Source organism: Eulemur rufifrons, chromosome 7 (assembly GCF_041146395.1).
Source record: "Eulemur rufifrons isolate Redbay chromosome 7, OSU_ERuf_1, whole genome shotgun sequence".
In the NCBI taxonomy this organism is placed as follows: Eukaryota; Metazoa; Chordata; class Mammalia; order Primates; family Lemuridae; genus Eulemur; species Eulemur rufifrons.
Genome location: NC_090989.1, coordinates 44516441 through 44588529, shown reverse-complemented (window position 1 = coordinate 44588529; position 72089 = coordinate 44516441). Strand labels below are relative to the sequence as shown.

Below are 72089 nucleotides of genomic sequence, written 5' to 3'. Positions count from 1 at the left end.
CAGGAAATGGCCTGAACTGAAGAAAACAGTCTTGTCAAGGTCAAGCTCTACCTTGAAAGCAGCCTACATCCAATGACTGTTCCATGGGATATATAAATTCCAAGTCCCCTTACCTTAAAACAGGGTGAGTCTGATGGGACATCCCTAATCCTTACCTCTTCCCAAGATTGACTAAATTCTTTGTTGTGACTACCTTCACCATTTCATTCTGCCTAATCTTACTTACTTCACTCCTTCAGTAAGTATTGAGCCTGTGGGCATTCCTCCAGCAAACTTCTTATAAGCACAGCTCCATCTCAGAGCACAGCTCCATCTCAGAGTCTGTTTCCTGAGGACCTCAACTTAAACAAGTTGCTACAGAAACAAAAGAAAGTCACAGAGTCAGAAGACAGAATTAATCCTACTCCTCAGAGATAAACCATTTATTAAAGAAATATCAATTCACTGAACAAACAGGTTTGGATATTCCCAAATCAATAACTGGGTATAGTATGCCCTTACTCGTCTATCACTGATGATCCCAAAATGAATCATTTCAAAATAAACAGGAAAATGATAGGTTACATCCACACAAAATTACTATAAGAAGAAAATTGAAAATAAGAGTCAAAACATTCAATTTGATGAAAATCTTCCTAAAAAAATGTCTGCCATGACAAAAACTCTTACCATAATACGAAAACCTGAGCTCATTATCTTTAGGCAAGCATTTTCAGATATGTCCAAAATTCACTTTTATTAAAAGTTCAAAAATTAATACAGAGATGGACAACATAAAATACATAAAATTAGAAATGACTAAATGGAGTAAAGAAACTAGAGAAAAGACATAATTATTTTAGAAATTAAGACTAAATTACATGGTTCTCAAAGAGTAATAACTCTACTATTTATATGAGTGGGTCATTGAAGAGAGGAAATAGAACTAGTAAGAGAATTAAAACAAACAAGGAAAGTGGAAAAATAATTAGAGAGAACATGATCAGTATTGATGATTAGGAAGGGTGATAAACCACACATAAAATTGAAGTTTCTCAAAAAGAAAATAAAGTAAAAGACCAGAAATAGTATTTGAAATTATAATTCAAGAAAAGTTAGGGGAATAACAGAAGACCTGAATATACCTATTGAAATTGAAATAAACTTGTGATCATTGATCTAGAAAAGTAAACTCTGAGATATATCACTGTAAAAATATTAGACTTTTAAGATTAAAAAATATCTGCATCTTCAAGTCTTACTTCCAAAGAAAGTAAATTAGCTTGGCATTTGACTTTTCAACAGCAAAAAATATAGCAAGATATCTGTGAATCAATATTTTCAATAAACTCAAGGGAAAAAGTGTCAGTCAAGATTTTATATCGAGCTAAGCTATACCTTCCAGATAATACACATAGAAATAAAGAAGAAAATATCTATTAGAACTCCAAAACAATAATTGCTGTAGGCAAGATTCATTGGTAGGCAAAACTTTAAGAAAAAACAGTGTATTTGTATAGTTTCAAAGTATCTTTTCTAAATATTTATTAATTACTGGAGTTGTGTTAAAATATTTCTAAAAAATTTTTAATATTCTTCCCTCCTGGAGATAGTGCATAAGTCCTCTCCTTTTGATTATGGCCTAGATTTAGTGAATTGTTTTTAATATATGAAGTTTATAATGGGAAAAATATTAACTTTGCAGTGGAGAAACCTAGCAGATCCCATGTTAACCAAGTGACCAAGGTTAACATCACTGGTAATAAGTCATGTTGATGTCAAGTGCTCCTTCTGATATGGTAAAATGAGAAGGACACTCAATGTTGTGACTTTCTTCCCCAAAATTCCTAACACAAGTCTAATCATGAGGAAATTTAGAAAAACAAAAACTGAAGTACATTATTCAAAACTATGATCAATAATTTACAAAAGTGTGAAGATCATAAAAAACAAGGAAAGACCAACAAACTGTCATAGATTCAACAAAACTAAGAAAACTTGACAACTGAATGAAAATTGGCATCCTGGATAGGATCCTGGGACAGAAAGTGAAAAACTTGTTAAAATCCAAATTAAAGCCTGTAGTTTAGTTAACAATAGCGCATCAATGTTAACATCTCAGTTTTGATAAGTGTGCCATGATATATAAGGTGTTCATATTAAGAGAACTTGGGTGAAGTGTACATGGGAACTCTGTACCATCTTTGTAAATCTAAAGTCAATAATAAAAAGTAAATACAAAGTAAAAACAAATAAATAGAAGAGAAGGGAGAGAGCTAAAGTAGAAGAAGCCCATTCATTGCTATGTTGCTCACTGGGTGTCATATAAGAACTAGAGGAAGTCAAAGAATATTATTTAAAGAAGAGAAACCCAAAGTAGCATCATGAATGCAGAAACAGGGGATTGAATATGTAACAAAAGTATTAACATAAAGGCAATAACTAAAACGAAAATGCAAGCTATTTTAACTACCAAAAGAAATATTTTAAGAAGCAAATAAAATAAGCCATATAAAATAACAGTAAATATAACATAATACGGTTGGAAAATATTAAATGAAGTAATATGACAGAGTTTGGACCAAACACATCAGTATTGAAGTTAAATGCCTTTAACTCCACAATTATAAGAAAAAGATTTTCAAATTTGCTCAAAAAGGAAAACCCAGTTCTATACTTTGTACAAGAAACATAGCTAAAATAAAGTGACTCAGAAAGGGTGACTCTGACTAAAATGGATGAGTGTAGATGCATCAGATAAAGTACTGGAAAAATTTCAATACTTATTGATAAGCCCAACAGAGTGCTATGAATACACATACACGTACACACACACACAAACATATATAACCATTTAAGTAAGAAAGAATGGAAAATAAGGATGTGTATATTTGTATTTGATTGTTTTCTTATTTTTTTTTTTAAAGAAATACAGGTAATATAGATGAAAAACCAGTGAAAATTATTGCTTATAGGGCTTCTTTAGAAAAATATCTTTTTAGCCTAGATGTTTTATACAAGAAAGTGAGAAATCTTTCAGAGACCACTTGAGTCCTATCAGAAGGACTCAGGAACCAACTTGATGTTTTTGAGTTGAGTTTCTACTGGTTAATGAGTAATAATTATAACTGATTTAATCTGAAAAAATATAAAATTTATGAATTTATAATGGTAGTTTTTAAAATGTTAATGATTTTCATAGGTATTAGGAAAATACTTATTCTGAAAACTGGTAGTTAGGTTTATTTATTCTACTTTTGCCATGTGAATTGTATTTGTTTTATACACTCAGGTTTATTTTCATTGAGAAAGTAAAAGTTTTAATTTTAAAAAAGAAAGAGAGAGAGTGAGAATAAGAGAGAGAGGGAGGAAGGAAAGCAAAGAGAGGAAGGTAAGGGAAATAGAAAAAAAGAGAAAAGAAAAAATGGAGAAGAAATAGAAAAAAGAAAAAGAAAATAAAAGAGAGCCAAGCTGGGAAGAAGGAGAGACAAAGGATCTACCACTACCTAGAAAAAATGATGAAAAAAAAGCTAACGTTTTTCATTCTGAGATTTAATAAAGCCAGAGATATAGAAAATCTTCTGAATTTTTCCAGAGGGAGAACAATGGAATGGGAATTTGAATAACATGTAATTTCCCCAATGCAACACAGTGTGCTCAAATATAAAGAAAGAAAGTCCTCAGAGTCCAGAAGAAAAATTATTTCAAATCTGGAAATTTAAACAAACCAAATTATTAATCATATCTCAGGAAAGACAGCCAAAGGGCAGTTTTAGCAAAATGAACCATGAAGAGAAAGATGGAGAGCTTGAAACTGAGTATCTGAAACAGGAAATCAGCAAAGGGAAGTCTCAGCCAGACATACTGGAGCAGGGAGACAGAGGCCACTAGGAAAGAAGTCTCGTAAAAGAAGAACCCACAAGTATTTAATATGGTTGAGTTTTTAAGGAATATATTTGATAGATGAATAATGAATCTGATTAAGCAAATGGGGGAAATAAAGTTTTTATTAACTTTTTAAAAAATCCCATAGTCATAGAGAAAAGGTTACATAAGCATGGTATACAAGTCTTTGCAGTGAGAAGTATTTGCATATCACTAATAAAAGATGATTATTGAATTATCAAAAACCATGTTATACTATTGAAGATGAAAGAAATGAAAGGTGATAAATAAATATTTATTTGTTTAAAACAGGAAGTTGCTTAATATGTCTACAATTGATACTGAGTAATATCAAGATAAATATTTAGAGAAATAGCTTAAAAAATTAGAAGGTTGTTGTAGTTGAAATGTATAAGTTGTGGGCAGAAGACTACAGTTTTTGGAATGCACCTTTTAGTACTATTTTAAAAATAGGTTTACAATTTGATGGAAGAAATAAGACCTAGTGTTTGGTAGATTAGTAGGGTGACTATATTTCAAAATAGCTAGCAGAGAATAAATCAACTATTTCTAGTATAAAGAAAAGACAAATATTTAAGGTGATGGATATCCCAATTACACTGATTTGATCTTTACAAATTATATGACTATTAAATTATCACATGTATGCTGAAAATATATACATTTATTATGTAAGAAAAATAAATAAAATTTTAAAAATTTGTTTATAAATAGAAAGTAAAAAGAAATGAAAGGAGCAAAACCGGGAGACTAGTTTGAAGCTATTTATATGGATATTGTTCAAGTGAGAGATAGAATAGTGTGCAGGTAGTGTAAATGGAGAGATTTGTCATGTTTAAGATATATTTCAGTGATGGAGTTGACAGATCTTGTGAAAGTTTGGTTATGATAGGAGAGAGAGTTACGTAAGATTACTCTTAATTTCTGCTTTGCCCAGCTAGCTGGAGGCTGCTACTATCATGACGGAGAAGATCATGTTAGGGAAAAATTCAAGACTTGTGTTTTGATCATGTTAATTGAGATGTCTTTGTAACATTCAAGAAACTATGTGAAGTATGCAGTTAGACACCTCAGACTGGAAAGCAGAGGAGATATCACAACTGGCAGTATACATTCTGGGCCATCTTCATATTGAGGATATTAAAAACCATTAAAAATAGATGGGGTCAAATATAAAGACAGAATAAGGAAAATAGATATCTTATATCTGAACCTTATGTAACTCTAACAATAGATTTTGGGTAGAAGTAGCGGAGTCTTCTCCAATCATAACTTACTACTTTTCAGTTTTGCTACTTTTAAAAATGTCTTCTTCCCTACTGGGATATAAAGGGAGAGACTTGGGACTGCCTTGTTTTTTTTGTGCAGAGGGAGACTAGAAATAGACCGCTGTCTGTATGCATGTACATGTGAGTATAAGAGTGTACATGTACAAAAAGAAGGCATAAGAAATCAATGAGGGGCCGGGCGCGGTGGCTCACGCCTGTAATCCTAGCACTCTGGGAGGCCGAGGAGGGTGGATTGCTCAAGGTCAGGAGTTCGAGACCAGCCTGAGCGAGACCCCGTCTCTACAAAAAATAGAAAGACATTATATGGACACCTAAAAATCTATATAGAAAAAATTAGCCGGGCATAGTGGCGCATGCCTGTAGTCCCAGCTACTCGGGAGGCTGAGGCAGTAGGATCGCTTGAGCCCAGGAGTTTGAGGTTGCTGTGAGCTAAGCTGACGCCACGGCACTCACTCTAGCCTGGGCAACAAAGTGAGACTCTGTCTCAACAAAAAAAAAAAAAAAGAAATCAATGAGTAGGGGAAGAGATAGTTAATAAATGCTCTGGAACTACTGGTTAACCAAAAAACAAATTTTAATTCTGGCCGGGCGTGGTGGCTCACGCCTGTAGTCCTAGCACTCTGGGAGGCCGAGGCGGGTGGATCGCTCAAGGTCAGGAGTTCGAGACCAGCCTGAGCAAGAGCGAGACCCCGTCTCTACTAAAAATAGAAAGAAATTATATGGACAACTAAAAATATATATAGAAAAATTAGCCGGGCATAGTGGCGCATGCCCGTAGTCCCAGCTACTCGGGAGGCTGAGGCAGTAGGATCGCTTAAGCCGAGGGGTCTGAGGTTGCTGTGAGCTAAGCTGACGCCACGGCACTCACTCTAGCCTGGGCAACAAAGTGAGACTCTGTCTCAAAAAAAAAATAAAATTTTAATTCTTATTTCACAAGATTTTAAAATGAATTCCAGTTGAGTGTTATGTATTAAAATTTAAGCTATGAAAAAGGAAAAATTACAAATTTTCATCATAACATATCTCTGAATGTGGGGGAGGGCTTATAAATTTTAACATAAATGGAAAAGATAAATATTTACACAATTGGCCCAGGACCACTAAATAATCCTTTCTTTTCTTGTTGATTTATGATGTTATTTTTATCTTATATGAGAGTTTACTTTTGGATAATTTGATTTGTTCTATTCATCTGTTTATTAATTCTATATTTAAAAACAAATTGTTTTAATTATTGAAATTTAATCATATTTTAATATATAATACATTAAGTTTATTGTCTTATTACTTATGATTTTCTAGAAAAATCCAGAATTTAAGAAAAATTTTAGAAACATTTTGCCAGGTTCCCAAGGAAGTCCTCCTTGGGTGTTTATTTGAATTAGATTAATCTGTGGATAATTTTTGGAGAAACAAGCCAAATAAAGTTACATTTTAAACTTATGCTCTACACCAAATAAATTCCAGAAAGAATCAAAAGTCAAGTTGCAAAAATTTAAACATCAAAATAGGTGGAGGAAATGAGGAGGAATAGGAGATGAAGAAGAAAAAGAGGAAAAAATACTGGTTAATAGTAGACTTTGGATTAAAAAAGAAATTCCAGACAAAAAAGCATAAAGGGTACCAATTAAGAAAAAAATCAATAAATATGAATGTCTCCAATTAAAATGTTGATAAATTATATCACAAACAAATATTAAAAGACTATCAACACATAGAGAATTTGCCACAATCACAACATTTTAATATCATTTCTTTCTGAATAGTGGTATAAATAAATTAGGAAAAAACAGTAACGCAAAGAAAAAATAAAGACAATTCCTGAAAGCAAAAATGGCATAAGTGCCAACATAATTATGTACATAAAATATTGGTACATCTCACTATTACTACTCAAAAATGTAAAAATAAAACAATGTCTTCACTAATATGTTTTAAAATATTTATTGAGTATTTAATATATAAGATGCTATTCTATAATCCATAACACATAACATGGTTGACACCTTCAATAATGAAAAGGGAGGCCGAGGCGGGTGGATCGCTCGAGGTCAGGAGTTCGAGACTAGCCTGAGCAAGAGTGAGACCCCGTCTCTACTAAAAATAGAAAGAAATTATATGGACAACTAAAATATATATATATACAAAAAATTAGCCGGGCATGGTGGCGCTTGCCTGTAGTCCCAGCTACTCGGGAGGCTGAGGCAGTAGGATCGCTTAAGTCCAGGAGTTTGAGGTTGCTGTGAGCTAGACTGACGCCACGGCACTCACTCTAGCCCGGGCAACAAAGTGAGACTCTGTCTCAAAAAAAAAAAAAAAAAAATAATGAAAAGGATGTTAGTCATACTTCGGGTTAAAGTATTTTTTAATCTTCTCTACTCAATTTGTTATAATTCATTGTTAATTATTCTACAAAATGTGAGTTTGTGTGTGTGTGTGTGTGTGTGTGTGTGTCTGTGTATGTATGTATTCCTTCTTGTTCTATTTTTTTTCCATTCTTGGAATCTTATCTAAATAAAACTTCATTACTTTCAATATAGATTACAGCCACTAGTTTGCTTGTAGTCACTTTTCCTCTAAACTAATCTACATATGTCTGCCAGGTCACTTTTCTGAAAGAAAATTATCATTTCACATTCCTGCCAGGAAATTTGAAATGTTTCAAACACTCTCCATAGGATCAGATATAATGTCTTCCATTAACTAGACAGCATTAGTCAAAGAAGACTCTTCTACACATTCAAACATTTAACTGATGCTATGTAAATTTCTTGAGGCTTGGAACAATAAATATCCTCTGTCACAATTCCATGAGAATCATGAGAATCAGTAATGAAAGTTACTATTGAGTTTCACCTGATTTATTGTAGTTGTGAAATTTGGATTAAGATTTGTCAAGCAATTTTGAAATTTCATTCACACAATTTTTTTTTAATTTTTAATTTTTTTGTTTTTTAGCTCATTATGGGGGTACAAAAGTTCAGGCTATATATATTGCCCATGCCTCCCCATCCCCCCGAGTCTGACCTTCAATTATGTCCATTCCCTAAACAGTGCACATCGCACTCATCATGTAGGTGTGCACCATCCCCTCCCCCCACCCCATCCCCCCCAGTCAGAACTTCAAGCTTGTCCATTCCCTAGGCAGTGCACATTGCACTCATCAAGTAGGTATACACCCATCCCTTCCACTCAGCCCCAACCTCTGTCCGATACCCAATTGGTGTTATTCCCAAATGTGCACTCAGGGAAACCAGTTTGCTGGTGAGTACATGTGGTGCTTGTTTTTTCATTCTTGGGATACTTCACTTAATAGAATGGGTTCCAGCTCTCTCCAGGAGAACCAAAGAGATGCCATATCACCATTATTTCTAATAGCTGAGTAATATTCCATGGTATACATATACCACATTTTGCTAATCCATTCATTAATTGATGGGCATTTGGGTTGTTTCCACATCTTTGCAATTGTAAATTGTGCTGTTATAAACATTCAGGTGCAGGTGTCTTTTTTATAGAATGACTTTTGTTCTTCTGGGTAGATGCCCAATAATGGGATTGCTGGATTGAATGGTAGGTCTACTGGAATCTGTTTAAGGTATCTCCACATTGCTTTCCACAGGGGTTGCACTAGTTTACAGTCCCACCAGTAGTGTATGAGTGTACCTGTCTCTCCGCATCCACACCAACATGTATTGTTTTGGGACTTTTTGATAAAGACCATTCTCGCTGGAGTTAAGTGATATCTCACTGTGGTTTTGATTTGCATTTCCCTGATGATTAGAGATGTTGAACATTTTTTCATATACTTGTTAGCCATTTTTATATCTTCTTTTGAAAAATTTCTATTCATGTCCTTTGCCCACTTTTTGATAGGGTTGTTCGATTTTTTCTTACTGATTTTCCTGAGTTCTAAATAGATTCTTGTTATCAGTCCTTTATCTGATGTGTAGTATGCGAAAATTTTTTCCCATTCTGTAGGTTGTCTGTTTACTCTCATGACTGTTTCTTTGGCTATGCAGAAGCTTTTAAATTTGATCAGGTCCCATTTATTTATTTTTATTGTTGCTGTGATTGCCTTAGGGGTCTTCCTCATAAATTCTTTGCCTAGGCCAATGTCTGTAAGAGTCTTTCCTACGTTTTCTTCTAGAATTCTAATAGTTTCCGACCTAAGGTTTAAGTCTGTTAACCACCGTGATTTGATTTTTGTGAGGGGTGAGAGCTGTGTGTCCTGTTTTAGTCTTCTACATGTGGCTATCCAGTTTTCCCAGCACCATTTATTAAATAAGGAATCTTTTCCCCAGAGTATGTTTTTGTCTGCTTTGTCAAAGACTAGATGGCTATATGAGGATGGTTTTATATTTGGATTTTCTGTTCTGTTCCACTGGTCTGTGTCCCTGCACTTGTGCCAATACCAGGCAGTTTTAAGAACCACAGCCTTGTAGTATAGTTTGAAATCTGGCAAATTAATACCTCTCATTTTGTTTTTGTTGCTTAAGATTGCTTTTGCTAAATGGGATCTTCCAACATAAACTATTCTCCAATATAAAGAAGGATGGGATTCTCCCCAACACTTTTTTACCAAGCCAACATAATCCTGATACCAAAACCAGGAAAGGATGCAACTAAAACAGAGAACTATAGACCAATTTCTCTTATGAATATAGATGCAAAAATTCTCAATAAAATTCTAGCAAATTGAATCCAAGTGCTTATCAAAAAATAATCCATCACGACCAAGTGGGCTTCATCCCAGAGATGCAGGGATGGTTTAACATACCCAAATCTATAAATGTAATTCACCACATAAATAGAAGCAAAAATAAAGATCATATGATCCTCTCAATAGATGCAGAAAAAGCATTTGACAAAATTCAACACCCTTTTATGATAAGAACACTTAACAAAATAGGCATAGACGGGGCCTATCTAAAAATGATACAAGCCATATATGACAAACCCATAGCCAACATCATACTGAATGGGGAAAAACTGAAAGCATTCCCACTTCGAACTGGAACCAGACAAGGCTGCCCACTGTCCCCATTACTTTTCAACATAGTATTGGAAGTCCTTGCAAGAGGTATCAGGCAAGAGAGCAGAATCAAGGGAGTCCACATAGGGACAGAAGAGATCAAACTCTCACTCTTTGCTGATGATATGATGTTATATCTAGAAAACCCCAAGGTTTCAACCAAGAGACTCCTGGAATTGATCAATGAATTCAGTAAAATCTCAGGATACAAAATCAATACACACAAATCAGAGGCATTCATATATGCCAATAACAGTCAAACGGAGAACCAAATTAAGGACTCAATACCCTTCAAAATAGCAACAAAGAAAATAAAATACCTAGGAATATATTTAACTAAGAAGGTAAAGGACCTCTATAGGGAGAAGTATGAAATACTGAGGAAGGAAATCACAGAACATGTAAATAGGTGGAAAACCATACCATGCTCATGGATCGGTAGAATCAACATTGTTAAAATGTCTATACTGCCCAAAGTTATCTACAGATTCAATGCAATCCCTATTAAATTACCAACATCATTTTTCACAGATATGGAAAAAATAATTTTATGCTTTGTATGGAACCAGAGAAGACCCCATTTAGCAAAAGCAATCTTAAGCAACAAAAACAAAATGAGAGGTATTAATTTGCCAGACTTCAAACTATACTACAAAGCTGTGGTTCTTAAAACTGCCTGGTATTGGCACAAGTGCAGGGACACAGACCAGTGGAACAGGACAGTAAATCCAAATATAAAACCATCCTCATATAGCCATCTAATCTTTGACAAAGCAGACAAAAACATACTCTGGGGAAAAGATTCCTTATTTAATAAATGGTGCTGGGAAAACTGGATATTCACACAATTTTTAACAAACATAGTCTATGGTTCATATGATTCATATTTTGTGTGGAACATATTTTTATCTTTTTATGTCCCTTATTTATGAAAGCATTTTAATAAAATTTGCAGTAGAGGATGAAGTTAATTTAAAAATTTTATAATTCCTCATAATTTTTTTAATAACATTTATCACCTCCTTATTTCTCAGGCTATAAATGAAAGGGTTTAATAATGGAATTACTATGGTGTAAAATATTGCCACTGGTATATCCTTATCCCCTTTTTCAAATGGTCGAATATACATGAGAAGGCAAATGTAGAATATCGAGACAGAGAGAACGTGGGAAGCACAGGTAGAAAATGCTTTACCTTGTCCCTCCTTGGATTTCATTTTGAAAATAGTGGAAAGGAGGCAGACATAAGAGATTAAGACAGTGGCAATGGTAACAATTTGAATTGGCATTGAAAAAATATATATCATTAGTTCATTAATAAAAGGATCAGTACAAGAGAGTCTATAGAGTGGAAGTATATCACAAAAAAAGTGGTCAATTACGTTAGACCGGCAGAAAGTTAGCCTTAATAGAAGCCCTACATGAATCATGGAATGTAGGTTACTAGCTATGTAGGCTCCTATGGTCATCTGAATGCAGAGTTTCTTTGACATCTTGGTGTGGTACTGCAGTGGGCTGCATATGGCCACATAGTGGTCATAGGCCATTGCCGCCAGGAGAAAGCAGTCCTCAGTTTCGGCAAAACAGAGAAAATAAAATTGTGTCATGCATTCATAGAGAGAAATCCTTCTGTCCTCAGAAAAGAAATTCTCTAACATCTTGGGGGTAGAGGCACAGGAGCAGCAGGAATCCATCAGAGCCAGGTTGCCCAGAAAGATGTACATTGGTGTGTGCAGACGATGTTCTGTATAAATTAACGCCACCAAAGCAAGATTCCCCACCATGGTGATCACATAGATGACAAAGAACACCACGAACAGAAGGGTCTTCAGCTCTGGGTGATCTGTAAATCCTGTGAGGATGAACTCAGTTGTCAAGGAATGGTTGTCCTTAGCCATTTCTGGCTTCTTTTCTGAGACATAAATTGTAAAGAAATTGAATGGAGATTCTAAAGCAGAATGTGTCCAATTCTCCCCCTCTAATTTCTGTATGCACAAAAGGGAAGGACTTCTTTAATCATCTTATGCTGTCTCCTAAAAACTAGCACACTCACAGTAGGTCAAGTCATGTGAGAAGAAATGCATCATGGATTGTGTACACAAGGATTGTCTGGAAATATTTGTGTGAATTCTCAGGGCAGAAAAGCATTTTCTGCGTGAGTTATCCTGTGCCAACATACAAATTCATTATCATTATAAATAATTTGCCACTTTTAAAATTAAAAGACATTTTCTTATGATATTTTTTTTCTCCAGGGAAAAAAACCAAGTTTTAAATAGTATCCTATGGGATCAATATTATATTTAAAAATAAATTCCTCTTTAGACATTTAAACATCTAAATGTCTAATTTTAAAAATTGCACAGAATTACAGTAAGTTTAAAACATGCTTTTGCTAGCTTAGTAACCCTTTCCAGATAAGGTCATAAAAAGATATTTTTTTTAAAAAAAGATCTATTTATCCTTTAAGACAGGTTAAGAATATAAAACATCTATAGATTTTTTAAAAAGTTAATTTGGTTATCATTTTTATATTCATTTCAATATATTCTGGATCATACTCCTATCTTAGTATGACAAATTTCCCAAGGAATTATTACCCTTAATTATCCATTTATCCTAATATTTCCTGTCTCTAGTTTTAAATGTTTTACATGCATGTATAACATTATAAGATTTGGTGACAATGTCTCCATTCACAGTGTGAATATTCTTCATGATAAATATTTATCTTATACTCTCTCAAATGTCTTGGTATAAATTAATGTCTTTTTTGGGGGTGTTCCAAGGAAGTTCCCCATATATCTGCTTATTTAAGCTTACAAACTCATATTTACTCCTAATTTGTATATATTTATTGGAGTTCCATGATAAGCCAAATTTATTATACATTTATTAGGGTATGTTATCTATAGCATAATAGTTCAGGTACAGAAACAACATGGGTTTTAAAAAGTGATAAAATCATCTTTCTTCTCTTTTAGAGATTGCTAAAAGTCTTTGACTTCAGCATATTTCAAATAGACAATTTTGGAGAAGAGCCTACAATAGTTACTCAAAACATTAATACATTGTTTTAAAAACATATTTTGGTTGGTTTTTCTCTGTTACTTACTCTTGTCTACACTGAATTTAATATACTGCTTTTCTATTCACTCACGTAAAATGGTGAGGTTTTCTGGAGATTTATCACCAGAGGCTTGTAATCAAATGAATAAAGTATATTTTTCTTTATATTTTAGGTTATCACTCTTTTAAAAAGTCTTCAGAATTATAATATTTTGAAGAAATACTTTATAAAAATAAACAAATACTGCTTGTCATTTTTATTTTGATATCAGCTAATGGTAAAGCAACTGAAAATACTTACGTGAATTTTGGAAACCTGGGTTTTGTTTTTAATAATTACCATTTTATACAGAAGATTTTGTATCAGAATATAATGAATGAAAACTCATTTCTCTTCTTCAGTGTGAAATATAATTATTCAAATGAGGTGGAAATCAATTTTACTATACATCGCAGAATTATTCTATAGAGTTATTTATAGCCTTACCTATATATTTGCTGATGAATATACGGTTCTTTTGAACACAGAATGGTCAGAATGATCCACTTAATTGCATCTTATAGTTTTTTATAGTGTCTTCAATTTAGAGACAAACCAAAAAAATTAAGTAGATAAATGTAAAAATGATAAAAATATCGAAGTATTTTAGAGAAATTTATATTTCTGTATTTTAAAACTGTAATATAAATAGATTAGAATTGGTTCTCATATTTTGAATTCACTGACAAACATTTTATAGTAGCTGTTTGACCACCTGATTTTCTTTGTTTTTAGGGAGATTAAGAATAAACATTATGGTCTTTCAAACATTGGGGAATAAATTATGAAAATCTAAGACACTCTCTCTACCAAGAGTTTGGTGACATAATTATGTTAGCCTCAGGGAAAAGTTAAAGTTTTCCATTGATTCTAAAGGGATTTCCTTGGCATTGGCATCAGAGTATCTCTGCAGAACCTGAAAGGCCTGGATCTCAAAATACCAGTAAATCAAATAGCATTAATTAAAGATGGATGAATTCTGAGATTCTGAAGTGAATGGCCATCACTTAAATTGGTTTAAGGATTATCTTCATTTTTCACACACTTGATCTATGTCTTAGATCACACACCCTCTTGTCTTATCTATCTGAAAACTATAATGGAGAGAAAAAAAGATTTATATCTATCACTTGAGGTGGAAGTTAAAGAGAGAGTTGAAAAGAGATTGGATTTGTGGAGATGAGGTGAAAATGTGGTATGATCAACCAAAGTTGCATTCCTTTCTTTCACTCTGTATGATAAATCTGACCAAATCCTATATATACATCCTCTGAAACAACTCTGACATTATGTTCTTATGTGGCATAAAATAACTTGAAAGAACATTGTCGAGGTAAGATTAATGTACAAAAAGCTGTACATATTTAGTGTATACAACATAATGAATTTGAAGATAAGTATACAGCCACAAAACCATCACCGCAATCAATTCCATCATCATAAGATAGATAACTTATTAATTGGCCTTCCATCCCCATCCTTTCTCTATTGTAGATATGCTTTTATTCACTAGAAACGTTTTTGGCTCCTCATAACTATTCAAACCAAGTCTTTTGTCCTCTATCTTGGTACTTCAAGGGCTCTATACACAGAGCTTATATCACCTATAACATTATATTCTACCATCCACATTTAATATTACATCTCTAGAAACATACCCCTCACTTCTCTGTTCCTTGATGCACTCAAGTTCAATCCTGACTCAATATTTACTCAGAATCTATCCCTCATCAGAAATGCCTTCTGACTTATTCCTTTATCCAAATCCTACTCAATTTTTATATAAGATTTAATTTCCACCATAAAGACATCCTCAAGTTTTTAATCTGCAAAATAAGTTCTATCTTTAGATACAAAGAGCTCTCTCTTTAAAATTATTTTTTATTTCAAAATATTAAGGGGGTACAAATGTTTTTATTATACGAATAGATTTTATATTGCTTTAGTCAAGGCTATAAGTGTGCCCATCACCTGAACAGTGTTCATTGTACCTGTTAGGTAGGTTTTTACCCCTCCTTTCCTCCCCCTTACACTCTCCCTCTGCTTGATTTCCAACATGTTTACTTCTTTCTGTGCACATGTGTGCCCATCAATTAGTTTCAAATTATTAGAGAGTACATGTGGAGCTTGTTTTTCTATTTTTGAGATACTTTGTATTGTGGGAATCGCTCTGCCCAGGGTCTCCCCACAGAGGTGACAGTAGCAGCTGGGTCAGGCTATCTAGGCAGTGGTCACATGTGCCCAGGCTGTGGGCGTTTGCTCGAACCAGACCCAGATGTAAAGTGGCTCAAGGCTGGAAGGTCCCTGGTGGGTAGTTGGACCTTCGGAGCTGTTCTACTGGCCGGGCAGCAGTGGTGGAGTCTCAGGGCTGGGATCTTGTGGTTCAGGTACAGTGATGGAATCTCAGGGCCAGTGTCCTGGGTGTGGCAGGAGCTCTGGGGCCACAAGGGGGGAGCCTTGGGCTCTGTCATGAGAGCCTCAGAGCTGTAAGGGCCCATAGGAACAGGGCCTTGCAAGCAGTAGGCTGTTCTGACCTGGGATGTGGAGGCAGTACTGTGAAGCCAGTGGGCTGTTCTGCCAGCTCAGGGACTGTGGATGCCAAGTTGCACAGGCAGGGCTCAGTTTCAGTGGCCCAGGGACCGTGGAGTTCTCTTCACGCCTCAGGTCCCACTGAGGCAGTCACCCAAAGCTTCCCAGGTGGAACCTGTAGCACCCGATGCAACTCCTCTGCTTAGATCCTGTCATGCTGGAGGGGAGGTTTGCTTGGCTCCCATTCACCAGGTATGGCTCAGGGGAGCACCCACTCTGTTCACTCCCTCTGCAGCCCATTGGAGGTGATGTGAAGGATACTGCTGCAGAGCTTAGTCCTGTGCAGACTGGACACTGTGCACCTGATAGCTCAGGATGGCATGAGGTGCAGAAACCTAGGATTGGCAGCCACCACATCCTCACTGCACCTGTTCTCCAGTGCAACGACTCTGCACAGACCCTAGACAGCTCCCCAGTCAGTCCAGAGATATGTGATGGTGGAAGGAGCCCCCTCACAAATTGGCCACAGTACCTGCAAGGTGTACATGGTGCCCCAGCGCTCTATCCTCCTATCTTCCCCACGTATAGATACTTCCCCACAGAACCCTCTGATCTTGACAAATGAATTGTCCTATCACCTTCTCCCTCACTCCAAGTGTCCCATGTTGCTCCTCTGGGGTTTCACAGTGTTCCTTCTGAGAAGAGCTATCCATAAGTAGACATCTCCCTGCAATTTTCAATCATTTCCTTGAGAGGAGCATGCTCATGGGCTGCTTCTAGTCCACCATCTTCCTCACAAAGAGCTCTTAATTGGACTTATCTTGTGTGTTCATTCAGCTGTTCCTCATGTGCAAATCTTGTTTATTCCCAGATGGATTAATTTTTTTTTTTTTGGCTTTTTACACTGCAAACCTCTCACAGTTCCATATAACATAGACCCTCAATGAATGCTTATTGAATTGGTTACAGAAATTTCAAACAATTAAATTCAACATTTATAGGGAGATTATAATAGACAAGTTATTGAGTTAGACATTGGGTAGAGAGGTACCCATGGTAAGAAGGGGGTTGGGCAGGAAGCTGTACAGATAAATATTGATAAGAAATAATGCAGCCCTCATGAAAGCCCACAATCTAAAGTGTAAAATCACTTACGCAACTGTATAGAGAAAAGCTCAGACTGAATTAAGTATTAAAAGTAGAACTACAAGCAAGGGATATAGGAACACAAAGAAGGGCTTAACTTAGAGGACTAAGGGAAGACATTACAAAAATGACTTTTCCTATGATTCCTGAAGGAGAAATTAAATTTCAATAGGCAGAAAAAGTGTGTGGCAAGGCATTATAGGCTGAAACAGCATCATGATTAAAGGTAAAATCATGGACATTTAAAAGCACAAAGCATGTGGAATGGAGAGTAAAGCAGAGTAGCCAGAGTCTGGGCATGTGATAGGAATAGGAGGAGGAACTGGAAGGTTTGGATTGTAACTGGTTTTACCCTGGCCCTCTACCTTTTGCTGACACTAGTCTCTTATCAAGATCACTACTCATCTCCTAATCACCAAATCTAAAGCATTTTTGTCAATTATTATCTTAATTAACTGTAGGATTTGTCACCATTGAGCACACTCAGTCTCCTCTTAGACTTCTGTGATAAAATTTTATCCTACATCTCTGGCTATTCTTTCCCTATATTTTCTTTCTCTTTAAAATTTTTTTTTTTTATTTCAGGAAATTATGGGGTTACAAACATTTTGGTTACATGTTATGACTTTGCCACATCCCAACCATGATTTGAGATGTGCCCTTTCCCCCTCTACAGCTCTCACCACGTCCATTAGTTGTGAGTTTACCCACCCCAACCCCTCTACCCCCAAAGAATATTACTACTGTGTGAACACCTTAGTGTTGATCAGTCAGTTCTAGTTTGATGGCGAGTACATGTGGTGCCTATTCTTCCATTTTTGTGATACCTCACTTCGGAGGATGGGCTGAAGCTCTAGCTAGGAAAATATATGAGGTGCTAGAATACCATTGTGTTTTATAATTGAGTAGTATTCATTAGGTCTTTTTTTCCTCTTTTCCTCACAGACACATTCATTGATATAAAAAAGTGTACACTTGGGTATATTTGCAAAATTATGGTGCTTTGTCTTAAATACTGGCAATTAATTTATAAAAGACTTTTCTGATATTTAGCTATATATTTAGAAATTACCATATTCCCTGATGTCAATCAGTTGCTCTTACCAAGTAATCAAAAAGTACTGAATTTGTATATTGAAAAATAGGCTTAAACCTCACTGAAATTCTTTGGAATATTTTTATGTAGGTGGGAAAATTCTGTTTCCAGGTATGTTTGTTTTTTAATATGCAGACATGAAAGTTTTTAACATGTTACTTGTATAATTTTTGCCTAGAAAATCATATCAGGATATATGGAAACATCCCAAACATTTTTTCAAGATTCTTTCTGTGTTGCATGATTTCCTTTTGAAAAGCAGTTACATATCACTTAGGTAAATATCAAATGTGTATTAAAGAACAAAATTAAGGTATTACTTTTAAATTATTTGTTAAATAGTTACTTATAGAGAATGGATAAGCAAATTTAGAACACTTGTCTTTTATTGGAAGAAAAATATATAATTCATTCTAAATATTGGAATTCTTTTAAGTATTGACATAATTCCCAGTGAACCTCTGTGATGGTCATTTATTATGAGATATCATAAATTTTCTAGGTATCTTTGTTCTATTCATTGATTCATAATACAACAGTTTTTAATGATAAAGGAACACATTTTACTTTGTTGCCATATTACCTTTCCATATTATTTCCAACAATTTTTAAACCAGTGCAATATTTTTACTAAGGGGGAATAAGCATTTCCTCAATGAAATATAGCCTTTGTTTTCACTTTTAATTAAGTAACCTCATTAAGGGCTTCTTAACTTTTTTCTATTGATACATCATATTTTTATGGGGTACATGTAATATTTTATTACATACATAGAATGTATAGTAATGAAGTCAGGGTATTTACTATGTCCAGTAGCTAGAGAATTTATTATTTTCATGTGTTGAGAACATTTCAAGTTCTCACTTCTAGCTATTTTGAAATATGTAATACACTGTTGTTAACTATGGTCACCCTGCTCTGTCTATTGAACATTAGAACTTATTCCTTCCATCAACTGTATATTAGTACCCATTAATTAACCTCTCTTCATCCACCCGCACACATATGCCCACATCCTTTTCAGCCTCTGGATATCATTCTGCTCTCTACCTTCATGAGATCAAATTTTTTTTTTTTTTTAACTCTCACATATGAATGGATACATGCGATATCTGTCTTTCTATGTCTGGCTTATTTCACTTAACATAATGACTACCAGTTCCATCCATTTTGCTGCAAATGACAGGACTGTATTTTTTATTGGCTGAACAGAATTCTATTGTGTATAATAGCGTTTTATCTTTATCCATTCATCCATTGATGGGCAGTTAGGTTGACTTCATATCTTTGCTATTGTGAATAATGCTACAATAAACATGGGGGTGCAGGTATCCTTTTGATGTACTGATTTCCTTTCCTTTGCATAAATATCCAGTAGTGGGACTGCTGGATTGTGTGGCAGTTCTATTTTTAGTTTTCTGAGAAAACTTCATACTGTTTTCCATAATGGCTGTACTAATTTACATTCTCATTAACAATGTATAAGAATTTCCTTTTCTCCACATCCTTACCAACATCTGTTATTTTTTATCTTTTTGATAATGGCCATAATAACTGGGGTAAGAAGATATCTCATTGTTTTGATTTGCATTTCTTTGATAATTAGTGATGCTGAACATTTTTTCATATGACTCTTGGACATTTGTCATTCTTTTTTGAGAAATACCGATTCAGATCCTTTGCATATTTTTAAAATGGTATTGTTTGTTTTTCTGCTATTAGCTTGTTTGAGTTCCTTGTATATTCTGGGTATTAGTCCCTTAGATGACTAGTTTGCAAATATTTTCTTCCATTCAACAGGTTATCTCCTCACTTTGTTAATTGTTTGCTATGCAGAGGTTTTCAGTTTAATATAGTCCCATTTGTCTTTTTGTTGGCTATGCTTTTGTTGTCTTACCCAAAACTTTTTGCCTAGACCTATGTCCTAGAATGTTTTCCCTATGTTTTCTTCTAGGAGTTTTATAGTTTCAGGTCATATGTTTAAGTCTTTAATCCACTTTGTGTTGATTTTCACATACAGTGAGGGATAGGGGTCTTGTTTAATTCTTCTGAATATGGATTTCTATTTTTCCCAACACCATTTAATGAAGACGATGTGTCCTTTCTCTGATGTATATTCTTGGGGCCTTTGTTGCAAATCAGTTGGCTGTAAATATGTGAATTTATCTCTGGGTTCTCTATTCTGTTCCATTGTTTTTTATACCAATACCGTACTGTATTGCTTAGTGTACAGCCTTGTAATGTGTTTTGAAGTCAAGTAGTATGATACCTCCAACTTTCTTCTTTTTGCTCCAGATTGTTTTGGCTATTTGGGCTCTTTTTTGGTTCCATACAAATTTTAAGATTATTTTTCTATTTCTGTGAAAAATGTCTTTGGTATTTGGATAGGTATTGCATTGAACTTGTGGATTGTTTTGGAGAGTATGTATGGTCATTTAAACAATATTAATTCTTTTAATCCATGAGCCTGGGATGTCTTTTCATTTGGTTGTGTTCTCTTCCACTTCTTTTATCAATGTTTTGTAGAGGTATTTCATCTCCTTGATTAAATTTATTCCTGGGTATTTTTTTGTTACTATTAAAAATGGGATTGGTTTTTTTTAATTTCTTTTTCAGCTAGTTCATTTTTGGTATGTAGAAATACTACTGATTTTTTAATGTTGATTTTGTATCCTGCAACTTTACCAAACTTGCTTATCAGTTCTAAGAGTTTTTGGTATGCAGTGGGTGGTCTTGCTGATAGGGAGGAGGGTACAGGGTTGCTATCTGCGGTAACTGCACCAGACAGGCATCTCCCAAGCTCTGGAGAGCACATGCTTTTCCCATGGCAGCAGTGGTTGGTTGGGAGAAAAAGATTCAAGATCTGGTAACAAAAAACCTGATTTTTGTCACCACAGTGGAGAGTCATTCCCTGTCACCCATTTTCCAGACCTAGGTTAATCTGCAGACCAAGATTTAAGGGGTCAACATACCCCCGGTGAAAAGACCATGTAACACTGCCACAAGTATTTATCATTAAGTATCCTTTAAGCCTTTCCCAAAGGATCCTGTGGCCACTTGCTAGAGTGACTATGCACTTGGGAAAAAGAAAGATCAACATTTTAGGGATTACTAGATATTGGTTGGCATTGAATTTATGTTAATGCCTGGAGATCAAAATGCCAGTGTCATCCAACAATTAAAGAGCAGGTTTATGTTAGTAGTGTGACAGAAGGTATCCTATTTCAAATCTGATTTACAGGATCCTAGTTGTCCCATGGAGCCACTCTGTGGTTATTTCCCCAGTTATTAAATGTACAACTGAGGTAGACAACAAGCAGAATCCCCACACTGTCTCTATGAACCATGGGTGAGAACTATTATGGTAGGAAGGACTAAATAAAAGCCCCTAGAAATTCCCTTTCCTACCAATGTAGTAAACCAGAAGCAATTCTAAATCCATAGAGCAAGTTAAGAGATTAATGCGGTTATCAATGTCTTGAAAGAGTCATGTATAAATGATCCCTATCAGGTTTCTCATTTTAACTTACTGATTTAGTCTGTACAGAAATGAAATTGATCTTGGAGAATGATTGTAGACTATTGTAAACTTAATCAGGTGGTGACTTCAATTGCATTTGCAATTCCAGGTATAGTAACTGTAATAGACAAAATCCACTTCACTTGATATGACTATTAGCCTAGTTAATGCCTTTCTCCATTTCAATTTGTAAGGACCAACAAAAGTAGAGTCCTTTTACTTAGCAGGTCCAACAGTATACCTTCATATTCTTCTCTCAGGACTATGTCAATTTTTTTCTTTTTTCCACAATATTGTCTGAAGAGATCTTGATCATTTTGACATTTCACAAAATGTATTGGTCCATTACGTTTGTGACCTTATGCTAATTAGAACTAATGGCCAGGTAGTAGCAATTGCTTAGATGCCTTTATAAGTCATATGTGAACTAGAGAGTGGAAGATAAAACTCACAAAAATTCAGGGTCCTGACATATCATTAAGGCTTATGAGATTTAATGATCTGGACCATAGTGAGATATCCTTTCAAAGTAAAAAAAAAAAGTTATTACACTTTACACCACCTATCATGGAAAAAGATAACATACTTGGTTATAACAAACTCTTTTTGATGGGGACACTACATATATGACCTTTGAGTGTGCTGCTTTGACTCATTAGCAGAGGCACTTATAAATCTGCCAGTTTCAAAGGGGAACCAGAGCAAAAGAAGGCTTTGCAGCAAGTCCAATCTGTAGTACAAGCTACTTAACCACTGGGCTCTTTTGACTCAGCAAATCCAATGCTGGATGGCTTCTAGAAGCAACATTAGGAAAATCATAGCACAGATGTCTAGATTTATTTTATTTATTTATTTATTTATTTATTTATTTAGCAAATTTATGACCTTTTCTGTAAAGACCTAGTCTCCTTCACAGAAACATCTACTACCTGGCTACTGTGTCTTGTTATAAACTGGAGTTTAATTCTAGGACTTCAGGTGATTATGCAACCTGAGCTTCCCATCATAGACTGGCTGTAGTCTGACTAACCTATCCATGAGGCTCAGCATATGCAGTAGCAATTTATCACCAAGTAGAAATGATATATGAAAACTGATGTTGGCTGTATATTTTTATAAGTGAACTTTATTGGATTGAAGAAGTTCCCTTCTATTCCTAATTTGCTAAGAATTTTTATCATAAATGTTTGTTGAATTTTGTTAAATGCTTTTAATGTATCTTCTAAGATATTCATATAGTCTTTTGCCTTTATTAATATGGTGTGTTAATTGATTGTCAAATTTTCTTGCATTTTTTGGGAGAAACCCCACTTCATCATTGTGTATAATACTCAAATATTACTGGATTTGATTTGCTAATATTTTGTTAAAAAATTTTGTGATTATGTCCAATGGGAATATTGGCCTATAGTTTTCCTTTCCTGTGATGTCTTTGTCTGGCTTTGGTATAAGGATAATATTAGATATAAAACCTGATATATAAATTAAATAACTGAAAATTATTTATCAACATAGTTAAAATATAAGGTCTAGCTCAATCCATTAAGGGCTGAGACCACAGGATGCATTTCAAATTCTATTTACCAACCTCACTCATAAGAAAGAGGCCAAATGCCTCGTGTGACTATTTGGATGTTTGCATTAGTACATGGATATATTAGCACATGTGAACTTCTTGTTAGTCCAGGTACATAAAGGGACTAAAAAAAATCTATTATAATAGATGTAAATTGAGTACAGAACAAAAACATACTTTTGAGGGCCTCAGGGCTGTATCCTAAGCAATGCCATGAATGGTAATATGATCCTAACACAGAGATTACTTTTTAAAAAAAACATTCCTATGGATGCAAACTGGAGTCTTTGGCAAAAGGTTTATGCCTCCTCATCCCCCAGAATCGACTAGTGTAATTTTGCAGTCAAATGCTCTACCACTGAGATGTTTCTTTTTAACTAGTTGATTTTAGATTCATAAGTCTACTGACCCAAAAGCTAGATACAGTTCCTTCAGGAGAAAGTGGCTGGTCTGTTAATGTACTTTGGTGGAGCCAGCTTTCACCACTAAAGGAAATCAAATCATTCTAACACCCCAAATACTTATTATATAATGGGTAATATCAAAGATACAGTCCAGTAAGAATGGATCACCAACAAAACGAAAATAGCAGTGTCGAGGGGAGTATATTGTGTCTTGAGCAGTTTACAGCGCTGCCTTTGGGACTGTCAGTTGAACCTCTAACACAGACTGCCAACACTGACTTCTAAAAGGTGTGAAATCTATGATTCTTTCTCTGCTAAGACAAAACAAGCTGACTTAATTACTAATGAAAGTTACTAAATTGAGGAACATTATGCCATTTGGAAGTCTACAACCTTTTCCCCATGGATAGTATAAATGGCAGAAAACAGAAAATGCCAAGAGACAATAGATTCCTCAACACATGTCATAAAGTTTCCAGAACCTGGATATGAGAAAGAAAACATGCACGAAAATCTCATTTATGAACATGTACACACAGAATCCTTAAAAATTAATAAACTAAATCATACATTATATAAAAACTATAATATGACCAAGGTGGCTTCTTCCAGGGATTTAAGGTTGTTTTAGTGTTTGAAAATGTATTACTATAATTTGCCTGATTAATAGATTAACAGAAAATATGACAATTTTAACAGATGGAAAAAAAGTGTTTGGTTAAATTTAGTAATCTTTTATGATAAAATTCTTAACAAACTTGCAACAGAAAAAAAAATTACCTAATAAAATAAAGATTAAGTACCAGAAACTTATAGGAAATATTACCTGAACTGTAAAACTTTGAATTTTTCCTTTTGAGATCAGTAATGAAACAAGGATGCTTCCTTTTATCACTTCTAATCAATGTTATACTAAATGTTATAGTCAATTCAATAAGACAAAAAGAAAAAAAGAAGAAAAATAAATGAAATGTTCAAGAATCAGAAATAATGAAAAAATGTTATTATTGACAGATGATAGGGTGAGCAAGGAGGTTGTGATTGAAAAAATATACACAGAAAATTTCTGGAGTCCATCCAATATTCCATGTCTTGATATATAAAATTATTGCACAGGTTTTCACTCCATAATAATTCACCAAGGTGTATATTTTGTTTTCACATTTTTTGCATGCATTATATTTACAATTTTTATTTTTTATGTTAAAAATAGAAATTAAATTCTATTTATTGAGATTGGCCTGTGGATGGTACTGCTATAGCCCATTTAGGATGGCTTGAACTCAAGGCTCATTTAAGAATGGGCCTCTCTAGTAAATGAACAAAATACTGTATAAGTAAAAATGCCCTAACATTCTAGGATGCCATAAAAGAACCTGTTTTATTCACAGTAGAAATGTGATCAGAACATTCAATACCTAAATGTAATGAGAGATTCCACATGTCCAAGTACATCTGCCACTGTCATCTACTTTGACCTGGAGTAGGTGTGTGCACACAATTTCAAGAAGACAGTTTTGCCAAGAATATTAGAATATTCTGACTTAGCATTTGCGGGACTTTTTCTATTTGCCAGGCTCTGTGCTAAATATTTTACAATGACTACTCTTGTAAATCTTCACAAAAAATCTGCATTTAGTGGTGTTATTCTCATCCCTCCCCATTTACAAATGAAGGAACAGAGGCACAGTTTATAACTTAGCCAGGGTTATATGGTTATTATGTGTCAAAGCCAGACTTCAAAATCCAGGAGTCTAAACCTATAGTTTATGTACCTCATCACTCTATTTTGCCATCATTAATAATTAAGGATGCTGTTGCTCTAGATAAGGCCAATATCCCATTTCTTGTACATAATTAGTTCAGGGAGATTTGGGGGGATAAAAAATCAGTGCTAATGAATCAAAATAACCAGAATGAAGACTTATAAGAAATTTCAGGGAACAGCCGTTATCATTAGCATCTTGCTTTATCAAGGGTCAACCTCAGATTGACAGCAGGTGAGGGTGTGAGGATGTGCAGTCAGCTTGACCTAGTGCCAGAGCACAGAAAAAATTATCTTTCCTTCATGCCAGATTCTTGGCTCTCATCAATGTTACTTAAACTCTGTTCTCATTTGATGACAGCACTGTTACCTTTCCTAAGAAATCTCTGCTGATTCCCTTAATAATGTCCACTGAGCATTGCATGTAAGTTACAAATACATTTTTACAATTACAGAAGTTTCCCAATTCCCAGTCTCTAAGAATCAAACTTTTAATAAGGTCTCTAGTGGAGACTTTCAGATTCACTATTATGTTTTTAACAGAGTGTTAATTTTCTATGTATGTCCCCAGTTAGCAAGTGAATGAGAGTATTAGCCAGGGTACTGTCCCCAATGATTCTCTGTTGATAGATTCTCTTTCCAAGACTAATGATAGTCTCAAAAAAAGAAACATTTTGGTCATTTCTGTTCTGAGAAATAAATGAAGATGCCCTCCCCCTGTATTTCATAATAAAATGAGAGAAGAGTCTCTAGGTCCTCTGTGTCAGATTTATATTGATTTATATTTATAATACATGAAAAGGATCAGTATTAATATTGGCGACAAGACTAACAGCAAACTTTGAGATAATGAATAGATTGAAAGAAACTGGAAGAAGTTATCATTCTTAATTTCATGAATGAAAGCCTTAATTTCTTTCCACTTTTAATGTAGTAGAGAATTTTAACAGATAAAAAGCATTATAAAGTGAACCTGACTCTTTTCTTCTCCTTTTAACCCTATCTTCTTCCCTTTCTTGATTTATAGCTCTACCACTTGTCCTGAATCAAATATTTCTCTTCTTTTCCCTGTCTTTTCTATTTCTCTCCTTAAACATTTTCTTGGTTGCTTTTCTTAGAGCTCCTTTGCTTATCCTTTATTGTCCTGACTTGTTTCTAGGTGTGAGATTGAGGTTAGAAAGATTCTACCTTTAATCCTGGTATTCTTCTCAACCCTGTCAATCTCCATATGGAGATCCATGCTGGGATTTTTTCCTAGCTGCTCTGGATTTATCTTGGAGCAGATCAAATCATCTTCAAAGGGAGGTTTATCTGATTTGAGTGAGAACAGATGAAAAATTTCATCTTTTTCCTAAATGATTTCTGTAATGAGGAAAACTGAAGCTAGTTACTGAATTATAAATTGGCAAATCCACCATATTAATTAGCTGCCTACTTTGCATCTCTATGGAAACGCCTAATGGGCATCTCACATTTTTCTTGACCACATCTGAGCTTCTCTGCTGCTATTACCTCCTAAGTGTATTTTGTTACCTCATAATTCTATTTCTCCTGTGTCTTCCCCATTTTAGAAAATAGTGATTTAATGTTTCTTGTTATTCAGGCAAAAAATCTTATCAGTCATAAAATAAATGTCAGTACTACTATAAAAATATATTCAAAATCCAACCATTTCTACCATCCTGGTGCAAAGCATCATCTCTTATTTATTAATGCAAAAGTTATCTAACAGGTTTTTGTGCTTCCACCCATGCATCCTACAGTCTTGTATCAACAGAGAAGCCAGAATTACAAGTCATGTCATGTCACTCTGCTCAAAACACTGCAGTGGATCCCCATTTAACTTAGTGTAAAAGCCAAAGTCCTTACAATGGTTTACAATCCCCTGCATGACTGGTTCCTCCGTTTCCTTTTTTCATTTCCTGCTGTATTTTCTCTCTCTCTATCTTTTTCTCTATCTCTCTCCCTCTTCTTCAGTCACGTGGCCTCCTTATTATTCCCAGAACATGCTAAATATTGTCCCACTGTAAGGTCTTCCCATTGGCTGTTTCTGTTCCTTCAATGAATTATCATATGACTCATAGTTTACTTCCTTCATATTGTTATTCAAATGTCATCTTCTCAGGAAGTTGTCCCCTAGACTTCCTATCCAAAATTTTATTCTTCATCCTACCCTCAACATCTTCAATCCTTCTCTGCCAAAGAATTTTTTTCTCCTTAACATTCATCACCACTTATCCTATATTTGAGCACCTTATGTCTTTTACTTATTTATTTACCATTTTACTTCCCTCACCAAAATATAAATTGCATGTGGGCAGTGACTTTAGTTTGACTATTGCTATATCTCCACAGCCAAGAACGGTGCCTGACATATAGTCAGTGAAGTTGACAAAGACCTTGTGACAAAGACCCATGTCCCAGGATCACAGTGTTAAGACAGCTAACCTGAACCAAACTGAATTGTTTAGCAGCTAACAATAATAAAAGGTGAGCATTCTTTGTGGAAGAAGAAAAGCTGAAACCCAGTTCTTAATATTAAAACTTATATATTTATTAATCTCTTGTTCAAACCCCAAATCCTATTCCCAGGACAATGTATGACTTTATTCTGTATTCTCTGAATGAACTACTGAATCAATATTAAGCTTTTAGGACAAATTAAAAAATGTCTTATGCTTTCTCACTTATTATTTTTTCTTCATTTAGGAGAGAATATTCATCAAATAAGAGATATCCAGAAGATGATCTTACTCTAAACTTTCTGTAAACATCTATTCAGTCCAAATGTGTAAGACTTTTTTATTTTTATATTCCTTGCCATTTTCTGATTATAAGAGTATTTTTATTGCTCATTTGAGAAAATATTCTAAGTACAAAAATGTAAAGAAACATCAAAAATAATCACTCATAATTTTATTACCCTGAGGCAACTGCTATTAACCTATTAGCATATTTCCTTCCAATCTTTCTTTCTATGGATACTTTAAAACATATAAGCTTTTAGTTAAACTCTATAAATTAATTTTTAGTTGACAAATAGAATTTAACTATTTTAAAAATTAGATCATTTATATATATTTAAAATATATTTTTCAAACACTTATTCTGAAAATTTTCAGGCATATTGAATACATTTCATGTGCTCATTGGCTACTTATATGTCTTCCTTGGTGAAATGCTTTTTCAAATTTTTTGCCTATTTTTCACTGGGGTGATTTTTTTTCTAATTGCATTGTAGCTTTTTTATAAAATTTTTTTACATGCCCTTTGTCAAATATAGTTTTGCAAATATTTCTCTGCATTTTGTGGCCTGATTATAGACTTTCTTAATGCTATCTTTTGATAAACAGGAATTTTTATTTTGATTGTATAATTTATCTTTTTAATTTTATTTCAGCATATTATGGGGGGTACAAAAGTCTAGGTTATGTATATTGCCCTTACCTCCCCTTCCCTGCCCTCCCAAATCAGAGCATCAAGTGTGTCCATCCCCTAGACGGTGCGCATCGCACTCATTATGTATGTATACAGCCATCCCCTCCCCCCCTCACATGTGCCCAACACCCGATTAATGTTATTCCTAAATGTGCTCTTAGGTGGTGATCATTGAAACCAATTTGATGGTGAGTACATGTGGTGCTTACATTTCCATTCTTGGGATACTTCACTTAGTAGAATGGGTTCCAGCAGCTCTATCTAGGAAAATACAAGAGGTGCTATATCACCATTGTTTCTTATAGCTGAGTAGTACTCCATGGTATACATATACCACATTTTATTAATCCACTCATGTACTGATGGGCACTTGGGTTGTTTCCACATCTTTTTTTTTTTTTTGAGACAGAGTCTCACTCTGTTGCCTGGGCTAGAGTGTTGTGGCATCAGCCTAGCTCACAGCAACCTCAAATTCCTGGGCCCAAGCAATCCTCCTGCCTCAGCCTCCCGAGTAGCTGGGACTACAGGCATGTGCCACCATGCCCAGCTATTTTTTCTATATATATTTTTAGTTGTCCATATAATTTCTTTCTATTTTTAGTAGAAATGGGGTCTCACTCTTGCTCATGCTGGTCTCGAACTCCTGAGCTCAAACAATTCGCCTGCCTTGACCTCCCAGAGTGCTAGGATTACAGGCGTGAGCCACGGCGCCCGGCCTTGTTTCCACATCTTTGCAATTGTGAATTGTGCTGCTATAAACATTCGAGTGCATCCGATAAAGGGCTGATAACTAGAATCTATTTAGAACTCAGGAAAATCAGCAAGAAAAAAAATCAAACAACCCTATCAAAGAGTGGGCAAAGGACATGAACAAAAACTTTTCAAAAGAAGACAGAACAATGGCCAGCAAACATATCAAAAAATGCCCAACATTTCTAATCATGAGAAAATGCAAATCAAAACCACAATGAGATATCACTTATCTCCAGTGAGAATGGCCTTTATCAAAAAGTCCCAAAACAATAAATGTTGGCATGGATGCAGAGAGATAGGAAGACCCATACACTGCTGGTGGGACTTCAAGCTAGTGCAACCCCTGTGGAAAGCAATATGGAGATACCTTAAACAGATACAAGTAGACCTACCATTTGATCCAGCAATCCCATACTGGGCATCTACCCAGAAGAACAAAAGACATTCTATAAAAAAGACATCTGCACTCAAATGTTCATAGCAGCACAATTCACGATTGCAAAGATGTGGAAACAACCCAAGTGTCTATCAATACATGAGTGGATTAATGAAATGTGATATATGTATAACATGGAGTACTATTCAGCTATAAGAAACAATGGTGGCTGGGCGAAGTGGCTCACACCTGTAATCCCAACACTTTGGGAGTCCGAGGCAGGTGGATTGCTCGAGGTCAGGAGTTCGAGACCAGCCTGAGCAAGAGCAAGACCCTGTCTCTACTAAAAATAGAAAGAAATTATCTGGCCAACTAAAAATATATATAGAAAAAATTAGCCAGGCATGGTGGTGCATACCTGTAGTCCCAGCTACTTGAAAGGCTGAGGCAGTAGGATCGCTTAAGCCCAGGAGTTTGAGGTTGCTGTGAGCTAGGCTGATGCCATGGCACTCACTCTAGCCTGGGCAACAGAGTGAGACGCTGTCTCAAAAAAAAAAAAAAAAAAAAAAAAATGGTGATCTAGCACCTCTTGTATTTTCCTGGGTAGAGCTGGAACCCATTCTACTAAGTGAAGTATCCCAAGAATGGAAAAGTAAGCACCACATGTTCTCACCATCAAATTTGTTTCAATGATCATCACCTAAGACCACATTTAGGAATAACATTAATCTAGTGTCAGGCACATCTGAGGAGGGGTGGGGAATGGGTGTATACATACATAATGAGTGTGATGCGCACCGTCTAGGGGATGGAGACGCTTGAAGCTCTGATTCGGGGGGAAGGAGAGACAAGGGCAATATACATAACCTAAACTTTTGTACCCCCATAATATGCTGAAATAAAAAAAAAAGATACATTATCCTTTCTTTCTGGACATGACTAGCTAATATTTTGTTAAGTGTTTTTTGCCTTTATGTTCATGAGGGACATTATTAATTTGTACTTTTTAAAAAAAATCCTTTTATTCCTGTTTTGATATCAAGATTATGCTGGCCTCATAAAATGGGTTGGAAAGATTTCCCTGCTCTTCTATTGTGATTGAGGACAAAGACCCTCATGAGAGTTTGGACGGTTCTTTCCTACTTTTTATACCTGTGTTCAGCCTGGGTCAGTTACCAAGTAGTTTTTTTTCCATAAGAGAAATTATGCTTCTCCTATAAGGGTCAATTTTGTTTTAAGATTAATAAAAGTTGCATCTGAATTGAGGTGGTTTTGCTTCTAGGGCAACCAGGATTTTTAGGTTTCATTGTCATAGAGACCTAATAATCTCTGAGCTAGCATTAAAAATCCTCAGGCAGGTTGCATCATATTGCTAAGTGATACCTAGAGTAGGTAGTGTGAGATGTGTGAGTGGGCATATGGCTATCATTAAACTTATAGCCATGATATATCTCTTATAGCAGAGTATAAGAGTATATACATACTGCACAGAGTATGTATATGTATATATGTATATGTTTACAAATATGTATATAATAATATGATGGCTGGCACTGACCAGCTCAGTGGTTGAACCAGAAAGAAGCTCCAAAGCACTTCCCAAAGCCAAACTTGCACCAAAAAATGTCATGGTCACTGTTTGGTAGTCTGCTGCCACTCTGATCCACTACAACTTTCTGAAGCCTGGGGAAACCATTACATCTGAAAGTCTGCTCAGCAAATTGATGAGATGCACTGAAAACTGCTATGCCTGCAGCTGGCATTGGTGAATAGAAAGGGCCCAATTCTCCATGACAATGCCCAATCACCCGTTGCACAACCAACGCTTCAAAAGTTGAACAAATTGAGCTACAAAGTTTTGCCTCATCTGCCACATTTACCTGACCTCTCATCAACTGACTACCACTTCTTCAAGCATCTCAACAGTTTTTTGCAGGGAAAATGCTTCCACAACCAGCAGGATGCAGAAAATGCTTTCCAAGAGTCCGGTGAATCCCAAAACATGGATTTTTATGCTAGAGGAATAAACAATCGCACTTCTTATTGACAAAAATGTGTTGATTATAATGGTTCCTATTTTGATTAATAAAGAGCCTAATTATAATAATTTGCAGTTCAGGGTCCAAAACCACAATTACCTTTGCACCAACCTGTAGATGTTTCTTTCTTGCGTTAAAATATTTTGTGTTCTGCTGCTATTGAATGGAGTGTTCTATAAATGTCATTGCATCAAGTTGGTTGATATTGATATAGCCACTCCAGTTTTTTTCTTAGTATTTATAGGACATATATTTTTTCTTCTTTAAAATTTTAACCTATTTAGGTCTTCATATTTAAAGTGTTTCTTATAAATACCATACAATTGTGTCTTGTTTTCTTGTCCAATCTTATGATCTCAGACATTTTGAAGTCTCTTTAACATTGTGATGGTTAATTTCATGTGTCAACGTAACTGGGTCATGGGATGCCAAGACTTATGAATATGACATTGGTTGTTTGCTTCTAATGTCACTTATAGTGTGGTGACAGAAAAAGATGAACACATAGATTCCAATTCCCAGGTCAAATACCATATAAATGACCTACTGCTTCTATGTATGCCCTGAAGGAACCCCTTATTTCCTGTAGCTGTAGGGTTGAGATTGCTAAAAATCAAACTCAGAATCTCATCCTGCAACTGGCTAAATTATAATGCAGTTTGAACTCCTAGTCTCACAGAATATCTACTGTTAAAGTGAGGGTATTGATTGGGAAAGAATGGGATCCTGTAAATTGGGATGAGGATGTGTGTGGAAAGACTCTGATGAAGTTGGGAATGTGGATTCCCTAAATTCTGAGTCTTCTTTGCCAGTGGAAGAGGACTCCTCACCACCAGTGAAAGCAGTCTCTCCACCTTCAACTGAGCTGGTGTCCCCAACCCCAGTAGCAATGGTGCCCCTATTTCCAGTGGTATCAACCTCTCCATTCCCAGTGGTATGTGTCTTTCCATCCCCATTTTAGGGGCTTAATTCTACATTGTCCAGAGATACTAATGACCTTCCTTGAGGCACTTGCCATGTAAAACAATGCTAATATGTTTCAGGACCTACTCCCACCACCCTTCTTTCTTCTATGCTTTTAGCCATATAACAGAAGGCTCCTGAAGGTGACATATAAAGTATGATCCATGAAGATGTATATCACACTAAAAGATAAATACATGAGTTTTTTCATTTATATAGACAGATATCTGGGGAACATGTGTGGGAATACATACTAAGGATGTGGGGTAATAGTCAAAGGAACATAAAGTTGGATCTATCCAAATTTGTTGATATGGGCTCACTAGGCAGAGATTCTGCATTTAATGCTGCAGCCTGGGGAAATATAGAGGGCTTTAAAAGTTTGTTTGGTTAGTTGGATGAAACATGAGCCAAAAATTGTCTCACAATGAATAAACTGGAAATGCCTAAATTGCCTTGGTTTAATATAGATGAAGGGATTCAAAGCCTTAGGGATTGGAATTTTAGAGTAGATTTTTCATTGAAGACCTATTCACTTACACTGAGAAGTTTCAGAAGGTATACCTTTTACCAATACTCTAAGAAATAAATTTGTGAGTTGAGTCCTGGCATGCTTGATGGGCTCCATGATTGCTCTTTTCCATAGGCCAGACTTCACAGTAGGAACTGCAGCCACTGTATTGGGAAGCTTAAATACAACAGTAGCAACTGGATCCTGGGGTGGTAGGGCCCAAGTGACAGCACTCGACCAAAGGCAAAGTGGGTATGGATGCCATAATGGACAGTAGAGTCAAAGAAGCAATCAGAACAGCCTGATTGGCACAAAACTGTGATGTTGGCTAGTTGATTATTGTGTCTCTATAAGTGAATTCTTACTTTATCTGTGTAAGTATAAAAGCTCTCAGTAAAGTGAAGAAAAGTCTAACCTGAATTATTAAAACAGAGTCACAGTCCCTCAATCAATTCCTAGGCTTGAGCCAGTTTACAAACCCAGAATCCTTTGAATGAAAAGGGGCTGGGTTTGCTTGAAAAATGACTCTAGTACACGCCAAATTTATACTATTAATCTTTTTCCCAGTCTTTCCCAAAAGGACCTGTGGCCTTTTATGAGGACAACTGTGTACTAGGAAAAAGGAATAATCAGAATTTTTAGAGACTTCTGGATATTGCCTCTGAACTGATGCTAGTCCCCAGAGACCCAAACATCACTGTGGCCCATCACTCAGAGTAGGGGCTTATGGAAGCCACATGATCAATGGAGTTTTTGCTCAGACCCATCTTACAGAGGGGCCCAGTGAGTCTCTAAATCCATGCTGTGGTTATTTCCCCACTGCTGGAATGCATAATTGGAATAGATATACTCAGCAGTTGGCAAACTCCCCCATTCTTTCCTTGACCTGTGGAGAAAGGGCTATTAAGAGGGTAAAAGCATATGGAAGCTACTAGAACTTCCTCTATCTAGGAAAATGGTAAACAAAAAGCCATGCCACATTCTTGGAGAGATTGCAGCAATTAGTGCCACCATCAAGGACTTGAAGTAAGCTGAGTTGTGATTCTCATCACATCCTCATTCAACTCTCCTATTTGGCCTGTGCCAAAAAATGATGGATCTTGGAAAATGACAGTGCATTATCATAAACTTAACCAAGTGGCAACACTATTTCCAGCTGCTGTACCAGCTGCGGTTTCAGCAAGTTAACACTTCCCCAGTTATCTAGTACACAGCTATTGACTGGGAAAATACCTGTTTTCCATTCCAGTCAATAAGACCAAACAGAAGCAGTTTGCTTTTAGCTGGCGAGGCAGATAATACACCTTTACTGTCCTACCTCAGAGGTTGTGAGAATTAATTTTAATGTGTCAATTTGACTGTGCTATGAGGTGCCCAGATTAAACATTTGTTCTGGGGTGTGTATGTTAGGGTGTTTTAAGATGAGATTAGCATTTGAATCAGTGTCTTTGTTAAAGAATATTGCTTCCCCTTCAATGTGGGTGGGCATCATTCAATCCGTTGGGAGCCTGAATGGAACAAAAAGGCAGAGAAAAGAAGAATTTTCCCCCTTTTCTGCCTTCACCCTTGTTGAGGTGGAATATTAATCTTCTGCTTTTAAACTAAGATTTACACCATTAGTTCACTTGGTTCTTCAACCCTCAGCCCTGCAGACACAGAGTAGAATTACACAACTGACTTTCCTTGGTCTACAGCTTGCAGAGAAGAGATCATGGGACTTTTCAGCCTCCATAATCAGGTAAGCCACTTGATTATATATAAAAAATTTATTATGAGGAATTGGCTCATTCGATTATATATATATGTATATATATACACACACATATATATACACACATGTATATATGCACTCACATATGTATATATGCATAAACATACAGTCAGCCCTCTATATCTGCAGGTTTTGAATTTTTTGGATACATGGATTCAAACAACTGCAGATCAAAAATATTCAATAAAAGGAAAAGAATGGCTGCATCTGTGCTGAACATATATAGCCTTTTTTGTCACTATTCCCTAAACAATGCAGAATAGCAGCCATTTATGTAACCTTTACATTGTATTAGATATTATAAATAATATAGAAATGATTTAAAGTATATGGAAGGATGTAAGTAGGTTATATGCAAATGCTACACTATTTTATATAAGGGACTTGAGCATTCATTTATTTTGGTCCTGGAATCAATCCCTCACAGATACTGAGAAATTACTATATACATTCTATTCGTTCCATTTCTCTGGAGAATCCTGACTAATACAGGAGTATATCAACTCTCCAACCCTATGTCAAAATTTAGTTTGCAGAAAACTTGATCACCTTTTCATATCACAGAGTATCATGCTGGTCCATCATACTGATGACACTATACTGTTAGGCATAGAAAGCAAGAAGTAACAACTATCCTAGACTTATTGGTAAGATGTTTGTGTGTCAGAGGTTAGGATATAAATCTAACAAAAATTCAGGGGCCTTCTACCTTGGCAAAATTTCTAGGAGTTCAGTGGTATGGGCCATGCTGTAGTTTTTGCTTCTAAGGTGAAGGATAAATTTTGCATCTGGCCCCTTCTACAAATAAAAAAAGAGGTACAACATCTAGCAGGCTTTTTGAAGGCAACATATTTTTCATTTGGCTGTTACTCCAGGTCATTTACTGAGTGATCTGAAAAACTGATAGTTTTCAGTGGTGTTCAGAGTAGGATAAGGCTGTGCAATGGGAGTAGGCTTGTGTGCAAGCTGCTCTGCTACTTAGGCCATATGACTTAGCAGATCTATTGATGTTTGAATTGCCAGTGGCAGATAGAGATGCTGGTTGGAAACATTGGCAGGCCCCAATAAGTGAATTACAAAATGGACTTTTAGAATTTTGGAGCAAAGCCATAAGATCCTCTGCAGATAACTTCCTTTTGAGAAATACCTCTTATCTTGCTACTGGATCTCAGTTGAGACTGAACACTTAGCCACAATCCGACAAATTACCATGTGATGTGAGCTGCCTATTCTAAACTGGGTGTTATTTTTAACCCACAGAGTTGGGAGTGTGCAGCAACTCGCCATCATCAAAAGGAAGTGGTATATACTTGATTGCACTATTTTTTCTATTACATTTAGTAAATGGATAAAAATGTTTGCATAGGGCTACATCGTGATCATATACCATTGTTGTCAAGAGAAAAAGTTCTGTAGTCACACTGATTCCAAAGGAAAAAAATGTACCATGCAATCAGAGAGATATAATCATATTCTTGCCTAAAAAGTTGACCAGCATCTTGGGGGTCACTGTGGATGATATACAAGCATCCACAAAGGCTGAATTCCCAAAGAATAAGTACGTGGAGATGCGAAGGTGGGGGTCATTCCAGATGAGAGCAATCAGACCAAGATTTCTCATGATGGTGATAAAATATATTACCAACAATGCCAGGAACAGGGTGATTTTCCACTCTGATAAATATGTAAGTCCTATGAGAATAAACTCTGTCAGCAATGTTGCATGTTTCTTTTCCATGTCCTCACTTATAAAGACTCACTTAAAGACTTACAAAGAGAAAATTTTGTGAGGGAAGTTGAATAAAACTATTCACTTATTAGAATGTCCTCTTAATTTTATTTATTACTATTATAGTAGATGGAAACTATTTTGAAGAATTAAAGAAATGGAAATAAATGCAATTATTTCAATTCAAAATTGTGCAGAAATTAACACATTTAGAGAAAAGGAGAGTCATTCTAAGCATGTGGTAAATTTATGGGGACATTATTGAATGTGAAAGGGAAATTGATGTTTAAGACAAGAATACAGGATTAACAAAAGAAATAAAATCAGTTTATTGAAAAAATATCTGCACTCCCAAGTTTATCACCACACTATTCACAATAGCAAAGATTGGAATCAATCTAAGTATCCATCAACAGATGAATAAGCAAAGAATACGTGGTACATATAAATAAGGGAATATTATTCAGCCACAAAAAGGAATGAAACCCTGTTATTTGCAACAACATGAATGGAACAGGAGAACATTATGCTAAATGAAATAAGCCAAGCACAGAATTACAAATTTCTCATGTTCTCACTCATATGTGGGAATTAAATATTAAAACAATTGATCTCATGTAGATAGTAAAATAATGATTACCAGAGGTTGGGAAGGGTAACAGGAAGAGGAAAATAAAGTAGGAGTGGTTAATGGGTGCCCTTTATCACTTAGTTCAAAGAATCTTTTGATTTCCATTTTAATTTCCTCCTTTATCTGTCTGTCCTTTAGCAGTAGGTTGTTTAGTTTCCGTGACTTTGTGCAGATATGAGTGTTTCTGTTGAAGTTGATTTCTAATTTTATTCTACTGTGATCTGAGAAGATGCTTGGTATAGTTTTTATATTTTAAAAGTTTGTTGAGACATGTTTTGTGGCCTAGGATGCGAGCAATCTTAGAAAATGTTCCATGAACTGATGAGAAGAATGTATACTCAGTGGTTTTGGTGTATAATATTCTGTAAAAGTCTGTCAAGTCCATTTATTCTAGAGTTCTGTTTATGTCCATTGTTTTTTGTTTAATTTCTGTTTGGAGGATCTCTCCTGTTCTGTCAGAGGAGTGTCGGAGTTCCCAGCTATTATGGTGCTATTGCTTACCATTTTGTTTGGATTAAGTAGGGTATGCTTTATGAATCTGGGTGCACCTGTTAGGTGCATAAATATTTAGAACCATTATGTCTTCTTGTTGAATTGCTTCCTTTACCATTATATAATGACAATCTTTGTTATTCATTACTTTTTGAAGACTGTGTTATCTGATATGAGAACTGCTATACCAGCTTTCTTTTGGTTTCCATTTGCATGAAATGTTCCATCCTTTCACCTTTCATCTGAATGAATCCTTGTGGGTTATATGTGTTTCCTGGAGACAGAAATTACTTAGTTTATTTATATTTTTGTTCATTTAGCCAGCCTATGCCTCCTCAGTGGGGAGTTCAAGCCATTCATATTTATTGAAATGCTTGATACGTGAGGTGGTTTTCTGTTCATCCTATTGAGTAGGACTTTGTTGCTTTGTTTTATCTCTTGAGCCATTGTGGTATCTGGGCTTTTACTGTTAGCTTTTGAGTGATTTTACACTGATGGCTGTCTATTGGGATAATCTGTGTATAAGGGAGTTCTGAGTAATTCCCGAAGGGCAGGTCTTGTCTTGACATACTCCCTCAGTGTTTGCTTGTCTGAGAAAGTCTTTATTTCCTTCTTATATAAAAACCTTAGTTTTGCAGGATACAAAATTCTAGGCTGGCCATTATTCTGTTTGAGAAGACTGAGATTGTGTCCCCAGTCCATTTGGGTTTGTAATGTCTCAGTTGAGAAGTCTACAGTTAGTCTGATGGGTTTTCCGTGGTAAGTTACTTGGTGCTTTCCCCTTATGGCTCATGGGATTGTCTCTTTTATGTTTATTTTGGCCAGTCTGATGACTGTCTCTTTTATGTTTATTTTTGCCAGTGTCATGGTGTTTTCCTCTTTGTGATGTATCTGCCAGGAATCCTTTGAGCTTCTTGCACCTGAATATCTAGATTTCTAGCAAGGCCTGTGAAATTTTCCTCCCAAACGGGTTTTCCCACCCTTGTGTATTTTTTTTTTTTAACCTCAGAAATGCCTATAATTCTTATGGTAGGCCTCTTTACAGAATCCCATATTTCTTTTAGATTTTGTTCATTCCTCTCAGTATGTTCTATGAATATCCTGTCTGCTCTCCACAATAGGCCAGAGCGGGGCTCTGGGGCTGTTTGCCAAAGTGGACCCACAGGCTGGATCTGAGTTTCGTATCTCCAAATTTTAAAGAAAAGTGGGAAGAGAAATAGACATGTTGCCCCATATTTCAACACTTTGTACTTCTACTAAGCTTGATAGGGCAAGAATGAAACCTATAATTATTTTAAAGTGAATTTTTCTTCCATCTACCATGTATCATCTTTTTCTTGAATAAAACATTATGTTGGTCTATCAACACTTTTGTTCTCATCATATGCAAAAATTGAATCAAATGGACAAGAGACCTAAATATACAAAATAGAAATACAACACTAAAAGCATAAAATATAAATGGAAAAAAATGTTCAATTAACTTTATCAAAATTAAAATTTCCTGCTTCTCTGAAACATTGTTAAAATGAAAAAAACTTCATAGACATTCAGAATATATTTGCAAATAATATATTTGGTAAAGAGATTGTATCCAGAATATATAAAGAGGTCTCAGAACTTATGCTAACGGGTGAAAGGTGCTCCAGTTTTTAAAATAATGGTGAAAGGATGGTGCAGTAATACTTAAAAGAATGGATTCTTCAAAGGCTCTAGTACCAACTATTGGAAATACCAAGTTAGCTAGGCCTCAGCATAGTTTTGTCTGCAAAAATTATATTAGCCTTAAGGATACAGAGACCAACATTATCACAATTACAGTGAAAAGTGCTATAAACAATGGCAAATATTCTCAACATAGTGGGTTTTTCAAAAGTTCTGCGATATATGTCTTGGAAATATCCAGTTATCTGGGCCTACACATAGATGAGTCTAGAGAACCATTGTCGATTCCCAGCTGATGAATCAAATGATTCTTAAAATAATGAGGAATAGTGGGTATCCTGTTTCAGTCTTAGACTGAAACAGGATCTGCACTTTTCACCTCCCACACAAATGCGCACTTCTCATCTCTGGTGATAATAAAAACAAACACCGGAATGACAGAGGACCTGCACTTGCCACCCCACACAAAAACGTCCACTCCAGCGTATCATTCTTATGCTAACTGGTGAAAAGGTGCTCTGGTTTTTAAAATAATGGTGAAACAATGGTGGATGATACTTAAAAGAATGGTTTCTTGCAAGGCTCCAGTACCAAGTATTCGAAATACCAAGTTAGCTGGGCCTCAGCCTAGATTTGTCTGCGAAAACTGTCTTAGGATTAAGGATGCAGAGACAAATCTTATCACAATTATGGTTAAAAGTGGTATAAAAATTTCAAATAATTCTCAACATAGTGGTAATTTCAAAAGTTCTGCAGCATACTTCTTGAAAATATCCAATTACCAGGGCCTACACATAGATGAGTCTAGAGAACCATTGTCGATTCCCAACTGATGAATCAAATGATTCTTAAAAGAATGGTGAAAAGTGGGGACCCTGTTTCAGTCTAAAAGTGAAACAGGTTCCGCCCTTTCACCTCCCACACAAATGCGCACTTTTCGTCTCTGGCGATAATAAAAACAAACACCGGACTGACAGAGGACCTGCACTTGCCACCCCACACAAAAACATCCACTCCAGCGACATTTTCTTATGCTAACGGGTGAAAGGTGCCCTGGTTTTCAAAATAATGGTGAAAGGATGGTGCAATAATACTTAAAAGAATGGTTTCTTCAAAGGCTCCAGTACCAAATATTGGAAATACCAGGTTAGCTGGGCCTCACCATAGTTTTGACTGTGAAATCTATCTTAGGCTTAAGAATGCACAGACCAACATTATCACAATTCTGGCGAAAAGTACTATAAAAAATGGCAAATAATTCTCAACATAGTGGCTATTTCAAAAGTTCTGTGACATACTTCTTGGAAATACCAAGTTACCTGGGCCTACACATAGATGAGTCTAGAGAACCATTGTGGATTCCCACCTGATGAATCAAATGATTTTCAAACTAATGGTGAAAAGTGCGGATCTTGCTTCAGTCCAAGACTGAAACAGGATCTGCAGTTTTCACTTCCCACACAAATGCACACTTCTCATCTCTGGGGACAATCAAATCAAACACAGGACTGACAGAGGACCTGCACTTGCCACCTCACACAAAAACTGCCACTCCAACCAAGGATTCTTATGCTAATGGATGAAAGGTGCTCTGGTTTGTAAAATAATGGGGAAAGGATGGTAGAATAATACTTAAAAGAATGGTTACTTCAAAGGCTCTAGTACCAAGTATTGTAAATACCAGGTTAGCTGGGCCTCAACATAGTTTTTTTTGTGAAAACTATCTTAGGCTTAAGGATGCAGAGACCAACGGTACACAATTCTGGTGAAAAGTGCTATAGAAGATGGCAAATAATTCTCAACATAGTGGTTATTTCAAAAGTTCTGCCACAGACTTCTTGGAAATATCCAGTTACCTGGGCCTACCACATAGATGAGTCTAGAGAACCATTGTTGATTCCCATCTGTTGAATCAAATGATTCTTAAAACAAGGGTGCATTTTTAACATAATTTAAAAATGGGCAAGAGATTTGAACAAACAACCAAAGAAGAAGTATGGATGACAAGAACTAGAAAAAGTGCTCAACTTCATTAGTCATCCCACTGTGGTCCTTTGCCTTTGTTTTTCCTTGGCTCCTCCCCCTTTGCCTAGTAGGATTTCAATCAGCTGAAAGCTGGGGAGCTAGTATATGTCTGGATTTGAGATGCAATTTGCATGAGAAGGACAACTTTACTTGGAGTTGGCTCTTGAAAGAAATGTAAATCTCTGGCCACGTTAAAATTACATTTTAATTATGTCAGACAAGACCATACTAATCAAGGTCCTCAGAACAATAAATCATATGTATATGTAAACTGAGGTTTGCCCGAACATATCAGATGTGTTACCTGTGGTGGAAAATAGTCGCATAAAGTGTAATTTCAGTTGTTAAAAAACTGCCTACGTTAATGGATATTTATCATTTCAAAGACTGTAATGACCTGAGGGACAATTTGAGCTTCTCACATGTCCAAATCCACAGTGCCCAGTAGAAGAGCTTCACTTTATCTTCCTACAGGAAATCTTCAGGTGCTCTTATGGGAATTTCAGTTTTCTGCTCTGTCCTCTTCTGGCAAAGGCACACAGTTGTACCATTGGTTGACTGTTGTGTTCAAAGCAAATTTATATAAACAACATTTTTCTGAGCTTGGGAAGTGAAGCTCACAAAATGAGTCACTGTACAACAAATTGCTACCTTTGTTACTGGCATTCCTATGCTATTGTATTTTTTGTGCATTAGAGAGTCTAACACTATTAAAGGATCTATACAATTTCTTTTAAGATATTGGTAAGAGAGAAATGATTTCTATAATACTCACTGTCTTTTCTATAGAATGTTAAAAATGCTGTTTAATTTATAATAATTTTAGATTGGATTTATAACATGTCAGAAAAGATAGGTGAGAAATGGAAAGCAAATAGTACATTTTCTGTATATTTTATTTTCATGACTTAATCTGGACAAGCAAAATAGTTATAAGACTGATTTTTTCCCTTTAAGAATGCTCTTTTTATTTTGTTAAGCTAAGTATAATGAATTTATGAGATAAGTTCTAGTAAATTGAAGAGGTAAATAATTTAAAACTACGTTTAAAGATTTATGTCATAATAATTCTTATATAAATAATCTTTCTGATGATTCAGATATAAAACACTATGCTGTTGAATTAAATATATATTCTGAATATAACTTTTAAGGTAAGTCACTTAAATATTAGCTGCTATTTCCTTTCACCCACTTGTGATAGTGATTTAATTTAGTGTTATATGTAATATAGTACTAATATGCATACCTATGTATATGTTAATAGTGGGAAATATGCAGAAAATATCTCTCCAATGATCAGTTTATTATTTCTTAAATTGAAGCATTTATGACTTCATAAGTACCCATACATAAATTGAATTTGAAAATTTTAAGATATTTAGTCATTTAGGCTTATATAAAAGGAAGCCATATCAAATAAAGATACATTTAACAGCTGGAATTATTGGCTTTGCTATTTATATAAGCTGTATCAGGTTACAGTCTTTGACTTTATTTTATTCTGCTAAAAAAATTGGTGGACAAAAAAAGGTTCCCAACCAGTAAAATCACTAAGATCCCCAGAGAAAGTCAATTGTAATCATTGTAAAAACAAAGATAAAACAACTTTTAATTACTTGAGGAAGTTTCAGGCAGTGTTAGTATCCTTATGAGCAACACAAAGTTTATAAGGTAAAATTTAGTATCAGATCTCTTTTCCATGCCAATACACCAGAGGAAAAAAATTTAAATCTTTAATAACAGAAAAAGAAAAGAATCCCAGGGTTGACGTCTTTTAATAAATCCTAGGGTTAAGACAAATATTTACCCCCTTCCCCAAGCGTATCAGCTTTTCCCTTTATTTAGCTTTCAGCCTTTCTCTAATGCTTCCTTTCTCCAACTTCTTTGGTTTGTCTTTTCTACTCTAATCCATATATGCGTTTGTTATTCTCTACCTATTTTTCTTCTTCTTCCTTGTTCTCTTTTCACCCATCTAAGTTTTCCTTTCCATCTCTTTGTTCCCCTTTTCCTCTCCAAATCTTCCTCTCTCCTCTCTTGGAAAATTTTTGTTAAATATTCTATAGAAAAAAATTTACATTTGTTCACGGCAACAGACAAATCCCAGCTAGTCTCCTCATTTCTTAGAGTGCTCCGTCTTATTTCACTTACTGTTCTGTCATTTGTTACCCACTTAATTATTATTCTCTGACTTTAATTATATCAGAAAATGGAAACTGCTCCCAAGAAAGCCTCTAAACGTTTCCTGATTTCCACACTCAATGATCTCTGTTCACTCCTTGTTCTACTAGGGCTTTTATTTTGGCATGTGGCCGTGTACTTCACTTTGTCCTTCTTGAACATCTTTCCTCTCCTATGTCCACACACTCAGATTTTCAGCATCCCTCCTGCTTCTCTGATCACTCTGCTTGGTATCCTTTTCTGGCCTTTCCCTCGTCTTTTTTCTGTTTGAGTCAGGGCCTTGGTTGCAATAGGAAATTAGTTTATTGAATGGACATTGTCTGTAACACAGAAGAGTTGCTATGGTTTGAAGAAGCAACTGGCAAAATGGACAGTAAAGAAGGAAGCAGGACAGCTGGTCAACAGCAAAAATCCTATCCCAACATTAGCTCAATGAAATCTACTCTTACTGCTGCTTTCTTTCAGATGCCCTAACTGACAACATCAGTGTCATTGTTGTGTACGCGGGATGCATTTGTTGGAGTCTTGATATTTCTGCCTTGGTTTTTATTGCCATCAAAATTCTCTTTGACCTTATAACTGTCTATCTTTGTCTCTCTCCATGTTCCAAATCTAGTTTGGGTGGATTTGACTGAGCAAACATAGATTAAGTCCCCTTATTCTAGGTGCAAGGAGGGTGAGAAAATGTCTTTCTAGCCTTTTTGGCTTCTAGAGTGGGCAGTCGCCTCTGCTCACCACCAAGAATTATGTGGTAGAAAAGGGGATCATGTGTTGGTCATCTAATAGATGACTTACACAGTCCCCACCTCCTTATTTGTAGGGCAATTGCTCCAAGACCCACAGTGGACGGCTGAAACATTGAATAGTTCTGAACCTTGTATATTCTGCCCTATGTTTTTCCTATACATACTACCTGTAATAAAGTTTAATTTATAAGTTGGGCAAAGTAAGATATTAACAACGATAACTAACAATAAAATACAATTATAAAAATATAGTGTAAAAAAGTTATGTCAATGTGACCTCTCTGTCTCAAAATCTCTTATTGCATATGAATTTTTTGGACTGTTGTTAGTGACGGGTAACTGAAACCATCGAAAGCAAAATGACAAAAAAGGGAGGACTACTCTATTGACTTTTTTATCTGTCTAATATAACTTCCTTAAGCATCTATCTTGCTCTTCCTTCCTTTGTTTTGTATACTCTGCAATGGACAAGTCACCTATAACTATGCTGTCAACTACTCCCATGACTCCAAAGTCACTATTTTTATTAAGATTTAGTAGACTTGTGCTACTAAGTATATCTCACCTAACTATTCAGAGGACACTTCTTCCATATTTTGCCAATGCACCTAAGTTCTCAATATCAATGATGAAGATACGACATCTCTATGGTTCTCCTGGAGAGAGTTGGAACCCATTATATTAAGTGAAGTATCCCAAGAATGGAAAAACAAGCATCACATGTACTCATCAATCTCAATTTTCAATGAACTTCTACCCAGTAACCAAGTGACTCAACTCTCCTTCACTAACCATCCCCTCCACATCTAATATGCCATAAATCCTAGTGGCTTTACATTCTGAATTCGTTGAATCTGCCTCTTTATTCTCCTCATCACTTCCAATGCCATATCACTCTTGGTCTAATCATTTCACATGTATTTGAATCCCTTGAGGATCATTTTCAAAATGAAGATTCCTAGGACTCATTCTTGTACTACTTTGTCTATTTCTACAGTATTACCTTGTAATCCATAGAATTTGTATTTATTACAACAAGCTCCCACAAGCAATTTTGATGTGCAATATATTTTGGGGAACCCCTGGAAAACAGTAGCAGCTTCCTGACTAGTATTCCTGACTCCAGTTTCCCCTACTTGCAGCCTGTTTTCAACATCAGCAAATATTTGATTTAAAAAATCCTGTTCCTTCAAAATCTTTTTCTTTGACCCTCAATTCATGTCCTAGACAAATGATGTCATTATCATATTAAATCATATCACCACAAATTTAGCACATGCTCAGAATGCCTCTCATTTTCTCTAAGTCTGTTAAACCCTATACATTTGTTTGAATGAATGGACGGTAATTGTATTTTCCCTTCTTTAGTTTCCTTCAGTTTAGTAGTAATAAATAAAACTAAAGGTGATCTGATAAGAGTTTGGTTTTATTTCAACTTATAGTAATTACACATGAATATATATTTACATTTACTGTATTTTATTTCAGAGGATATCAAGTCAGGACATGGAAAATGCAACATTGCTAACAGAGTTCATTCTCACCGGACTTACTCATCAACCAGAGTGGAAAATCACCCTGTTCCTGGCATTCTTGGTGATATATCTCATCACCATCGTGGGAAACCTTGGCTTGATTGCTCTCATCTGGAATGATCCTCACCTGCACATCCCCATGTACTTATTCCTTGGAAATTTAGCCTTTGTGGATACTTGGATATCTTCCACAGTGACCCCCAACATGCTGGTCAACTTCTTAACTAAGAGTCAGATGATGTCTCTCTCTGCATGCGTGGTACAATTTTTTTCCTTTGCAATCAGTGCAACCACAGAATGTTTTCTATTGGCAGCAATGGCTTATGATCACTATGTAGCCATATGCAAACCTTTACTCTATCCAGTGATTATGACCAATAGACTATGCATCCGGTTATTAGTCTTGTCATTTGTAGGTGGCTTTCTTCATGCCGTAATTCATGTGGGTTTTTTATTCAGATTAACCTTCTGTAATTCCAACATAATACATCACTTTTACTGTGATATTATCCCAATGTATAAAATTTCATGTACTGATCCTTCTATTAATTATCTAATGGTTTTTGTTTTCTCAGGTTCAATTCAAATATTCACTATTGCGACTGTTCTTGTCTCTTATACACTTGTTCTCTTTACAATCTTAAAAAAGAAGTCTGTCAAAGGCTTAAGGAAAGCCTTCTCCACCTGTGGGGCTCATCTCTTATCTGTATCTTTATACTATGGCCCTCTTCTCTTCATGTATGTGCACCCTCGATCGCCACAAGCTGATGATCAAGATATGATGGAGTCTCTGTTTTACACTGTTATAATTCCTTTTTTAAATCCAATTATCTACAGCCTAAGAAATAAGAAAGTCACAGACTCATTAACAAAAATATTAGAAAAAAAAGTTTAGGTCTTTTACTAATATCTCTTCTCTTTAGTAAAATGGTCACAAAATTGTATAGGTTAGATATGGGTATGATTTTGTATATGTTGAAAGTTTTTTTGAATTACAATTGTCCTAGCTTTTTAATGACTTACAGTGCTAGTCCCTAATAAACTTAAAATATTTATATCTATGATTCACAAATGTGTATGAAATTTTTATCATATGTTCCTGTCATACTGGAATATTTAAAGCAGAAAACAAATGAAAACATTTTATAGGTTATATGTTCTTCATGTGACTTTATAAATACATGAAATGCTAAAATTGTATAGCTCCCTTGGAAAGGATTTGAGTAAGATAAATCATACACCAAATAGAGCTGTATAGCCTGGATCAAGGGTGGAGAGCTTTTTCATGTTGGAAGACCACATGAAATTAGCGATAATCAAATAAGGGTTCATTCAAGAAACTTCAATTAGATATACTTTAAAATGTACATTCTTTTGTAAAAATCTACCATGTACTTAATAATTTCAGAAAAAGAAAGCTATTTATTAATTTTAAAGTTAACTAACCTTTTAATGACTTTGTTGTGTCTGCTTTTTGTTGGAAAGCATTTGAATATTCGGTTGCAGCATGGAGGTCCACAGTTTCAGGTGATGCTCTACATGGGTATCTGTCATTTGTGACCTTAAGGGTATCTTGATTTGGGATAGGTGGGAGAATGTAGACTTGTAGCAATAAGTGATTGAAAAGCATAAAACATTTTTCAGACAAGTTACCAAAGGTGTGGGTATTCTCCTGCATTTTTCCATGTCAATTGGATCTTTCTCAGCCTCAAACAATGATTTTAAAATGTCATCTACTGAAAGCTCAATCAATTCCATCTATAGTGCTTTAGGTGCCATGGTGATATCAACTAGATGAGGCTGAGATGCTAATTTGAGTGTGATGTCATGATTATCAAAGTCAGGGAAGCTTTCATTGCATTCTCTAATTAATAGTTCTATAACAGCTGTGTATTCTCCAAATGATTCAGATATATCATCCTGCTCATCAATAACCTTTGCTAACTGGGGAAAATTTTCATCCAAAATTTTCTTTGGAAGAAGAAGTGTTTTGAAAAAAAGATAGCTTGTTTTGAAATGCTTGTATTTTTTGCTACACATCATATATAGACTAAGTTTTATCTTGCAAAGAAATATTCAAGTCATTTTGATTTGACATGATATCACAGAGAAACACTGCATTCCTGTACAAATCTTCTCTAGATATTTCACATTGCTGATACTGTTCTTCATAAAATTGAACTATCTCAGAGATAAAATTTTGGCTAATCCTGTCCTTGGAGCAGCCAACACATTTTAGAATGATATGGCATCCGCATTGAATACCTCATGGTTCAACTTTAGTATGTTACCAAACTGAAAATGCTATGCTGCATATGCACAAATATAGCTAACAATCTTAAAACTTCTTGCAAAATGTCACTTAAAATAGAAGGTTTAGCACAGAAATTTTGCTCATGCAAGATATTAATGCAATTAAAAGAAATTAGAGCATCTGGATCTGTTAATACTTTTTTTTTTAATCCATGCAATAAACCTTTCATGTTTTCCTGTCATGGAAGGTGAATTGTCTATACATACACTCACTAAATTTACCAAATTCAGTTTAATTTCATGACATTTATCTTTAAAGTTGTTGAAGAAATCTATTCCTCATGTTCTGTTTGCAAGTGTGCCCAAAGTAAGTAACTCTTCATAGCAAAGAAAATCTTCTGTTATCACCCAAATGAAGTGTAAAACCTGCATCAAGTCAGTAGCATCAGTTGATTCATCCAAAGTAATTGTATAATATACATTTTCCTTTTGAAGTATGGCATGAAGTTGTTCTGTTAAGTTGAAGACTAATTCATGCTGCTGATCAGTTATGGTTCTCCTTGAAAGAGGCAGTTTTTTTGTACTTTGAAATGTTATTGGCGTCTAAGCATCCTAAGACTTCCACAATACATCCTTTCACAGTTTCTATGTCACTGAACAAGGCTTCCCTTTTTTTCCTGAGTATATAAGCTACTTTAAAAGTTGCTTCCATGGGATGTATGGCTGCGTGAAAGAATTGTCTTTGCTTTTGCTTTTCATCTTTTAGTTTCTGCAATACAACCTTTCATGCCTCTCTCTCTCTAATTTAAAATATTTGTGGTCCTTATGAGTGTTATAATGCTGATCAGCATTGAATTTCTTTAATGTTGATATTGCAGTACCACAAAGCAAGCAAATCATCTCATCTTTAGCAGAAACAAGGTTGTATTGGGATTCCCAATCCTCAATAAAATATCTATTGTCTTCCTTCAGTGTTCTCTTGGTCTTTTTTGACATGATGGGCTGTTAAGCAGGCAGGATTAAAAAATACTGTCAAGCTGTGCAATTGTTCACAAATTCCACTTCAAACAGAAACACAGTGCACCATTGTCAAAAACTGATAACAGACTGACTTACTTAACCTCCCTAAACTCTTGCCAACCAGTCTTGTACCGTAATGCAGGGGAAGTTAGAAATAAATTATGATCATAGCAGCTGTCAATTTAGTCCTTTATGGTTTACTAATATTCTAATTGTGCTGGTCAATCTGGGAGAATTATTTCATTGAAACTCATTTTATCCTTTGGCATTTCAAATATGTTGATTTTAAAAATAAAATAAAAATATAACAAACAAACAAAATGTATTAATAAAAATAAAAGGATTTGTTACGTGAAATTTGAATTCAGTCAAAAGGTTGCCCTTAAAGATGTAGAAGGCCACAGGTTTCCCACCCCTGGACTGGATACTCATATCACATATACCCCATATTTGTTTCAGGTTTCTGTTTGGGTGAACAGAGCAAAGTCCCAAAAATATTGTTATCTAGCAAATCCCACTTGTTCCTGGGATAGACTAAAATATTGGAGAGAAGTTATTCAATCTTTTGGATTAAAGAATATAAAATATAAGTACTTAAAACAAATATCATTATTCTTTATATATGCAGGTCCAGTACACCTGATTAGAACATGTCATTTGCTCTTTTTTTGCTCTTCTGAGAGATATTGCACACCCTAGGAAAGAATGCAAATGGATGATAGTCCAGCTGCTCTTACTGTTTCACCATAGAGCATCTATATAATTGCATATGTCTTTACTTTGTTCATTTTTATTACTGTATTATATGCTGATTGTATTGGTGGTTTCTTGTCAATTATCTAGATTTTTATTTATTCATTCACCGTTATGACCCAAAGATTAGATTGGTAATATAAGCATCCAGTGTCTCTTTCTTCTGCCATTTTCAAGATCTCTTTTCCTTATTAGCGTTTTCCTTGAATGAGAAAGTAGATGTAAAGCTATGAGTATATGGGTAGAATATGTAACCTGTTAAGTACTACTTTATGTTGGGTGAGTATGGAAGGGGCAGTTGGGAGCTTCTCAGAAACTCATACTGTTTCTGCAGCCTTCTCTTATACATGAATAGTCTATAGATTCCTCTTCTCTGGTTTGTCTTTCTATATAATCCCAACTACTTTATACCTTCATGAAATTCAACAAAATCTCTAGTCCATTAGTGTGCTTCTACTCTCACTTCTTTTATAGATTATTCCGTTTAGTAAATCATTTTACATAGGTGGGGTGTTAGAAAAAGTTAAAACATACACTTGTGCAAAGCCTGCATTTTAGACTAGATATTCTGCTTTCTTTAAAAAGAAACTACATATAGTTACCTTTAAAAGGAAATATACGTATTATTTAATGAATATTTAGATATAAAATATAATATTATTATTGCTATGTTCACCTAGTTTTCTAGCACACTGCTGATATTGAATTTAAAACTATTCCATTGAAACACTAAAAACATGATGGATGTATTCTCAATTATTAGGAGTATTAAGAATTAAAGTATATTTATTCCTTAATCTGCAGATTTAAAGAATTTGTAGTTTCTCTGTATTTACATATGTACTTGTATATACATATTTTTCTCATCATTTTACAATACTTTCTAATGTTTAGGAAATTGCTGACATAATTATCCTAGACTATGTTGAAGGAAATAACGTAACTAGGAATTAGAAAAAAAGTAACAAACACCAATCAAAACTAGAACATATTTTTCACAGTCTGTGATGTGAACTAGCTATGGTATAATTTTATCTATTATGTGTATTAGGTATCTGTCAGAACCTTTTTTGTCTAGACCCTTTTGTGCAGACTCCTTTTTGTTTGTTTGTTTCTGACAAAACAATGTTTCTCAAACTTCTGTGGGCATTTTAATCACCTGGAGAGCTTGTGAAAATACAGATTGATAAGCTCCATCATTAGTTTCTGATTCAGCAATGTTGATGCCCTTGGTTTGGGAGCACACTTAAAGAACAATTCTTTTTAAATAATCAGTTAAGCAAAATTTTTACCATTCAAGTTATTTAGAGACCAGTCAGAATGGAGTTTATACATATCCTATATTCATTACTTAAACAGCACTACACAAATTTGCACAGGATTTCTATCCTCTGCTTTGTGCTTTTGTCCTTGTTTGGGGCAGGTGGTTACAGAATTCAATAAGGTATCTGTTTCAAAGGATGAAATATTGTGATGTCTTTTTATTTTTCTTGGGAAGGAAGATTGACAGTAATAACTGCCAGACTCCACAGCCACATATCAGTAAGGTTGATGGGAAGGACCTTTGTTGTTTAGAAAAAAACTGTGAAGATGAATCAACATTTGAACTATTCTCTAAGATTTTTGTAGAGAAGTTGTTCCAACTGCAATAATAACATGATGTTTACATCATCCTAGAAGAAATATTCTAAGTGAGATGTATTTGAAGGCAATAGCTAACAGTGGCATCAAGTTATTTTCCTCTATTTTTCAAGAAAAATAAATTCACTAAATGTGTAGTGAGTGTTTGCATTAGCAGAAGAACAATGTCCCAGATCAATCAGTCAGAGAAAGAGTGAATTCAAACTTCCTCTGACATTTTGTGCCATTCATGCCCTCAGTGGATTGGATGAATTCTTTAAGTATGTTTATGTATGTTTGTATGTGGAACATTTTTCTACTTCTGGGTAGTATTTAAAAATCAATTTGTAAAAGAGCTCTGTTTAATTGGCAGAAAGAATATGTGTTTATATAAATTAAGAATTCCTTAAACTCTTAGAAAAATAGGAGCTGCCCAAAATATTTTTCAAGTTCACATAATCTGGGATAATCTTTGCTAATAAAGGCTAGTTTTGTAAGCAAATGCAGGCTTAGCTGCCTGCTGCCTGAACGCCATTATCAAGAGATAAGGGGTTGGAGGAAGGAAAAGTAGGTTTATCAAGAACTGGCGTCCTGAGGAGATGGCAATTTCATGTCACAAAGGCCATCTCCAGTTTCTCATTCTGATGAAGGGCTTTTTTGTTGTTGTTGTTCAGGATATTATGGGGGTACAAACATTTTGGTTACATGTAATAGGTTTTCCTCACCCAAGCCAGGGCTGCAAGTGTGTCCTTCCCCCACACAGAGTGCTCTGCTTCCATTAGTTGTGATGAAAGAATTTTAAAGGGGAAGGAGGCTTGGCAGTAGCTGGCCATTTGCAAGTCTTGTTTCTGATGGTCATCTCCAGTAATGGGCCGTCTGGTGATTTGGTAGGTAACAGGTAGACGGCAGCAGAATTGAAGGTTACCTGCTCAGTATCTTCCTCCAGGGGGAGTTCTGAAATCTTATTTCTATAGCTAGTTGCTCAAGGCCCTTTCATGGAATTTGTAAGCTTGAGCATAATTAGGCATTTGAAAGAAAGACTTATTATTTAGCTTTAAGATGGAATGACTGTTACTGTTACCAATTCCTCACTGTCGATTTTTCATTCCATTTCTATGGAAGATGGAGGCATCAACTTCACTCTCGCTAGTTCCTGCTGAAAGGGGGTGTTTATTGAAAGAGTTTGGAATGAAAGAGTTTTACATGGTGAAATACATAATTTTCAGTCCCCTCTTTGATGGGTGGAGGTATTAAGGGTGATTGTTTGTCAATGGTTTTAAATACTCTTTTACATGTATTTTTTGAATACAAAAGATGACTAGCTTTAACACAAGGTATAACCCAAGAATAGCGAGCAATATATTTAACCCTGACTTTATTATCCCTCCAATTAGAGATTTGACGCCAGAAGGTATCCAGGAGGATAAATTAGAAAGTCAATCTTTTGTCCCCGGTAGTAGGAGATTGTGATATTCTAAGTCAGGCCTGGGGGATCCATGTGGCTTGTGGTCTAATTTTGTCAAAACTGGTCTCTGTTTCAGAGGAGGAATTAATATAAGTGCAACACATGGTGTTATCCACCATACAGACTCCTCCTTATTCTGGAGACATTTGGTCTAGGGCAACACAGTTATCAAGCAAATCTTTGCCAAGGGAATCTAACGATTTTCACAGATCAGTAAGATTAAGAGGAGTTTCATTAACAATAATGTGTAAAATCTTAGATAACCTTCTCAGTGCATGCTACTGGGCAGATAAATAATTTTATGGAACTGTTTCAATGGGCAAACTCCTACCTGTTATGGACTGAAAAGCAGTTCACTTGTGAGTCCTATGAAGCATAATCCCTGAAGATTAATGTTAGTAGCCATCAGCCTTTTTCCCAACTGCATACAAAAATATATCCAAGAGGGGCATCATACCCTCAAGAGGGTCCCATTTGTAGCCAAATCATACTGAAATAATAATCATCCTGACTTATTCCTTAGCTTATAGACCTCTTAGTTCTGATTCTATTATAGTTAAAGTTATAACACAAATGGAAAGAGGCCATGAATTTCTGGGCTTAAAGTCTTTGCATCGATTAGGAGGGATCCTCATAAGCTGTATCATTTTCTGGGGGTGATACACCTAAAAATAATATAGAGGCTTTAGTCTGATAAGGGTCAGATATAATTTTTGCTCTATATAGGACTTGGGGAGAAGTGAACAGGTGTATACCAGGGAAGTCTTCTGTGCCAATTTAGTGTTAATAACTGAATCAGTTGTGCCCATGTCCATTAAAAAGTCAACCAGATCCACGCCAACATGTGTTGTTTTGGGACTTTCTGATAAAGACCATTCTCGCTGGGGTTAAGTGATATCTCATTGTGGTTTTGATTTGCATTTCTCTGATGATTAGGGATGTTGAGCATTTTTTCATATGTTTGTTAGCCATTCTTATATCTTCTTTTGAAAAATTTCTATTCATGTCATTTGCCCACTTTTTGATAGGGTTGTTTGATTTTTTCTTGCTGATTTTCCTGAATTCTAAATAGATTCTTGTTATCAGTCCTTTATGCGGAGAGACAGGAACACTCATACACTGCCGGTGGGACTGCAAACTAGTGCAACCCCTGTGGAAAGCATTATAGAGATACCTTAAGCAGATTCAAATAGACCTACCATTTGATCCAGCAATCCCATTATTGGGCATCTACCCAAAGGAACATAAGTCATTCTATGACAAAGACACCTGTACCCGAATGTTTATAGCAGCACAATTCACAATTGCAAAGATGTGAAAACAACCCAAATGCCCATCAATTCATGGGCATGAATTGGATTAGTAAATTATGGTATATGCTTTCCACAGGGGTTGCACTAGTTTGCAGTCCCACCAGCAGTGTATTAGTGTTCCTGTCTCTCCACACCCATGCCAACATGTGTTGTTTTGGGTTTTTTTGATAAAGGCCATTCTCATTGGGGTTAAGTGATATCTCATTGTGGTTTTGATTTGCATTTCTCTGATGATTAGGGATGTTGAGCATTTTTTCATATGTTTGTTAGCCATTCTTATATCTTCTTTTGAGAAGTTTCTATTCATGTCCTTTGCCCACTTTTTGATAGGGTTGCTTGATTTTTTCTTGCTGATTTTCCTGAGTTCTAAATAGATTCTTGTTATCAGTCCTTTATCTGATGTGTAGTATGCAAAAATTTTTTCCCATTCTGTAGGTGGTCTGTTTCTTCTTGTGACTGTTTCTTTGGCTGTGCAGAAGCTTTTTAATTTAATCATGTCCCATTCATTTATTTTTGTTGCTGCTGTGATTGCCTTGGGGGTCTTCTTCATAAATTCTTTGCCTAGGCCAATGTCTGTAAGAGTCTTTCCTACATTTTCTTCTAGAATTCTTATTATGGAGGTATCTTAAACAGATTCAAGTAGACCTGCCATTTGACCCAGCAATCCCATTACTGGGCATATACCCAAAGGAAAAAAGGCCATTCTGTAACAAAGACACATGTACCCGAATGTTTATAGCAGCACAATTCACAATAGCAAAGATGTGGAAACAACCCAAATGCCCATCAATACATGATTGGATTAGTAAGCTGTGGTATATGTATACCATGGAATATTACTCAGCTATAAGGAATAATGAAGATACGACGTCTCTATGGTTCTCCTGGAGAGAGTTGGAACCCATTATATTAAGTGAAGCATCCAAAGAATGGAAAAACAAGCATCACATGTACTCACCAGAAAATTGGTTTCCCTGATCATCACCTAAATACACATCTGGGAATGACACCAATCGGATATCAGACTGAGGTGGGGGGTGGGGGAGGGGATGGGTGTATGCCTACACAATGAGTGCATTGCGCACCGTTTGGGGAATGGTAATGCTTGAAGGTGCTGACTCGGGAAGGGGGGGTGGGGAAGGGAGGGATATATACCTACATGCTGGGTGCAACGCGCACTATCTGGGGAACAGACACGCCTGGAGCTCTGACTTGGGGGGAAAGGCGGTACATGGGCAACGCATGTAACTTGCAATTCTGTATCCCCCATAACAATAAGATGATATAAAATAATAAAAAAAAGAAAAAAAATTATGGTATATGTATACCATGGAGTATTACTCAACTATAAGAAATAACAGTGATACGACATCTCTTTGGTTCTCCTGGAAAGAGTTGGAACCCATTATATTAAGTGAAATATCCCAAAAATGGAAAATCAAGCATCACATGTAGTCACCAGAAAATTGGTTTCCCTGATCATCACCTGAATGCACATTTGGGAATGATACCAATCGGATATCAGACTGAGGTGGGGGGTGGGGGGAGGGGATGGGTGTATGCCTACATGATGAGTGTGTTGCGCACCGTCTGGGGAATGGTCACGCTTGATGGTGCTGACTCGGGGAGGGGGGAGGTGGGAGGAGGGGATGGGTGTATACCTACATGATGAGTGCAGTGCGCACTGTCTGGGGAATGGACACGCCTGGAGCTCTGACTTGGGAGGATGGGCGGTACATGGGCAACTTATGTAACCTGAACTTTTGTACCCCCATAATAAGCTGAAATAAAAAAAAATAAAGTCAATCGGTTTGTTCTCAACTTTCAACTATACCTAGATCCTGTGGGGAAATATGAATTGGGTTCCAGGTTTGCATCCTGCATTCTGTAATACCATTATCTGAGTGTTTTTAACTATAATTTTAGAGCAGCACCTTAATCCTTGCTTGGCATGGCCTTAGGTTCTTTTTACAATTTGGTCTTCTGATCTCTATTTTAGCATTGATGCTAAACTCCAGAAGGGAGGGGGTATTATGAGTTATGTCTGACCTCCCTTCTCTTCATGACCAGGAACTCAATTTTAAGATTTTTTGAGGCACCCTTGGCCAAGAGGATGTCCATTCAGTCAGTGAGGGGGTTCACATTTTCTCCCTTTTGGCTAAGATTTGTCAGAGGCAGCATTGATGACAAACCTTTAATTTTTTCCTATAATTGCTGGAGTGGTGTGGCTACCTGCCCTGGGTACATCCTGTCCCCTGGTGGGACCCCTGTGGTCAAGGAGCTTAGAGCCAAAAGGCTTACAGTCAATTAAACATTCTAAGCCAGATGGGAATGGAGGTACACAGGCATTCATTAGCCCTTTAAAACCTTTTAGGTAACATAAAAACAAAAACCAAAATGCCAAAAGCAAGGTTACAAAGTTAAATTATCTATAAGCATTGAGCTACTGTAACTTTGGTTTTATTTATAGACTTATAGGAATTTGTTAATTTGCTATACAAAACATAAGCATTTTGATAAAGCCATTTGAGCCTATGGATTTAGACTCTTGTATCAGAATCCTTTCTGTGGTCTCTTTAAAGAATTAACCATGTTTTAAACAAAAAATTACAAACCATCCCTAGTTCTGAGAGTGACAGGAAAAGGTAGCTTATAGGTAGCTACATATTCAAATTATCTAGTAACAAATTACATTAATTTAGATAGAAGTAAAATTATTAAATGAGTTTTAATGTCTCTGAATACAGGCTGGGACCTTTGCCTCATGAAAGCAGGTCATTTTGATTTTTGTCTTATCTCAGGTCTAAAGACAAGGTTGACTTGAGTTTGGTGTTAGACACCCGGGAGTCAAGGCTCTGTAACTTAACAGCACAAGGCTTAATTAACAATATGTGATATAGCTCTGATTTGATTTTCAGAACATTTGTCAAAGATGTTAAAAGGCTTCAACATTTGATTAAAACAGAATCACAAGTTACTGTAAAACAATAGCAATTTACTTAGCCAAGAGTGATAATCAAAAGACTTTAAAGGTGATACAGATATTTATATGGATATAAAAACCTTAACTTTGTAAAACTCAGTTTTTCCCATGTAATCAAAAACCTAAAAAGGACAGCATAGGAATTATCTTGATAAAACATGACATTTTTGTTTCTTAGGCCAATTACCAAAAGATAAAAAAACTTCTGCAGTGCAATTGTTTCTTCTTAGGGGAAGCTCATTTAGACAACTTGGAAGTTAAACCTTCCTGTCATAAGTGTTTATCTCATTTCTATTTACCTAATTTATTTATTTTAGAAGTTTACTTAGAATCTAGTTACCATTTCAAGTTATTTTTTCTGTTAACTATTTTATAAAAACCTATGAATATTTCACATATTGCCAATATGATGAATCATGTCTTCAACAAAATCATTCAAAGTCTAAACAAATTTATATCTAAACACATCTTCATGAACAAAATTTAGGAAAAGAAAAAGAAAAGAATTTCACAACAGAGACTAGAAAAGAATAGCAAAATAAATTAATAGTTTTAATTATTACTTTTAAATTAAAAACTATCAAGAAAACAAATGTAAACATTATAATAAAACTTACAATTCTGAACAATGTGACACCTTTTCTAAGTTCTATAAATATAGCAGAAGTTTCAGAACATATCCAACTTAAAGACATTAACTATTTAGATCTTTTTAAAGTATTAATATCCCCAAATAAAATTTATTAACATCATCAGGTTGACAGTCTATTCTTGGCTCTTGGTGTGCTCTTGGCTGAAGAATGAACAGACACACAGGTAGCAAGGCCTTCATGAAATGAAGTTTATTGACACAGAGCAAGGTAGGTTATGGAGCAAAAGAAAAATAGATTTGCCACAGATGAAGAACGGGCCCCTTGTCATAACAAAGAGGCCCTGGTTCTGGTCTGGGGTCCTGTTTTATATTGTCTGGATTGGGCCCTCCTCATGGTTCAAACAAAAGAAATATAAGGTGAATTGACATGCAGCAGCCATCCTAGGTAATCTCCTTGGGCTCATATCAAGGTTGAAAAAGAATCATGCACCTTCACTGCATTCTATGGATTTGTGCTGTCAGTTTAAAATTTCAAAACTATTTCACAAATACTTATTTAGGGCCTTTTGTGTGTAAGTCACTGTCTCCACACTTAAGACACAAAGAGTTGTAAGACTTTAAATTGTAATCTAGAAGATCCTATGGGACAAAAATAAGTATTATACACAGCCAATTTCTGTATAAGAAGAATAAATAAACTGCTGCATATTTTAAATACATTAGTGCAATCAGGAAATGCATCATGGAATAAGGAACATTCGACATCTTGAAGATAGAATGCCATTTCAATTGTAAATGAGAATGTGTGCAGTCAGGGGACAGGGGTATTCCTGTAGAGGGACCTGTATGAGAAAAAGCATGTATCTGAGAGTTTAAGGTGTGTTCAGAAGTCTCTCAATAACTAATTTTGGCTGCAACACAATTGCCATTAGGATAATTGTAGAGGAGGAGGAGACTCCAGGGTTAAAACCAAGATTTGATTGGAAAGGAACTCAAGTGGCAGGGTGAACAAATGCAGGGTGACAAAGATATATATAGTCAGTCCTCAGTATCTGTGGGTTCTGCATTTGTGGACTCAACCAACTGTAAACTGAAAATATTCAAGAAAAAAAAATTGCGTCCGTACTGAACATATACAGACTTTTTGTGGTCATTATTCTATAAACAATATAGTATAACAACTATTTACATAGTATTTACATTGTATTAGGTATTATAACTAATCTAGGTATGATTTGAAATCTATGAGAGAATGTGCATAGGTTAAATGCAAATACCATGCCATTTTATATCAGGGACTTGAACATCTGTGAGTTTTGGTATCCAAGAAATGTCCTGAAACCAGTTCTCCATGGATACACAATAAGGATGACATATATATATATATATATATACACACACACACACACACACATATATGTATATACACATATATTCATTTATATTTAGATATTTCTAGGTATCTGTGTATATATACACATATATCATAAAATCTGTACGTACACATGAACAAATAACCATATGCATAGGTATATACAATAATGAGTTGATTAACTATGGAGATATATCCTGAGAAATGTGTCATTAGGTGATCTCACCATTGTGTGAACATCTTAAAGGGCGCTTACACAAACCTAGATGTTATATCTTAATACACACAGGCTGTGTGATATAATCTATTGCTCCTAGGCTACAAACCCGTACAGCATATTACTGTCCTGAATATTGCAGCAATTGTAATACAATGGTAAGTTTTTATGTATCTAAACATGCCTAAATGTAAAAAAGGTAGAGTAAAAATATTATATAATAAAAAAGATAAAAATGGTACACCTGTATAAGGTACTTACAATGAATGAAACTTGCAGGACTCGAAGTTGCTCTGGGTGAGTCAGTGAATGAGTGGTGAGTGCATGTGAAAGACTAGGACATTCCTGTACGCTACTGTAGACTTTATAAATACTGTACATTTAGACTACACTAAATTTATAAAAACTTTTTCTTTCTTCAATACTAAATTAATCTCAGCTTACTGTAACTGTTTTACTTTATAAACTTTTAATGTTTTTTAAACTTTTGACTCTTTTGTAATAACTAGCTTAAAATACAAATACATCGTACAGCTGAAAAAAAATTTCTTTATATTCAATACGATTTTTTTCTATTTTTAATTTTCTTTTTACTTTTTAAATGTTTTTTTTAATAACTAAGACACACACATTAACCTAGGCCTACACAGAGTTAGGATCATAAATATAATTGTCTTTCACTTCCACATTTAAATATCACTGATTCCTTTATCTCACTAGTTTCTTTTTTTTTAATTCTGGGAAGACTGAGATCATTTTTTCCTTGTCTTCAGGGGCAATAACACACATGGAGTTGTCATCTCCTATGATAAAGATGCCTTCTGGAAAACTTCCTGAAGGTCTTGCCTGAGGCTGTTCTACAGTTAATGACTTTTATAAGTAGTATACTCTAAAATAAGGATAAAAATTATAGTATAGTAATAACATGGTCATGTATTTTTATTATCAATTATCATGTGCTCTATATAATTGTTTGTGCTATCCATTTATATGACTGGCAATGCGGTATGTTTGTATACAGCAGCATCAACACAAACACATGAGTAATATGTTGTGCTGCTACATTACAACAGCTCCGAGGTCACTAGGTGATAGGAATATTTCAACTCCATTATAATCTTACGTGACCACCATCTCATATATGGTCCAATGTTGACCAAAACATCATTATGCAGTACATGACTGTATATATACCTTATATATATATAATCTGGTAGCAATGACAATCAGTGAAAAGCTACTGAGGAGGGATATGATTTAATCAGAGTCCTGTTTATGAAGAGTCATCTGGCAGCAGTGTTTGGAAGGTAAGAGTGTGACAGTTAGATGGAGAAGATAAGTGACTTGTGTTTTGCAAAACACATAGATGAGTAGGTTTTAGGGTGAGGAGCTGAGTGTTATTAGCAGAAATTTATGTAATTTCAAGTGTTGACAGAGAAAAGGCAGAAGTGACTGAAGATGGATCACTTTCTGTAATGAAAGAAAATCAAGTTTGAGAAAAGCCAATAACCAAGGGCATTTCAACAAAGAAATGTTCAAACTCTTGCTTGTTTTCATGTCTTTTCCAGCACTCACTATGCACTATGACATCATGTGATCATAACATCCTCTATACTTTTGTAATATGAACTTAAAGTCCCTCATTGTCAAAGACACATTCCAAAAACCTTTAAATGTCACTGATTTCTTTATCTTACTAGTTTCTTTTCTTTTTTTATTTAATTCTGGAAAGATTGAGACTATTTTCTTGCTATTCTACAACTTCTCTCCTTTCTCTACACCGCTCCCCAACTTAATTCTTTAATCTAATCTGTTAGTTTCTGGATTAGTGAAGCTTTTCAGATTGCCAAAGAACATGCAAACATAACTAGAAAGGTCCTTAGAAGGCATCATAGACAAGAAGAGGCGACTGGCCTCTCCTTATTCACAGAAGTACAGTGAACTAAGAGCATCCTCTCAGAGTTTATTCCTGCCTTCACTGCTTTAATTTCCTTCTCACTTATTTCTCATTCCAATTTCTATTTATTTCTCTGTATAATATGTGAATTGAATCTGTATGAGAAGAGAAATTAACTATTTCCCAATAAAGTGAAATAAAAGATGTTTTCATGGCTAGATGAATTCGTGAAATTTGATTGTGTTCAACCAAACACAAACTTTTCCTCTCTATGGAGTAAATATGATATGAATCTCTAGTCTACAATCCTGTGAAAGGGATGGGGAACCTGCAGCCTTGGGGCCACATGAGCCTTCTGGATCCTTGAGTGTGGCCCTTTGACTGAATCCAAATTTTACAGAACAAATTCCTTTTAATAAAGGGATTTAAAGGGATTTGTTCTGTAGAAGTTTGAATTTGGTCAAGGGGCTAGACTTGGGGATCTGGAGGGCCACATGTGGCCTTGAGGCCATGGGTTCCCCATCCCTAAAATGTTTTTATTTGTTTTCTGCTCTAATTATTCTAGTATGCCATCAACATTTGACCAAATGTCCTTGTATGCTTTTGAATAACATATACAAATATTTTAAGCAGCTTATTAGCTACTAACACCTTAAGTCATTAAATAGTTAGGACAATTGTGATTGCAAAAAACTTTCCTGTATCAACACATACCTACATCTAAACTGTATGATTTTATGACCTTTAGTAAAAAGAGAATACATGCTAGTATGGGATCTAAAAATTTACCGTTAATGTTTTTGTCAGTGAATCTATGACTTGCTTATTTATCAGACTGCAGATAATTGGATTTAACAAAGGAATTATGACAGTGTAAAACAGAGACTCCATCATATCTTGATCACCTGCTTGTGGAGATGCAGGGTGCACATACATGAAGAGAAGAGGGCCATGGTGTAAAGACACAGATAAGAGATGAGCTCCACAAGTGGAGAAGGCTTTCCTTATGCCTTTGGCAGACTTCTTTTTTAAGATTTTAAAGAGAACAAATGTATAAGAGACAAGAACAATCACAATGGTGAATACTTGAATTGAACCTGAGAACACAAAAACCATTAGATAATTAATAGAAGGGTCAGTACAAGAAACCTTTAACAATGGGATAATGTCACAGTAAAAGTGATGTATTATGTTGGAATTACAGAAGGTTAATCTGGAAAACATCCTTCATAAATTAAGGCATGAAGAAACCACATGTCCTGAAGGATTCCCTTCAGGACAAAGTTTGAGGCTCTGCTGGGCATTGTAGGATTGGATGTGCACGAGAAGTTCAAATTGTCCCACAGGGCATTACAGCCTTTAGGATCATAAATCCCAAGTCACCATAGACAGTCGTAGTTTTAACCACTGAAATCATACTTTATGCCAATGTTTTCCACTGCAGATGACACTTCTTACATGTTTGTGAAAACTACAGTTTACATATAAAATTTGCTCCTCTGAGTGCTTTGATTAGTATGGTCTCATCTGAGCTAATCAAAACATGATTTTAATGAAACCAAATATCTAGATTGTCTTTAGAAGGAAACTCCAAGTAAAGTTGTTCTCCCCATACAAACTACAGCTCAAATCCTAGACATATATCCAGCTCCAATGTTAAGCTGAAATCTTTCTAAGAAAAGCTCAGAGGAAGGAGGAAAAGCAATCAAAGACAAAGGACATTTGTGGGGAGGTGGCCTAGATCTGTCCTTCCCAAACTTTAATGCCTAGAAAGGTCTTGGAGACCTTGTCAAGATGCAGATCCTGTCTCAGTAGTTCTGGGGTGGGGCTCAGGAGTCTTCCTGTCTAACAAAGTGCCCTGCCTGTGGACTTGCCATCCACAGGGCCTTCATCATTGCAGGGCCTGGATTATCAGAGAACATAGATCACTGGAGAAGCAAAAAATGGTGAATGGTAAATGGTAAATGTGGCTGACAATCAAAGAGAGAAACAGGGAGGAAGCAGGTGAAGCCAGAGAGGCCATATGAGTGGGATTGCGGGGGGCTTGGAGGCCAGGTGAAGGACTTTGTTCTTTACCCTAACACCAAGAAAAACTGTGGAGGGATCATGAACATGGTTGTAACATGCTCAGATTTTCCCTTTGAGCATTAACTTAGGAAGTCGTCAATGAGGATTTATTCAGAGAAATAAAATTTAATTTAGATTTTTGCCATTTAGATTTCAGATCTATATAGTGGTATGTAACTACTTACACATTAAAGTTTTTTTTTTTTTTTTTTTTTTAATTTTAATCCCCACTGGCACGATGAGGGAAAGCAAAGAGCATATTTTTTGGTTAGATTCATTAAACAATTACCTGATTTCCTTCGAATTTTACTAATGAAAAAGAAATATGTAGAGAAAAATAGCATGTATAAAAGCATGATTACTGTGAATACTTAGCAGAAAAGTGGAGTAAACAATATGATGTACCAAGATAGCTACTGAAGACTGAACTCAGACCTTTTCTTCTTTTGCCCAAATTCCTTTCCAGGAAGCCTGGTGAGTCACACCTGCTAATGATAAAATCTCATTGAATGAGTTTTTATTAATTCAATGTAACTTAGCTTACCTTCCAACCTGATTCTGGTATAGCGTCGCATGACAGACACGTCCCCTGTATTGTAATAATGTTACAGAAACTATTGTGCTCTTTTTTTGAATTCCCAGGCTAATAGAAATGTTATGCTTATTTTGATCTTCAACCAATAATAACCTTTTCATTTCAATAATGAATCCACTATACTTCTTAGTAATAATTGATGTTGTCATTGGAGCACTGCCTTTCACCTGTTCTATTATTCTTACTTTACCCTTTATAATTGTTTCGATAGTCCAGCAACGGAAACTAATGCTTTCCCAATGAATGATGGCATCTGGCCTTTCTCCGAACACTTGATTATTTCTACTTGCTTTTCCATTGCAATCAAATTTCTCTTTGCTGCAAGCTCACCTAGACTTGCAGTGGATTTCAGTTCGAAGGCATAGTCACAAGGGTAAACACAGACTCACAAAAGTGAATACAAAAGTTAAGATGAAAGTGATGCTGTGCTTAGGTAACCGTAGAAACAATGAGACTAGCTATTAGTGTAAAGGTGCTGCACCAAGGAACCACTTAGACCATGGGGGTTTATTATATGTGTGGAAGAATCTAGTTCTCCAATTATTAAATTAATTATTTTGTTATAAATTATCCCTATGGGGAACCTTGGGAGAGTCCATTAGTAAGTATGAAACAGAGTTAGTTGGGTCATCTGTAACCTGGGAACTGCCTGTATATCATATTAATATATATCATGTCATTTATAGCTATATATCAGACAATCTGTACATACATGTGAACAAATAAATGTATCCATATATATGTACAGATCTAGATACATATACCATATATTTATATAGTTTTATAGTAATGACAGTCCATTAAAGTTATTGAACCAGAATATGATTTAATCAGAGTTCTGCTTAGGAATGATCATCTAGCAGCAGTATTTAGGCAATAAGAGAGTATAAAGGATGGGGGGGATAGTAACTAGAGTTTTGCAAAACAGACAGATGAGTAGTTTTAGGGTGAGGGCCTGCCTTTGTGGTATCAGTAGGAATGGGGGTGGAATTTCAGTGTTGAGAGAGGAAGGATGTTGGTGACCTGAAAGTGGATCTCTCATTACACTTAAAGAGGAGGTATTTTGAGGAAAGCTAAAATTTAAGGACTTCTCAGTCACAAAACATCCAAACCCTTGTTCATTTTTAAATCCTTTCCAGCTGCTCACTGGGCACTATGAGACCATATCCTCTTGACATTATTTCATCTTTGGTAATATGCATTTAAAGCCACTTGATCTCAGTGGCTTACTGAAATATTAGTGATTTCACTTTCTTATTACTTTCATTTTTTTTTAATTCCAGAAAGATTGAGACCATTTACTTTCCATTCTGCCATTTTTCTGTTTCTACACCCACACTAACCTAATTCTTCAATGTAATCTGTTAGCTTTCTGAATAGGGAATCTCTCCACATTGCCCAGTATCATACAAACACACCTGAGCAAAAAGATGCCTTTGAGGGCGTCATAAACAGAGAGAGCCCACTAGCCTCTTTTCATGACTGATAGAAACAGAAGGAGCTAAGAGCATCGTGTTAGACGTTGGCCCTGCCTTCACAGAATTAACTCACTTCTCTTTTTTTTTTCATAATTGCATTACCATTTTGTATATTTCTACATGTGATATGAGTTAAATTCCTACAAGAAGTGAAATTCACCATTTCCCAATAAACTAGAATAAAAAAATTTTTGAGACCTTTTCACTTTTGAGGTTAGCTGATTTCCTGGAATTTTCATCTGCTCAACTAAACACAAGCCTGCCTCCACAATGCAGTTAATGCGATATGAATCTCCAGACTATATAACTCTGTCAGCTGTACGATATATACCACTCAAATCCTTTTGAGAGGAACTATTATACTTTTATCACTTAGTGTATTTATAAAGCCACATGAAAAATATTTAATCATGTTAAATGTTTTCATTAGTTTCTGCTTTAATCTAATGTGACATGAATAGTTGATCAAAATTCTTTATATGCTTTTGAATTATATACATACATATTTTAAGGAGTTTAATAGGTACAAAACATTAAGTCATTAAAATGCTAGGACAATTATAATTATTAAAAAACCTTTGAACATTTAACAAAACACAGCCACATTTGACCTACAAAATTTTGTAACTTTTTACTAAAATAAGAAGAGATTTAGTATGAGAACTAAATATTTCTTTTTAAGATTGTTGAGAGTGAATCTATGACTTGCTTATTTCTCAGGCTGTAGATAATTGGATTTAACAGAGGAATTACGACAGTACAAAATAGAGAGTCCATCATATCTTGATCCTCTGTTTCTGCAGATGTAGGGCGCACGTACATGAAGAGAAGAGGGCCATAGTATAAAGACACAGATAAGAGATGAGCTCCACAGGTGGAGAAGGCTTTCCTTATGCCTCTGATAGACTTCTTTTTTAAGATTGTAATGAGAACAAATGTATAAGAGTTAAGAACAGTCACAATGCTGAAAACCTGTATTGAACCAGACAAAATAAAAACCATTAGAAAATTAATAGAAGGGTCAGTACAGGAAATCATAAACAGTGGGATAATATCACAGTAAAAGTGATGTATTATGTTGGAATTACAGAAAGTTAATCTGAAAATAAGAACATCATGAATTAAAGCATGAAGAAAGCCACCTACAAAAGACAAGACTAACAACCGGATGCATAGCACATTGTTCATGATCACTGGATAGAGTAGAGGTTTGCATATGGCTACATAGCGATCATACGCCATTGCTGCCAAGAGAAAACATTCTGTGGTTCCACCAAATGCAAAGGAAAAAAATTGTATCATACATTCAGAGAGAGACATCGTCTGACTCTTGGCTAAGAAGTTGACCAGCATGTTGGGGGTCACTGTGGAAGATATCCAAGCATCCACAAAGGCTAAACTCCCAAGGAATAAGTACATGGGGATGTGCAGGTGAGGGTCATTCCAGATGAGAGTAATCAGACCAAGGTTCCCCACCATGGTGATGAGATATATCACCAAGAATACCAGAAACAGGAGGATTTTCCACTCTGACTGGTATGTAAGTCCTGTGAGAACAAACTCTGTCAGCAATGTTGCATTTTCCTTTTCCATGTCCTCATTGCACATCGCCTGAAACAAAATGAAATAAATGTAAAAGAACATTCCCTAGAACTTATAAAGTGAATACTAAGGGAGAGAAGTTGATACAAAACCATTCTCTGATTACAATAACCATTTAATTTCATTCCATATTGCTGCAATAAACGTAAACTATTGTGGGGAATAAAATTGAAATATATGCAATTATTTCAAGTCTAAAAATATGATCAATCTGCTTTTTAAAAATACCCTCGAGCAATTAAAATGCATTAAAATACCTAGTCCATGTGTAATATGATATAGGGAATAATGAGAAGGATGAAGAAATAGATTCTAAAGCAGTAAGAATATAGAGTCACTAGGACATAGGAACATATTTGATATCAAAGTAGAAGTAAGTGAAGGAAAAAGGAGTCACTTGGTGATTGGGTCGATTTTCATCCAAAATTGAGCTTCAGAACTCAGGTGCATTGACAACTTTGTAGTATGAGCATCCTCTACACATCAAGATAAGATGTAGTTAGTAATACAATCTTACTACAAATAATGACTCAACAGTCATTGGGTAGATGAAGGCATAGTATGGATGATTTATCCATTGAAAAGTACACAAAGAAAACAGAATAAGACCAAGGACAAAACTTGAAAAAGTTATGCTAAAGAGGTCATGAAGGGGATAGATGTCATGTACTAGCATACCTAACACCTGATCCCCTGTTCTACCATGTGAGTCTTGGTCATAGACAGTGAACTTGACCTAAATTTGTCCAGTCAAACGCACTCAACCTGGTATTGGACATAGAGAGATGAGGACAAATGTATATGGACAAAAAAATTTTAGTGCAAAGGCAGCCAAGGCAAAAATATCAAGATTCTAGCACAAGCTTTCTGTATCCATTGCAGAGGCACTGATAGCATAAGCTGTGTCATTGGAAGTTCAGTGGCAGTAACAGTCAACTTCCTGAAGCCAGTGTTGGGACAGGATTTTGGCTGTTGACTGGCTGTCTTGCTTTTTCTGTTCCTGCCATTCTTTTCCAGCTGATTCCTCCAACTTTCCTAGAATTTCTATGTTAGAGCCAATTTCCATTTCCTGTTGGAACCCAATGGCCTGGATGTCCAAAGAAAGACAAGACAGAGACAAGAAAAGAATACTGAGCAGAGTGATCAAAGGAAGAAGCAGGAGAGAGTCTAGAAAGCTGAGTGTCGTGGACATAAAGAGAGGAAAGATAGAATGACAAAAATGTACATTGCCAAATGCCAAAATAAATGCTCTTGTAGGACAAGGAGTGAACAGAGATCACAGATCATGGAGATGGATTTCTAGTGGCTTTAGTGAGAGCAATTTCCCTGATGCAATAGAATTAAGGTGGGACAATAATGAGAAGTGAATGGGAAATGTGTCACAACAGCCAGGTGAATGACACAGACACTCTGGAATGTGGAGAGCAGTGGGCATTGATCTGCTACTCATAGAGTAATGTAATTTTTTTCTCCTGTAGAACATTTTAAGAAAAGTTTTCAAAAGAAAGGATTGATAAGTGAGAGGAGAGGAGAGGAACACATCCAGAGGAGAAAAGGGACCAGAAAAGCAGAAAGAGAAATTTACAGGTGAGAAAATAAAACAAGAGGGAGGACGAAAAATAGGCAGACAATAACACAGTGATAGATGGATAAGTTCAGAAAAGGCAAGCCAAAAGAGAGGGACAGAGGAAGTATCAAAGATGCTTGAATGCAAAATAAAGGGACAGGTTCAGAGGTTTGGGTTGAATGTTTGCATTAACCCTGATGTTCATTAAGAGTTGTCATTTCTGAAAAATATGTTCATTTTCTTTTTTAAAAATTCAAGTTTATTTTCATATGGAATTTGTGTATGATAAAGAGACTTTGACCTGAAATTTTACTTTATAAATTTTCCATTGTTCGTGAATGCATTGTCACTGGCTGAAAGTGTATTCCCTATTTAAGTGATTCTTTATTTTTAATATTACTGCAATTAAAATTATCTAAAAATATTTCTGATTTTATTTGAGAGAATTTTACTCTCCATTAGTATGTTTGTTTGTTCGTTTGCTTTTTAGGATGACCAAGTGAGCCAAAGATTGGACCCTGATACAGACAATATAAAGAACAAAGGGCAATAATTTCACTGAAGTAGATTTTTATATGGAATGAGTTTTCTTCCATGTAGTTCCAAATCACAAAATAACGAAAAATTCTCAAATTCAATTTGTATGGGGGTACTTTATGCATCATACATGCTGGCAAGGGTAGAGGAAGTGTATTTTCTGCATATTTCTGAGCTATATGCATATTTATATGTATGTAAATCCTCACTAGTATTACTAGTTGTATGTAAAATGCTCAATAAAATATGTGTATTTCTGTATATTCAATTGTATATATGTTTTTATGTCATATACATAGATAAAATAATCAATGAAATTATCAGAAGTGGTGAAGGTATAGAGGGGTTATTACTTAATTGATAGCATTAAATATTTTTTATCAGAAGGTGTGATTACACAGAATGAATCTTTATATCAGAATCATCAGAAAGATTTCTTCTATAATGAGCATTATGACTTGAATTATAAACCCAGTTTTAAAGCATTGAATATTCTAGTCAACTAGAACTTACCTTACAAACTCATCCTAGTTGGGTGCACAAGATAATAAATCATCGTTAAGGGAAACAATTCATTTTATAGCTATTGTGCTTATCCAGATGTTAGTCTTGAAAATAAAATATGAAGATTATTCATCCTTTTTTGTTCCATTTGCCCCTGGTACTTTTGACATCCTGTAAATCAAATCTAAAATTATATAAATTAGACAGTATTTTAAACTTTCTTTTTAAAGAATAACAAATATTTTAGAATAATTTCTCTCTTATCAATAACTTTTAAGAAATTATGGAGATCTTTTAAAAGTGTTAGACTTTCTAAAGCAGAAAAAATGCATAAATAGCACAAGAATGGCAATAACATGGGTAACAATTCTTGACACTCATTGATTTTGGAGGCTTCTTTTCCAATATCAGGGAAATGTTGTTTATATAAATTTTCTTTGAACACAAGGGTCAACCAATGATACATCTGTATTTTTGCCAGGAGAGGAAGGTGAGGAGAACTGAAATTCCCCTAAGAGCGTCTTAGGATTCCCTATAGGACAAAGTGAAGATGTTCAACTGGGCATTGTGGGTTTAGATGTGTATGCGACATCCAGACTATTCTACAGGGTATTATAGACTTCAGAATCATAAATATTAAGTCACTATAGACCGTTCTAGTTTTAACAATTGAACTTACACTTTATGCCACTATTTTCCAAAACAGATGACACTTCTGACTTTGTTTGTTTTTTTTAGAGAAGAAGTCTCACTCTTTTACCCATGTTGGAGTACAGTGGTGCAATCATAGCTCACTGTAGCCTCAAACTCCTGGGCTCAAGCGACCCTCCTGCCTCCCAAGTAGCTGGGACTACAGGCACGCACCACAAAGCCTGCCAATTTTTAAAATCTTTTGTAGAGATATGGTCTTTCTATATTGCCTAGGCTGATCTTCCTCTGGGCTCAAAGTGATCCTCTTGCCTTGGCCTCCCAAAATACTGGGATTACAGGTGTGAGCCACTGAGTCCAACCCACTTGTGACTTTTTATGCAAACTTCAGTTTATATATAAAATTTGATGTTCTGAGTGCTTTGATTAGTATGGCCTCATCTGAACTAATCAAAATATGATTTTAGTGCAGCCAGAGATCTAGATTTCCTTCAGAAGCCAATTCTAAGTAAAAAAGTGTCTTCCTCATGCAAATTGTGTAGCTCATCTGCACAGCCAAAGAAACAGTCCAGAGAATAAACAGACCACCTACAGAATGGGAAAAAATTTTTGCATACTACACATCAGATAAAGGACTGATAACAAGAATCTATTTAGAACTCAGGAAAATCAGCAAGAAAAAATCAAACAACCCTATCAAAAAGTGGGCAAAGGACATAAATAGAAACTTTTCAAAAGAAGATATAAAAATGGCTAACAAACATATGAAAAAGTGTTCAACATCTCTAATCATCAGGGAAATGCAAATCAAAACCACAATGAGATATCACTTAACCCCAGTGAGAATGGCCTTTATCAAAAAAACCCAAAACAACACATGTTGGTGTGGGTGTGGAGAGACAGGAACACTAATACACTGCTGGTGGGACTGCAAACTAGTGCAACCTCTGTGGAAAGCATTATGGAGGTATCTTAAACAGATTCAAGTAGACCTGCCATTTGACCCAGCAATCCCATTACTGGGCATATACCCAAAGGAAAAAAGGTCATTCTGTAACAAAGGCACATGTACCCGAATGTTTATAGCAGCACAATTCACAATCGCAAAGATGTGGAAACAACCCAAATGCCCATCAATACATGATTGGATTAGTAAGCTGTGGTATAGGTATACCATGGAATATTACTCAGCTATAAGGAATGATGAAGATACGACATCTCTATGGTTCTCCTGGAGAGAGTTGGAACCCATTATATTAAGTGAAGTATCCCAAGAATGGAAAAACAAGCATCACATGTACTCACCAGAAAATTTGTTTCCCTGATCATCACCTAAATACAAATCTGGGAACGACACCAATTGGACATCAGACTGAGGTGGGGGGTGGGGGAGGGG

At 35.5% G+C, this 72089-nt stretch overlaps 3 protein-coding genes across 3 annotated transcripts; 1 reads left to right on the top strand and 2 right to left on the bottom strand.

Moving 5' to 3' along the window:
- Positions 1-11135: 11135 nt before the first annotated feature.
- On the bottom strand, positions 11136-12107 carry LOC138385706 (olfactory receptor 5K16-like). The gene has a single exon (XM_069471956.1). It carries the CDS (start codon positions 12105-12107, stop codon positions 11136-11138), a length of 972 nt encoding a protein of 323 aa, XP_069328057.1.
- Positions 12108-46136: 34029 nt separating this feature from the next.
- Positions 46137-47105, top strand: LOC138386226 (olfactory receptor 5H8-like). The gene has a single exon (XM_069472510.1). The coding sequence runs from the start codon at positions 46182-46184 to the stop codon at positions 47103-47105; it is 924 nt and encodes a 307-aa protein (XP_069328611.1). The 5' UTR covers positions 46137-46181.
- A 19393-nt stretch (positions 47106-66498) lies between these two features.
- LOC138386225 (olfactory receptor 5H2-like) lies at positions 66499-67479 on the bottom strand. Its single transcript, XM_069472508.1, has one exon. The coding sequence runs from the start codon at positions 67477-67479 to the stop codon at positions 66499-66501; it is 981 nt and encodes a 326-aa protein (XP_069328609.1).
- Positions 67480-72089: the final 4610 nt, after the last annotated feature.

What these genes read in the sequence shown, in the direction of transcription:
- LOC138385706 (XM_069471956.1), bottom strand. Translation starts at nt 12,107, where the DNA reads ATGGCTAAGGACAACCATTCCTTGACAACTGAGTTCATCCTCACAGGA.
- LOC138386226 (XM_069472510.1), top strand. Translation starts at nt 46,182, where the DNA reads ATGGAAAATGCAACATTGCTAACAGAGTTCATTCTCACCGGACTTACT.
- LOC138386225 (XM_069472508.1), bottom strand. Translation starts at nt 67,479, where the DNA reads ATGTTCTTTTACATTTATTTCATTTTGTTTCAGGCGATGTGCAATGAG.